The sequence below is a fragment of the Triplophysa rosa genome, linkage group LG1 (genome assembly GCF_024868665.1).
Source record: "Triplophysa rosa linkage group LG1, Trosa_1v2, whole genome shotgun sequence".
In the NCBI taxonomy this organism is placed as follows: domain Eukaryota; kingdom Metazoa; phylum Chordata; class Actinopteri; order Cypriniformes; family Nemacheilidae; genus Triplophysa; species Triplophysa rosa.
In genome coordinates this window covers 203,808-275,525 of record NC_079890.1, presented here as the reverse complement: position 1 = coordinate 275,525, position 71,718 = coordinate 203,808, and the positions used below count along the sequence as shown (strand labels likewise).

The 71,718-nt window shown below is 41.0% G+C and overlaps 1 protein-coding gene across 1 annotated transcript; it reads right to left on the bottom strand.

Moving 5' to 3' along the window:
• Positions 1-28,068: 28,068 nt before the first annotated feature.
• Positions 28,069-34,281, bottom strand: LOC130557079 (uncharacterized). The gene is made up of 3 exons (XM_057338529.1): positions 34,119-34,281; positions 32,575-32,632; positions 28,069-32,275 (listed from the first exon to the last, which is right to left on the bottom strand). The coding sequence occupies exon 3, from the start codon at positions 29,149-29,151 to the stop codon at positions 28,198-28,200; it is 954 nt and encodes a 317-aa protein (XP_057194512.1). The 5' UTR covers positions 29,152-32,275; positions 32,575-32,632; positions 34,119-34,281; the 3' UTR covers positions 28,069-28,197.
• Positions 34,282-71,718: the final 37,437 nt, after the last annotated feature.

Sequence of the window (71,718 nt, the reverse complement as noted above, 5' to 3'; positions counted from 1 at the left end):
CCTCTCTCTCTCTCTCTCTCTCTCTCTCTCTCTCTCTCTCTCTCTCTCTCTCTTGTCTGTCTGTCTCTGTCTCTGTCTCTGTCTCTCTCTTGTCTGTCTGTCTCTGTCTCTCTCTCTCTCTGTCTCTCTCTCTCTCTTGTCTGTCTGTCTGTCTCTCTCTCTCTCTGTCTCTCTCTGTGCTTCTATCGTGTGTTGTTTATTTTCGTTAGTTTGTTTATTGGGTGTTAGTGTAGTGTGTTTGTTGGTACTTTAACGCAACGGCACGGAGTTAAGGTAGAATCCGTGGCGAAGGTAGAAGATTGTGTTTTGGCTATTGGAGAAGTTGTTGGACATAAGAGTGTTTTAGCAGCGTCAAGAATGAGTAATGCAGTTGTTTGTTTTTTAAACACTGTCGATAATGCAGACAATGTAGTGGAAAGGGGAATAGTGATTCGTTGTGTATTTACACCAGTGCTTCCTTTGTCCACACCGACAAAGAAAGTTATTTTATCAAACGTTTTGTTAAAGACGATGCTTTGGTTAAAGAACTGTCACGTTTTGGAAGAGTTGTTGCTCCGGTAAAAAAGATCGCGATTTGAAGTAAATCAGATCTAATAAAGCATGTGGTGTCTTTTAGGAGGTTCACCTACATGATTCTGAATGACAACAAAACAGAGCTTAATTTAAACTTGAAACTCAGAATTCAAGATTTTGATTATACTGTCTACGCATCTACTGATATAATGAAATGTTTTGGTTGTGGTAGAGTCGGGCATTTAATTCGTGCGTGCCCTGAGAACACAAGCACTAAACAGGTTGCAGTAGATAAGAATGTGACGCAGGATAAAGATCATACGGCTCGTGCAGCCGAGTCTCTGCCTACAAGTGCAGCACAGGTTGTCGAGCGCACAATAAGAAAAGTGCCCTGGGTCCCGACAGTTGAGGAAGCTCAAACTACGGCAGAGAGTATAATTGATAATGACAATGATATTACTGACAGTGATCAAATGAGATCAAATGTTAGTTTGGAGTCCACCGTTATAAAAGAGTTGATGAATGACACCCAAGCTAATTCAACAAATTGTTTGTCTGACATAGAATCTCTAGGAGACAATGGTAATTTGTGTGAGATGGATGTGTATCAAATTGTTTTTAAAACTCCCCTAAAGAGGAGAAAGAAGGAGAAAAAAGAAACGTGTAAACAAGCAAGAAAGGAAATTGATAAAGGAAATGATTTTGAAAGTGAAAGTGATTTTTCTGACTCTAATGTTTCTGAATGTTCCCAAAGTGAATGGAAATGCAATGAGTATGGTGCTGATGAGATTAAAAAGTTTCTGAAATTAACAAAAAATCAGAGAGGAGTTCAGGTTGCTGAATATTTTCCAGACCTGGAACTTTTTGTGGATAAAACTAAGACGTTGTTGACTGAGGGTTGTTTTTTGGATACGGAAGTGTATCGACTGAAGAAATTTGTTACGAAAATCCAGAATCAGTTGAGTAATAATGATGTTTAATTTGCACCTTTTTTTAACATGTATTAGCGATGTATTTGTTTTTTTTGTTTTGTTTTTCATTTCATATTTACACATGGGGGAGATCCGTATTGCATCTTTAAATGTGAATGGTGCTAGAAACTGTGTAAAGAGAATGGAGATATATGAAATGATGAAACAAAAACAGTTAGATGTTCTTTTCTTACAAGAAACGCATAGTGATGAGAAAATTGTTACAGACTGGGCAAAAGAATGGAATGGTCAAAGTTTTTTAAGTCACAAGACCTCTTGTAGTGGAGGAGTAGCCATTTTATTTGCTAAGAGTTTTACACCTTGTTCTGTTAAAGTGGAGGAAATTGTAAAAGGAAGGCTTTTAAAAATTAAGGCTCTTTTTGAGAAACATGTTTTTGTTTTTATTTGTTTGTATGCTCCAAATTTGCCAATTGAAAGAATTGATTTCTTTGATATTTTGTGTACAACTTTACGAAAGTGCAATAGTGATGAATATTTATTTCTTGGAGGGGATTTTAATTGTGTTGAGAAGAATGTAGATCGCAATCATGTAGAGCCACATATGCCCTCTCGTAATTTGCTCATTCAAACAATTGAAGCAAATGAATTATGTGATGTGTGGAGACTCTTAAATGGGAATATGAGACAATATACATGGTCCCATGCTCATGATAATTTATTATCTTTAGCCAGATTAGATAGAATTTATAGTTTCAAGCATCATTGCAGTTTTGTCAAGAGTTGTGTAATAAATCCAGTTGGTTTTTCAGACCATAGTTTAGTCATATGTAAAGTTTTTTTGAACTCTATATCACCAAGAAGTGCATATTGGCATTTCAATACTGTTTTATTAAGTGATGGTCATTTTAAGGATGTTTTTAAACATTTTTGGGAAAGTTTTAAAAATGAAAAAGTTCTTTTTAGTTCCTTACAGAAATGGTGGGATTTTGGCAAAATTCAAATTAAGATTTTTTGTCAACAGTACACCCAAAATATCACAAAAGAGACATTTAAATCCATAAATATGTTAGAAACTGAAATTTTAAAACTTCAAGAAATGGCTCAATCAAGTGGAAATCAAACCTATATTGATTCCTTGTACTTTAAGAAAACTGCGTTGTCTGACTTACAAGAAATGAAGGCACAAGGTGCGCTGGTTAGGTCTCGTTTTAAGAGTTTACAACAGATGGATGTACCATCTAAATTTTTCTTCAGTTTAGAGAAAAAGAATGGCCAAAAAAGATTTATTCATTCTTTAATCTCTGAAACTGGATCTTTGTTATCTGACTCAAAAGAAATAAGAGAACGAGCAGTTCGCTTTTATGAAAATCTCTATGAGTCTGAATACAATGAACATGAAACTAACGAACATTTCTTTTTTGAAAATTTACCTAAGGTCTCAGAAAAAGCAAATGTCAAGCTCAAAAAGGCTATAAGCCTGGATGAACTGTACAAAGCTCTTCAAGGAATGAAAAATGGTAAAGTTCCTGGGTTGGACGGAATCCCAGTTGAATTCTATAAGACCTTTTGGCCCATTATAGGAGAGGATTTATTAGCGGTTCTAAAGAACAGCTTGGCTGAAGGTCTTTTACCATTGAGCTGTAGAAGAGCGGTCCTTACACTTTTGCCTAAGAAGGGCAATTTGAGTGACATTAAGAATTGGAGACCTGTGTCTTTATTATGTTGTGATTACAAAATGCTTTCTAAGGTATTGGCTACTCGTTTGGGGAAGGTTTTAGATGAGATCATCCACCCTGACCAGTCCTACTGCGTGCCTGGTAGGTCAATTTTTGACAACATTTATCTAATTAGAGATTTATTTGATGTATCTAGTATGTTTGGTATTGATATGGGTTTGATTTCCTTAGATCAAGAAAAGGCTTTTGATCGTGTAGAGCATAATTATTTGTGGAAGACGTTTAAAGCCTTTAATGTTAGTTCTGAGTTTTTATCATATATTAAAGTTTTATACTGTGATATTGAAAGTGTACTGAAGTTTAATGGTGGCTTATGTGCTCCTTTTAAAGTTTGTCGTGGTGTTAGACAAGGGTGTTCTTTGTCAGGGATATTGTACACACTTGCAATAGAACCACTTTTGAATACTTTGAGGAGAGTTTTGGAAGGGGTGTCTTTACAAAATTGTACAACTTCTCTCTGTTTGTCTGCTTATGCTGATGACATTATTGTAATAGTTAATCAGCAGAATGATGTAGATGTATTATCAAAGTTGTTAAATGATTTTAATACAATTTCTTCAGCCAGAATTAATTGGAACAAGAGTGAAGCAGTTATGTTAGGTGAATGGAAAAATAAAGTAATAACTCTTCCTGATGGGCTATCGTGGACAAGAGAAGGTTTAAAATATTTGGGAGTATATTTAGGAAATGACACATTTGTTCAGAAAAATTGGGAAGGTACAATTGAAAAGATAAAGAGTCGACTAGAAAAATGGAAATGGCTTGTACCATCTTTATCATATAGAGGGCGGACTTTAATTATTAATAATTTGGTGGCTTCCTCTTTGTGGCACCGTGTGGCTTGTGTTGATCCATCATTCCATTTACTTGGAAAAATTCAGTCAGTGTTGTTGGACTTTTTTTGGGACAGATTACACTGGGTACCACACAGTGTTTTGTATTTACCAAAAGAAGAAGGAGGCCAAGGACTAATGCATCTACAAAGTAGAATTGCAGCTTTTCGACTACAATTCATACAACGTTTCCTCACCTGTTCAGAAAATCTGACTTGGAAATCAGTAGCATGTGGTATTTTTAAATCTGTTGATAAACTCTGTTTGGATAAGCAACTGTTTTTATTGGATCCTAAGAGAGTCAACACATCAGGACTTCCGATTTTTTATAGAAATCTTTTTAAAGTGTAAGATCTTTTCAAAGTGAGGAGAACGGAAACAACAGATTCACTTTTTTGGCTTTTAGAAGAGCCTCTGGTTTATGGTGCTCTTTTGGATGAGAAAACCATTTCAAATCTTGAAGTCCCTATTAATGAACTGGTCTGAATCAAATGATTTGAGGAGACATGAAGCAGAAACAGTACAGATGGGAGGGAGGGAGTGTTAAGAAACCCATAGAACAGTACATTTAACATGTAAGTTAAAATCAGGCTCTTCTATGACCAGTTTAAACGTAATAAATAATAAAAACAACCTTTTTTTATTTGTACCTTTCTTCTGTTTTTGAATTACCTAGGCAGCAATTAGGCTATCACCTTTAACACACACATAAAAGATCAGCAACTAACACCTGGAACATTTATATACACATATTTACACAACTATATAAACATATATTTCTTCATTTACTACTAATAGTGTCTACACTGTTTTACAATCCACAAAATATGAAAACTGAACTTTCCGCGCGTACTTTTGTCCAGATGTTTGTCCACGCTTACGTTTGTCCAGAAGCAAAGTAAAAAAAATCATTTCAAAGCACGTCGACGTCTCGCGCACTTTGAGCGCAGCTCCGACACGTGACCGTGACGTCTGACGTCTCATATCTTACGTCTGACGCCTGAATTCAATGGGATTTTGCGTATACACGTTTGTTCTCCTGTCAGTTTGCTTAGTGAGTGGCAGAAATTGCATATTGTACACCTCATATACACCTCATTGTGCCGTACAGCAAAAATAGACTCGATGCGTAAACTATCGCTGCACTGACGCAACGCACCGCATCTGCAACGGACGGACTGCACTGCACACGCGTGCTGTGTGAATGATCTCATCCATTAACATGGGCACGTAAAAAAATACGCACCGCATATGCACTGCACACGGAATATGTGTGGCCTGGCCGTTCTACAAGTATACGCGAAATATAAACGGCCCCTAAAAACGCCTCGGTGGATCTTTACTGAAGCACAAACCCACTGTGCATTACATAAACTGTGTCTAAAACAAAGCCATGATTAAAAACCGACCTGTATAATATGCGTGTCATTGTGGAATAACTCCCCGAAATATTCCCAATGACATGATGAGCTAACTGCTGCAACAGCTAAGGATCCCGATGTTAGCTAATGCGAGCTGCCAGTCCTCCTGCTGCTATCTTGGTCACGTTGTTCTTTTAACCTTTGTATTTATCATTTTTGTGCTCCACTATTGTACTTTCTTACAGACAGTTTGCCGCTATGCCGTCTAGCAATAGCAGTGACGTAAATGAAAATGATTGACATGATTTCACCAGCAGCTGATTGGACAGATGTGACCCAAATGTAACATCTATCAAATCACTGGCTTATTTTTTGTTATATTTCTTATGGGCCAACAAGGGTCTATTTTTATTCGCGCTGAAATAAATTCAAAATAAATGATCCAATCAGAGGCCCCTAAACAGGCAGCCTAGGCAAAAAGACAAAAAATGTAAATATAGTACTATACGTCACATCACTGACAACATGAACAATTCAAATCAATCAGCAGCTCAGCCGTGCACCATGAGCCTGATCTCTCCTGACTGTGAAGTCATCAGAACCCAACCAGAACAAAAAAAGACAGACAGATAGAGAGAGAGAGAGAGACAGGCAGACAGACAGACAGACAAGAGAGAGAGAGAGAGACAGACAGACAAGATAGAAAGAGAGAGACAGACAAGAGAGAGAGAGAGAGAGAGAGAGAGACAGACAAGAGAGAGTGACAGACAGACAGGAGAGAGTGACAGACAGACAGGAGAGAGAGAGAGAGACAGACAGACAGACAAGAGAGAGAGACAGACAGACAGACAAGAGAGAGAGAGAGACAGACAGGAGAGAGAGAGAGAGAGAGAGAGAGAGAGAGACAGACAGACAGACAGACAGACAGACAAGAGAGAGAGACAGACAACAGGAGAGAGAGAGAGAAAGACAGACAGACAGACAGACAAGAGAGATTTTTTTAGATTTTTCAAAACCCTCTTATTACAATACAATTAAAAACATAAAACCATTACCAAAGCAATCTAAAACAAGGCTTTTACATTGCAATTTTAAAAATGAATAGGAAAAAAATATTTCATTTTCAACAACAGAGCACAACACTCCTCTGTAGCACCAAATATTTTCAAAGACTAATAAACAATCTGTAGCCTTATAGAACAGAAAATCAATTAGAATTCTTGATTTAATCATTGCTAAAAAAAACATTACAACATTATGATCACCCTTCTGATCCAATTTTTCTTTTCTACTCATATATATAGCCATTTTCGCTTTTCCTATAATAAAATTAAGCAATTGACATTTAAACTGATGACTTCTTGTATATCTAAAACCAAAAATAAAAACTTGTTCAGTAAATTTCTCATCAAAACAAATGAAAACATTTTTTAAAATATCAAATAAAGGCTGAAGTCTTGAACACTGCATAAAAGCATGAAAAAGTGTTTCTCTTTGGAAACAAAACGGACATTGTTGACTAACATTTGGATTCAAATGAGAAACAAAAGAATTAACAGCAATAATGCCATGTATAATTCTCCACTGCAAATCCCCACATCTTTTTGTTAATGGTGGCTTATAGAGTGCCCTCCACTCTGGTTTTACATTCTCTTGAAAGTCAAAAAAAGAGCGCCAAGGTGTATCAATTCTTCCATGCAAACCTTTTTTGTTAAATGCTTTTACACAAGCTTTATATAGCTTTTTCCCCTTAACATCATACAAATTCATATTAGACACATGATCAGTTTCCAAAAAAACCCCAGAAAAACCTTCTACATTTGGAGATAAGAACAAAATTGGAAATTGATCCTTATCATTAGGCAAAAGTTTTTCAGTAAAAAAATCTTCAAGCATGCTCTTTTCCTTTTCAGTAAAAATAGACTGCAACTTCTGGAGAACTTTTGTAACGATTCGTATTGATTTTAAGCCCAAGAAAACAGACACATTTTCCACATCTTTAAAACTTGGTCCAGTTAAATTTATTAAAGTTCTTAATGTTGAGACCTTAGATCTACATACTGATGTGAACCCCTGTTTTAAAGGCCTACCGTAGCAGCACAAGAAACATATATAGCCTGGGATCATATGTAGCGCAAAATATGACATGCAGACCCCGGACCTTTGAGCAACTGAAGACGTACATCAAGCAAGAATGGGAAAGAATTCCACCCACAAAGCTTCAACAATGAGTGTCCTCAGTTCCCAAATGCTTATTAAGTGTTGTCAAAAGGAAAGGTGATGTAACAGTGGTAAAAATACCCCTGTCCCAGCTCTTTTGGAACGTGTTGCCGGCATCAAATTCAAAATGAGTGATTATTTGCAAAAAACAATGAAGTTTATCAGTTTCGACATTGAATATCTTGTCTTTGTGGCGTATTCTATTAAATATAGGTCAAAAACGATTTGCAAGTCATTGTATTCTGTTTTTATTTTCGTTTTACACAATGTCCCAACTTCATTTGAACTGGGGTTTGTACTTGTTGGACAACTCATAACTGAGGCCATACACTGTCTTTACACAGGACATTTTGCTTTGCTGAGCTGTTTACATCATCTGACTTCATACGTGAAGAGCATCTGTAAGAGTGTATACTGTTCACTCATCACATCACTGCAGATTTTAAACTAAAATTGACCTTTTTCAGTTATTCATAAAAACAAATCAATCTTTGGACAGGACTTCATTCTCTTCACTCTTCTGTCTGACTCTGCTGAACACCAGGTGCTTTATGTCACATTCTTAAGTTGAGGTTACATTTCTTCGGGTTATTTCATCAGCCTAACAGCTCTGTTATTTCATGGAAAGGGTTAATACATCGGTCCTGATCTTGTACTATCAGACACAGCGACAAACACATTTAAAGCAAAATCATACAAGCAACAGTAATATCACAATGTTTTAACCCAGCCAACACTGCTTTGTGACAAATTCGGCATGAATACGCAATGCCACAGACAACATTGTCTTCTCTGACACAGCCCAGAGTGTCTAGCATTAAAGTATAATGTTACTATTTGCACCTCAGTATTGTTGTGCATAAAACATTATGCAATAATAACAGAGTGTAAATCATTATATTTATAAAAATTGTTATAATGATGGCAACTTATTGCGATATTAAAGCCCTACACCTACCCCTAACCTAAACTTTATGAATGATAGTGAATTTTAAGTCTTAAATCAATTCTATTGAAAACAAATGCTTTTATGATCTGTAAAGTAATAGAAAAAGGTTAAAGAGCATTTTCAGCAAGAGGTGGAATTGAACGCCGCTCTCCCATGCCAAGCATTAAGACTTTTCACCTTACGCCACTGGAGTCGCTGCTTAAAACTGTGTCGTTTTGACACTTTCTCTTTTGCCAACAAGGCGGGCTATTTGCACTAAGTTCATTTTTCTGCGTCTATACAATTGCTGTAGACAAAATCTGCTTACTGCAAGATTTAATTGACCTTTTCCTAACCAGCTACGTTAAGTAATACAACTGACTTTCTGCATTCCAGTATTAGAGTTCTACTATATAAGCAAACATATATATATATTTTTTGTGGTAACAAGCAGAAAGTTACTTCAGACCACACAGCGCAGACGTCGCGTCACTTTCACGCAGCTTCTCACGCGATAGGTGGGGCGACGAAAGTTTCACGCTTCTTATCACACGTCATTGGTCACGGCAAAGTACGTGACCATCTACACGACTGATTGCTTAGTTTGCAATGCATATGTATAAACCACACCCCATAAATGGCGCATGACGTGTTGCTCTTCGCACCGCATACGCACTGCACACAGAGTATAGGCTTGTTCGACTTGATGCGGCGCCGCAAGATCCGACAGGCAGATGAAGTACCGCGAGAGCCATTCGAAAAACCATCAAATGTTTGGTTTCGAATGGCTCTCGTGGTATTTTGATGTCATCCGCCTGTCGGATCTTGCGGCGCCGCATCAAGTCGAACAAGCCTTATGTGTGGTCCGGCCGACTGGAGCTTGCGCTCTCGTGGTGTTTGCCGTTGCTGAGCAACCAGGAATGTAGAGGAAACACTAGTATTTGATGTGTGTGTATCCGAGTGCGATCTGACGCCCCTCGCAGCATTGGTTTGTGTCTCAGCTTGATTCTATGGAACCCTGGTGCGTTTGCATTCATCTTACGTCATCACGAACGTGCGTGACACATGATAGTAAACAGAACACGAGTCAATTTCTTGTGTTTTTTAATGATTTGATGCTATTTCAAATGAAAGCGCTGCTGCAGCACACACACACGCACGCACGCACACACACGCACACACACGCACAGCACACACGCACGCACGCACGCACACGCACACGCACACGCACAGCACACGCACGCACACACACACACACACACACACACACACTTGAAACATAATGTGTGTTATATACTGCATACAGGAGCCATGTCTCTAGACACCTGATAAATACTGATGACGATGTGACGTGGAGGGAAATCACAGAAGCCATTTCTCTGGATTATTCGTGTATGTTTAATGAACACAGAAGATGTGATGTGAGACAATCACCAAACCGAGAAAAGAAAGAAAACCAGCTGTGCTGGCCACGTCATGACAGCAGCGAGGTGACACGTACACGGTGTGTTCTCTCTTTCTGTGGGAAAGGAAGCGGTGAGAGTCATGAGCTCAGTGAATTACGGAGTTTGAAGAGGTCGTGGAGAGTCTGTCAGAGATCAGCGTGATTGCTGGAGTCGTGTTCTTTCCAAACACTTTGACTTCATCAGCCAGGAATGAACTTTCCTCGGGTTAAAGAAAGTCTACACTTACCACCAAACACATGTGTCTGAAAAACAGCAGATCTATTGAGCCCAAACTGCTTTTGCCAAATCTAGTTTATTCTGTGTTTGTGTGTCACTGGAGATTTGGACAAAGAGATGATCAACGGATGCAGATTTCGGTTTTGAAGAGACAGTTCTGTCATCATTTATTCTCTCATGTGTTTGCAAAGTCTTTCTTTAGCGGAACACAGAAGATATATTGAGATATTTTGAGAAATGTCTCAGTGGTTCTGTGCTCTGCAGAAGAAATCCAGTGACTTTAGAGCAAAACCAAGCAGTAAAAGCACAGAAAACAGTCCCGTCATAGAAAGAAGCTTTCTAACCACCTTCAAATGCTGTCTACAGGCAGTTGACCAGAATCTGGAACGGCATGTGTGTGTGTGTGTGTGTGTGTGTGTGTGTGTGTGTGTGTGTGTGTGTGTGTNGTGTGTGTGTGTTTGTGTAGTGTGTGTGCGCGTGTGTGTGTGTGTGTGTGTTCATGTTTGTATATCCCGGTGGGGACCTAAACCTGAATACACACCAACACATGGGGACTCGTGTCACGTGGGGACCAAAATTGAGGTCCTCATGGGCACAAAAAGCTAATAAATTGTACAGAACAATATTTTTTACAATCTAAAAATGCAAAAAGTGTTCTATGATCTTTAGGTTTAGGGATAGGGTTGGGATAGGGGATAGAATATACAGTTTGTACAGTATAAAAAACATTACGCCTATGGACTGTCCCCACGGGGATAGTACCAAAGCTGTGTGTGTGTGTGTGTGTGTGTGTGTGTGTGTGTGTGTGTGTGTGTGTGTGCGTGCGTGCGTGCGTGCGTGCGTGCGTGTGTGTGTGTGCGTGCGTGCGTGTGTGTTGTTTGTATGTAAGTAAATGAAAAGCTGCTCTTGTGTTTTCTTCATTAGACGACAGTGATTCATGATCTGATCAGTGAAATCAGAGACCTGGGGCCTCGTTTATCAAATGTTGCGTAGAAACCCTCCTAAATTTGATTTTACAATCATTTCTCAAAATGCATACGTACGCCTCTCTATCAGATGTGAAATCTATAAATCGCAAATGATGGTGAAATTGCACGCAGCTGAACAGTTTCAGATCTCCGCCTTTTAATGATGTCATTGATATATGAAAGAGCACCTGTCAATGTCCAAATCCTTTACAAGTGGCAAGAATGACATATATTTCCAAAAACCTGCAGCACTCAGACAAGCAAAAGTGCGTTCGTCTGCTCAGACCCTGACGTGGCGTCAAACACTGTTTTTATAATTATGAACTAGGGCTGAAACGATTCCTTGAGTTACTCGAGTAATTCGAATACAAAAAATCATTGAGTCAATTTTTGTTGCCTCGAAGCCTTGTTTAATCCATTTAACTACAGTACACACAGAGCGCTGCGTTTCCCCACGGACCGTTATTACTGACGCACAGCCCGCTAAACTCTGTTCATGTTACAGGCTCTCAAGTCTCACGCATTCACCATGAGACACACGCATTTGAGTCTGTTCACACGCTCACACGTGTTTCTCATGCTGATAAATAACTGATAGCTTACTGAAATGGTGAACTGCTATTTTACTAAGTTTTAGTCTATTTTGCGAGTGAAACTTGTTTTCCGGCTGCATTGAGTCCATCAAACTAGATGCGCACTATTGCACGCCGAATCCTGTTATTTACACATGTCATCTGTCTGTTCTGCGTGTCTGAGTGAATGAACTGCACAGTTTAACATGCTACACGCGTGCTGCTCATGAATTTGTCTGCGTCTGCGCTGAATGAGGACATGAACTTCACCTCCAGAGTTGCTCTGAGAGTTTATTTCACGAACATGTTATTGTTTGAGTGAAGAAACATACGTACTAAAAAATAAGCAACTTCAGACAACCTGCCAGAATAAAAGTCATAGGCTATATATTACTATTTAATAGTAAAAAAAGAAACTAAAACTACTTTAGATAAACTAAATGCATCATGCATAAGCTGAAGTTAGTTGTTTACCTTTGAAATTATTCTTTCTATTTTTATTAATGTTTCTTATTTATTCATTGGTATTATATTGCATTTTGAATGTAATATGGCAATATAATGTATTAAATGAGTTAACTTTTCACAGATATTAATGTATGCAATTTCAGCAATACATTTTTTATTTTTTCTAAAAAGGAAACAAATTAGTTGTTCATTTTAAGAGGCCGGTCTTATTTTCTCTTGTATATTTAGTATTGCTTTTTAATAAAGAAAAAGTATTTATTATCCGAATACCCGATTAATCAATGGAAAAATCAGTAGAATACTCGATTACTAAAATAATAGCGATAGCTGCAGCTCTAATATGAACGTTGCCGTGGATTTTTGCGTATGCATGCTTTATAAATGAGGCCCCTGGACGAGAACATTGTGTTCAGGTGGGAATAACAAATCCATCTCTTGTACTGAGAAACTCAACACCAGCACATTCCCGAATATCATCACAATGAAGCAGTGCGTGTGCGTGCGTTTGTTTGTTCATGTATAACAATATAACACTCTTCTGTAATCAATGAGTTTGCTTAAGAAACTGTCCGGAACAGCCTCTTCAGTGTTTCAGCGTTTCATTATTCTGAAGGTCAAATGTCATGACAGATGACCAGATGTTGTGAATAAAGTACATCTGCTCTCATCAGGACCACAGCCGGATGTGTCATTCTGATGGCTTTGACCATATAAACGTACAATCTTACAATAGTTCCTGGATTTTGTGGGTGTGGTGATTGGGGTGTTGGAGGTCCTGTAGCAGACAGACAGAATCCCAGTGTTTGTGTGTGAGATGTATTTGATGGTTTGTTTCTCTCAGACGCTGCAGGATTGTTATTTGTTGTTGTGTTAGAGGCACAACAGACCTCTGGATCCATCAGGACACTTGCACAGCGCATTTATCACATCTGTCCTCTCCCACCAACCTGTCCTGACAAACCACCTGTGTGTGTGCGTGAGAGAGAGCGAGAGAGATGAAAAACTAAGACCAGACTCACTATAGAGACGGGCAGACACCAGACGTCTGAAAGTGTGTCCGATGAAGAGAAAGTGGCGTGTGTGTTAGGAGAACACAAGGACTGCTGTGTGTTAGCTGTCTGTCACAACACAAGAGAAAACAATCAATCTGCCCTGACCTGATCACAACATTATATTATTATAGCCCTTTATTCTGCTACTTACTTCTATATTTGTCCTTTATACTATATTCTATTTCTGTTTTTATATATTTACATATATTATAAACCACTTTAAGTTCACTGTAAAAAACAATTTGTTGAGTCAACTAAAAAAACTTACTGTTACCCCGCTGCTTTACTTTTTTTTGTTAACATGACAAACATTTTTGCATTGTGTTAACTTCATTAACATTTTAATAGATTTGTTGCAAACAAACAAACAAAACAATTCGCTATATATGTCAATTGGAAAAATACATTGCATACATTACTTGACTTTAAATATAAAACAACATTTTTGCAATCAAACTGACTTTACAAGTCATTTCAATCTGATATTTTACTATTATATTACATAAACTTATTTTACTGTTTACTTTCCATTTCAACTGCCTTGTAAGTGCAGGAGATCCTTGATCTGCTTCAATCTCGCGATACTTGCAGTAAAAACCCGCAAAAATATGATGCAGTTGTTTCAAGAAGCATTGTTTTGTTTAAACAACAATTTTGCTTGTTAATTCAACTTTCATCCTAGTTGAGAACCAAGAAACTTACATTTTCTTGTTGTCTCAACAATTTATAAAAACATTGTTGTGTCTACAAATAAAAATAAGTTGAAACAACTAAAACCGACAATAATTTTTTACAGTGTTGCACTACATACATAAACACTTTATTTTATATTATTACTATAATTATCTTTATTTTCATTTGTATTACATACTTGCACTATTTGTACGCAGCCACGCTGCAAATGCTTTAGCAATACCAATGTATAGTTTGTCATGCCAATAAAGCACCCTTACATTGAAAAATTGAGAGAGAGAGAGAGAGAGAGAGAGAGAGAGAGAGACCTCTAAAGTTAGTGATTTGAGAAACATAGAGTGTGTGAAATCCATACGGTGAAGTCTGAGAGTACTGTGCACATGTTCATTTACATTTTCTAATATTAATATTACTATTTAGAACAGTGGTCACCAACCCTGCTCCTGGAGATCGACCGTCCTGAAGATTTCAGCTCTAACCCCAATCAAACCCACCTGAACTATCTAATCAAGGTGTTCAGGTTTGCTTGATAATTACAGACAGGTGTGCTGAAGCAGGGTTGGAGCCAGTGGCGATCCGTGGCTCCTCTTCAGGGGAAGCAGTAATGCGAAGCTCGGGAATTGTGTATTTAGCCCGTCATGTGTGTGTCGCGTCATGTCAAAATACGTGCCTGCTGCATACGTGTGTAAAGGTTTTTTGATAAAAGAGACGCTCGCGTTTGCTAGATACTCGCTTAGTCTCATGTGTAATCAGAGTTAAGTGTTAACGCAGTGTCTTCTGAACGCGAGCGTCTCTGTGATCATGAACCCTTTCCACGCGTCTGCAGCAGGCACTTATTTGACATGATGCGTGATGCACATGGGTTCACGTGAAGCGCTGAACACGTATTTTCAATTCCTGCTTCCCCTGAAGAGGTGGTTCCGATCTCCAGGAGCAGGGTTGGTGACCACTGATTTAGAATATAAGAAAAGCCCTAACCCACACATGAACAATATAGGCTATTTTTCACAAATTTTTCATAAATCAAAACACATTTCATAAATCACTAATCAAATATAGAATAATATTTAAGTGGATTCACTCTTGGTTGTCTCTCCCGAAACTCTGCCATGTGAGTTAGGCTACTGCATGTTAAAAATTGTATTAACCAGGAATTCCTAATATTTTGTTGCGTGAGAAAATAAATGGTTTTATCTGCATTATGTAGATGTAATGCGGGTGCGGTTCGGGTCTCAGCATTTTTGTCAAACGGGTAGGGTCGGGTACGGAATTAAATTAGTGCTGCTGTCGGGTGTTCTTTTAATTACTGCGGGTGCGTTTTTATCAAGCAGGACCCGTGCAGGACTCAGACACGCACTTCTGTGATTCTCCTTGTGTTCAGGGGAAGATTTAAGAGTTCAATTGCACCGTGTTTGAATCGCTTTAGTCTTCAAAACAATGACAGAATATAGTGCAACATTATTTCAAAATCAATGTATTGACCAAAAACACACACATTCACATTGTCACCGAGACATCTGTTGTAAAATGTTTGAGCTTCTGTGAGCAAACGGATCCATAATCAACATCACATCACCTCCAGATCTGAAGCGCGTAATGACGGCGTCCACTCGTCCGTCTGCTTGCTGGCTCGCCTTCTAATTGCTTTCGAGCATCTCTCAGCGTTTAGGGTCTTCTCAGCGCAGACTCAAAGAGCCATTACGCCCCCCAGAAGCTTTCAACGCTTGACAACTGACATTAATTACAGCACTTACTGCAGTTTTTAATTACACTCCATTATGGCTCTGCAGTAATAACTGATAGGTAGATTGATATTCTGATGCTTTGCTGAGAACATCCTTTTGTGCACGTTCCAAATTTAACACGCTAATTATTGTGTTTCTCTACATGAAGAAATGGAAGAGAGAACGCGCTCTGACCTCTCGCAGGAGAATATCGACCGTGAGGAAGATGAGCTCGTCTTCTCCGCATTCAAGAAGAATTTATCGCTGTTAAAAACAACTGTTTCCATTGTTTATTTCAGAGGAGAAATGCAGAATAACCGTCCTGTGATTGGTCAGATTGTGAAGGGGTGGAGCTCTCTAATCTCAACACAGTCTGACTGGATAAACTGTATTAAGCACAAATAGATGATTTATGAAAATAATAACATTTGTTGAGCACTAATGTGACCCTGGACAACAAAACCAGTCGTATGGGTCAATTTTCCCAAATTGAGATGTATACATACTCTGAACAAAGAATAAATAAGCTTTCCATTGATGTATGGTTTGTTAGGATAGGACAACATTTGGTCGAGATGCAACTATTTCAAACTCTGGAATCTGAGGTCGCAAAAAAATTTAAATGTTGAGAAAATGGCCTTTGAAGTTGTTAATCAGAGGCGTTGCTAAGAAGAAACAGGTTTGTTTGAATGCTCTTTGTGGGTTGTACTGCTGTGATTACGTTGTGGAGAGTAGATGAACCCGAAAGCTGAAATTCCAAGGTTCACATGGATACCAAACTTGAGTGAGTCATTCCCAAAGAGCTGAGTGAAGTTTGTAGACGTGTTTCCTGCCATTCTTGTTTGCGATTTTGCTGCATCCACTCACAGAAATAAAGTTTTGATATATTTACGGTAGGAAATTTACAAAATATCTTCATGGAACATGATCTTTACTTAATATCCTAATGTATTTGGCATAAAAAATGGATAATTTTGACCCATACAATGTATTTTTGGCTTTTGCCACAAATATTCCTGTTACTTAAGACTGGTTTTGTGCTCCAGGGTCACTAATACCATCTACAGTGATCTCACAAACCTCAAGTTGATCTATAACTAATAAAATCACCCAAGCTCTCATAAGAATGGTTTATTGTAATCATTAGAATGACAACATGTGTTCATTGCTTTAACATGCTCACTGCATCATTTGTGACAACATTGTTGTGTGTTTATGTAAAATTGTGCACTTTCTGAAAAGCACTATAGAAAAAAATCCAGTCCAACATTTCTGGACAGAGGAGCTCAAAATTGCCAATCACAACATGTGAAAACTCAAATTCATGCAGTGAAAGTCAATATTAGCACTGAAATGTCTAAGAATTGGATTCATTCGGGAGCGCAATGTTGGGTGGTATTTGTGACTGTATGTGGGCCGACTAGGCCTAAATGCCAGGGCCGATTTTGTGTCCGAGACCAGCCCTGGTTTGATGTGTAACTCAATTCACTGCCTGTGAAAAAACAAGCATGTGAGTGGTGCTTATCCCCGAAACAACACGAGACACAAACATATGAAGCACATACAGAGAAACAGGTGATAGAGAGACACGAGTAAAACTAACTGAAATGAATCGATGCTTTATGTGTTATGAAACAACACAACGTCAATATTCAGTGTACAAACACTCACACACACACACAAACAGGACTGACATCTGAAATAAAATCTCATCATACATCCGGCGAGAAAGCTGTCGCTCAGAGTTTTCCAGGAATCAGTTTTTAACTGGACTGTGATTTGGAAATCTCAGATTTAATTTCACACGCTGACCCTGAATGATGATATTCCTCACCTCATGTTCTTTAGGGCAGTCTTCTGTTGATCGCTGCACATCAGTTTACCTGTTAAATATCTCCAGCATCACATGACCAGATCCGTGTGTCAGATGAACTCAATCCTACAAGAATCAACGCACGCGCACACGCTGTCATATTTCATGTGCATCAGCGTTTTCATTCATTTGAATTCACTCTTCTCTAAAGATGAATCTGTGCGCTGAATAAAAGTTGACGTGTGGTGTTCAGATGGTAAATGATCATTTGAGGAATTCAGTGATTCAGCGCTGCGGCAGATTGAAATCCTCTTTTCTTCTGTTTGACTCAAGCAATGGTGTTTAATTCATACAGACTGTCTACAGTTTGAAGATCACTTTCTGCTCTTATGAAACACAATTCACGAGTGCTGTTTATAAACTTACATCCGTCTTTGAGCTTTGAGATGTTCACATGTCCTGATGAAGAATCTCTTCAGACGTGCATGAGGACATCAGATTCAGATTGTCCTCCACGATCAGATCTGCTGTGGACCGCTCGCTGTTTACCATCCAATCAATCACAGCACGGCATCAAGCCCCTCCCATTGGTTACACTAAATGTCCCGTTTCAACCAGATTTGGCACATTCACACTACACCATGGAGTAATGTGTAAACATCAGGCTAAAGAAATATGATGAACAAGATCTTCAAGGCGTAATCAGATCATGATGTTTTCCACAGGAATGACCGCTCTTTGATTCTGAATCTGATGTTGTGGACGCATTCATCTGGTCTGGAAACAATGGCGTTAAAAAGTTGGAATAATGGAAAAGACAACAATCACACTTTCTCTCTGTGAATGATGACAGACTAACATATGAAGAGTTTGGTTCCAAAATGAGATAACTCCATTATAAAAATAAAATTCAAAAATCATGTTTTTATTATGTTAGTTAGGTGTATTTTTTTAGTTATTGTGGCTTAAATCAAAAGAAACCAACTGTAATTTGATTAATTAGTCAATAAATTCATTGGAATGCACAATAAAAAACATGATTTTTGATTTTTTTTAAACGGAGTTCCCTTTCGAGGGAACTCAACACTGCGTCATGGAATGACTCTATGGGGGGGAACGCCAGCAGCGTGACTCGCGTGAAATTGTGTATGGAACTAACTCGCGATTTATAGTCGCGAGGAGATGACGTCACGGATGACGTCATGAGTGACGCGAATACCGGAAGGTATAAATAGACCGCGGTAAACTGCGGCAACTCAGCTTCTGCCATTTCAGCAAAGCGCTCTGTGTATGTGAATGTGTCTTGTTCCTTTTCTAAAGTTATCAAAGAGTTGATAGATAATTTTAGTAAAATGAGTAAGAGAAAGTTAAATTATAAACCGTGTGCTACACCTTGCCCTAGATACATTACTGGTGGGGATACACATGAGTTATGTGTAGAATGTTTGGGAGCTGAGCATGCTAAGGCAGCTCTCGAGGGAGCTGCCTGTGAACACTGTCTGTGGTTACCCCTCAGAACGCTCAACTCCCGTGCAGCTTTGTTTGACGAGTCAGGCAAAATCCGCAAGCCTCATGGTTCGGGACCCGCTTCTGTCGAGGCGGCGCGGCGTCTCAGATCATGGGGCTCGCAGATGGAGCTTCGTGGGGGTGCTGAGACGGCTTCTGCCTCTTCTCAGTCCCCCAGTCACAGTGCTTTCGGGAGGGATTCGGGAGCCCGCATGGCGGCTTCTCCCGCCCCGTCCGAGAGCTCTATGCACTGCTCTAGTTTTGAGGACCAAGAGAGTGCTAGTATTAATACAGATATATTAGAGGAATTTCATGAAATTCCTCTTTCCCCTGGGTATGAGGAGATTGTGGAGGTTGTTGCCCGGGCGGCAGCAAAACTGAATGTTGACTGGCCCATAGAGCAAACGGAGGTTAAGCCCGCTAGCAAATTAGACGAAAGGTTCTTAATAAAGCGGGTACAGCCTCAGCGTAGGGGGTTTCCGTTTTTTCCTGATTTACATGATGAGCTGTCTAAATCGTGGAGAAAGCCATACTCCTCACGTATAGCCACCACGTCTGCTAGCTTCTCCACAGTCTTAGGGGCTAGAGACAAAGGCTATGGGATGATGCCCAAGGTGGAAGATACACTGGCAACTTATCTTTCACCAGAAGCGGCATCATCCTTGAAACCCCCAACATTGCCCACCAAACCATGCCGTGTTACGTCTAGTCTGGTGGGCAAGGCTTACATGGCTGCAGGTCGGGCTGGCTCATGTCTACACACCATGGGTCTTTTGCAAGCATACCAGGCTGACTTGCTGGGGGAGATTAAAGAGGGTGAGGTCCTAGATCCTGGGCTACTGTCTGAGCTCAAGACAGTGGCAGATCTCACTCTCCGGGCTACCAAGGAGACAGCCCAAAGTACTGGCCGCTCCATGGCAGCACTGGTAGCCACGGAGAGACATTTATGGCTGAATTTATCAGGCATTAAAGAAAAGGACAAGTCGGTGCTTCTTGATGCACCGCTTGTGTCTCAAGGCCTCTTTGGTGACACGGTCAACACTGTTGTTGACCGGTACCAAGAGGCAAAGCGCCAATCGGCCGCTTTTAATACATTTATTCCTCGCCGTTCTTACCCCCAGAGGCCTGTAGCCCGAGGGCAGCCCCAGCCAGTGCCATCCACAAGCGCATATAGACAGCAGCAGAAACAGAGTGTTGCTACTCGTGCCCCCCCTCAGAGAGCTTGGGGGTCAAGTCAGCAACCTCGATATCCTGCTAAACAGGCTAGACCCGATTTGAGAACTACCATCGTCTCAAATCGGAAGTCTGCTGCCAAAAAACCCTGACGTTGCGACAGGGAATCAGAGGGCGCCCCCTCTTGGAGGTCAGATGAGTCCTGTCCTCTCAAGAAGCCCTCTGGAAGAGTATACGTTGACCCCGCCGTCTATGACGCTTCGGGACACGTTGACTTTCACAGCACAGAGTCTACCCAAAGACGCTGTAGACCTAGTGTTCATAAGAAAGAAGGTAAAGGGGTCATCATCCCCTGCCGTTCAATCGCTTCAGGGCACCGAACTTCACACTCCTGGAGTCAGCGTCGAGAGGCTGACTCCCTTAGTGTACTTCTTCCACGAGTGGAGGAAGCTCCCCAATCTCACGCAATGGCTTCTCTGCACGATAGAGAAGGGATACAGGATTCAATTCGCTTTCCGCCCTCCAAATTTCAGAGGGGTGTTCTCCACCGAGGTGGACCCCGAAAAAGCTCGGGTGTTAGAACAAGAGGTGTTGTCTCTCTTAGCGAAAGGGGCCATAGAGTATGTTTCCCCCCACGAGAGTCAAACGGGTTTTTACAGTCGGTACTTCATAGTTCCAAAAAAGGATGGAGGGCTGAGGCCCATTTTGGATCTGAGACATCTCAACAAATCTCTGAGGAGATACAAGTTCAAGATGCTCACTATCCCTATTATTGTGGCCGGAATCAGAGCAGAGGACTGGTTCACCACGATAGATCTGAAGGATGCATACTTCCACATATCTATCCTTCCTCAACATCGGAAGTTTCTCAGGTTCGCTTTCGGGGGCAAAGCTTACCAGTATCGAGTTCTTCCATTCGGCCTAGCTCTCTCCCCGCGTACCTTCACAAAATGCATGGATTCAGCCCTTGCTCCATTGAGACTTCAAGGGATCCGCATACTAAATTACATAGACGACTGGCTAATATTAGCACAGTCTCACGAGATGGCGGTTCGACATCGAGATCTCGTCCTCGACCATATGAAGAGTCTGGGGTTACGGCTCAATGCCGAAAAGAGCAACTTAACTCCCCAACAGAAGATTACATTTCTTGGGGTAGTGTGGGATTCGGTCACAATGCAGGCACAGTTGTCTCCTGCACGTGTCGAATCGATCCTGACAGCGGTGTCCAGGATCAAGTTAGGTCAGACCTACACTGTCAAGTATTTTCAGAAAATATTGGGTTTAATGGCAGCAGCGTCCAACGTGATTCCTTTTGGCCTACTGCATATGAGACCCTTACAGTGGTGGCTAAAGAGCAAAGGGTTTTCCCCGAGAGGCAACCCGTTCCGTATGATCAGAGTTACGCGCAGATGCCTTCGTTCCCTGATTATATGGAAGAAACCTTGGTTTCTGAATCAAGGTCTGAAATTGGGGGCTCAATGTCACAGGAAGATAGTGACGACGGATGCGTCCCTCACAGGCTGGGGGGCAATAGTGGAAGGTCACTCAGCCAGTGGGCTGTGGAGAGAGCAGCATCACCACTGGCACATAAATTGCCTGGAGATGTTAGCTGTACTACGAGCACTGAAGTACTTCCTCCCAGTCCTCAGAGGCCATCATGTTCTAGTCAGAACAGACAATACATCAGTGGTCTCTTACATAAATCATCAAGGGGGTCTGAGGTCACGCCCTCTCTGCAAACTGGCGCACCAGGTCCTCCTCTGGGCCCAGGAGAAGTTTATATCGCTCAGGGCGATGTACATCCCTGGAGTTCAGAATGTGGGAGCAGACATGCTGTCAAGGCAGGGGCTGAGGCCCGGGGAATGGAGACTCCACCCCGACGTGGTGGAGCAGATCTGGGAAAGGTTCGGCCGAGCCGAGATCGATCTGTTTGCATCCCAACAGACGTCCCATTGCCCTCTGTGGTTTTCACTGACTCATCCAGCCCCATTGGGACTGGATGCCATGGTACAGACGTGGCCGAGGCCGCTTCTGTATGCCTTTCCCCCAGTTGCTCTGCTCCCGGGAGTTCTAGAGAGAGTTCGACAGGAAGGGATCAGTCTCTTGCTAATAGCCCCATTGTGGCCAGCTCGGGTATGGTTTTCAGACCTTCAAACTCTCCTGGCAGGACAGCCATGGGAGATTCCTCTGAGGAGGGACCTCCTAACTCAAGCCGGGGGTGCAATACATCACCCCCGCCCAGAGTTGTTGAAACTTTGGGCTTGGCCACTGAGGGGAGTGAATTGTTGAACCAAGGTCTATCAACTGAGGTTGTTGAGACCATCCTGAATTCTAGGGCTCCCTCCACCAGGAAACTTTATGCCTTGAAGTGGAGATTGTTCACCTTATGGTGTAATGACAGGAATTTGGACCCAGTTAACTGCCCGTTGGCTTCAGTTCTAGAGTTTCTTCAAGACCGTTTTTCTACAGGTCTAGCTCCTTCTACTATCAAGGTATATGTGGCAGCTATCTCTGCCTTTCACTCCCCTCTGCCTCAGGGGTCAGTGGGGAGACACCCCTTGGTCGTTCGTTTCCTGCGTGGCACCGTAAGAATGAGACCTCCTTCTCAGACCAGAGTTCCGGCGTGGGACCTAGCCATAGTCCTAGACGGGATTTCCCAGGCACCTTTTGAGCCTATGGAGTCCAGCTCAGACAAAAATTTATCCCTCAAGCTGGCCTTCTTACTAGCCATTACCTCTCTGAGGAGGGTAGGTGACCTGCAAGCTCTTTCGGCGTCCCCCCCATGTTTGGAGTTCGCCCCAGGGAATATCAAGGCTATTCTGCACCCTAAACCGGGATATGTTCCGAAGGTACCTCGCAATGTTGCCAGGACCCTAGTTCTCCAGGCCTTTTACCCTCCGCCCCACGAGTTGGCGGATCACCAAAGGTTATATTTATTATGCCCGGTCAGGGCATTGCAGGAGTATATAGGAAGGACTTCTCTGTGGAGAAAGTCTGACCAATTGTTGGTCTGCTTTGGACCTCGAGGTAGAGGTCAGCCGGCCTCTAAACAGACCATCAGTAGATGGGTCGTAGAGGCAATTTCTTTGGCTTATGAGGTGCGCGGAAGGCCTTCACCTCTAAGAGTCAGGGCTCATTCTACTAGGAGTATGGCCTCTTCGCAGGCCCTTCTGTTGGGGGCATCTATGCAAGATATTTGTGATGCTGCGGGTTGGTCTTCCCCGCATACATTTATGAGGTTCTACAATCTAGACCTTTCTTCCTTACCTGGATCCCAGGTTCTTATGTCCTAGAATGTGCGTAGACACCTTCACACCAGGACAGTCACAACTCACTATGGCGTAGTGGGCATGTCGTCCCCCATAGAGTCATTCCATGACGCAGTGTTGAGTTCCCTCGAAAGGGAACGTCTCAGGTTACGACTGTAACCATAGTTCCCTGAGATAGGGAACGAGACACTGCGTCTCATTGCCATACTCCTTGTGCCTGTAGCTTTTGCTTCATTTTTTACAGAAGCTGAGTTGCCGCTGTTTACCGCGGTCTATTTATACCTTCCGGTATTCGCGTCACTCATGACGTCATCCGTGACGTCATCTCCTCGCGACTATAAATCGCAAGTTAGTTCCATACACAATTTCACGCGAGTCACGCTGCTGGCGTTCCCCCCCATAGAGTCATTCCATGACGCAGTGTCTCGTTCCCTATCTCAGGGAACTATGGTTTCAGTCGTAACCTGAGACGTTATCTCATTTTGGAACCAAACTCTTCATATAAACATTCATAATATAAACTGAGCAGAATGGCCAGTGAATCAGCCAATCAGAGGGCACTTCTGCTGGACACCATGGGCATCATGGGATGAAGACTGTCTCCTCAGTTTTCTTTATTTGTATTTAGCCAATTCTTTTTATTTTGCATTTGTGTTATATTATTATTATTATTGTGTGCATCAGAGTGTCCTGATATATTATTATTTATACCATGGTCTTTTTGAATACTGGATTCTGATTGGCTGGAAGGTGTGCATTAAGTAAGGGATAATCCATGGCTAGCTGTGCATTAAAGGATTTTAATGCACGACGTGGAGGCCAAGAACCACCCGACGCAAAGTGGAGCGGATTAAATCTTTTAATGCACGGCTAGCCATGGATTATCCTGTTTATACCATGGTTATTTGCCAAGCTTTTATTGATGTTTACAGAGTCATTTTAGATCAAACAGGTGAATATGACGGTTATTTTGTCAGTTAATTTTAAATGTAATCAAACTGACCGGAGCTACCCGTGCGTTAAAGGCTTTTAATGCACACCTACCAGCCAATCAGAATCCAGTATTCAAACAGACCATGGTATAAAAACCTCTAACGCACGGGTAGCTCCAGTCGGTTTGATTACATTTGAAAATTAACTGACAAAATCACTGTAATTTTCACCTGTTTGATCTAAAATTTCACTGTAAACATCAATAAAAGATTTAACTTGGCAAATGACCATGGTATAAGCGGGATAATCCACAGCTAGCCGTGCGTTAAAGGATCCGCTTCGCGTCGGGTGGTTCTTGGCCTCCACGTCGTGCATTAAAACCCTTTAACGCACGGCTAGCCGTGGAATATCCCTTACATAATAAATATTACTCATGTTGTTATTTAGTCTATGAGTCACACATGGGGGAAAAAATCACTTATTCCTTCTGCACAGTGCTGATTTCTAAGATTTGGGAAATGAAATCATAATAGCAATAATCTCATAACGAACATTTTTTTTTTTCTGAGAATAAAACCATAAAGCTAAAAGTTGATTATTCTATGAAAACACTCACATCCGCTGACCAAGTGCTAAAAGAAACCTTTATGTGCTGTGTCAGTATAGAAAAGGGCAAAGTGTCGTTCTCAAATGTGCTTTGTGGCGATTTGAAAAAGAGCATCGAGCGCAGGAAAGCATCACATCCACAATAATAAAGAAAGCGAGACAGAGCGGGAGAACAGACGGGATGAAAATGAGTCCCGCTCATCCCGTTAACAAACATGAATAACAAAATGGAGGTATAATGGTTTCAATTTCAGGCGTGTATGGAGCCGAGCGACCCCCCGCCAGCAGAAGACAATCAGCCCATCAGGAGGCGCGTGCTACTGTCGCCTCGGGCCCCAAACACAGTGTGTAAAGTCCTTAATAAAACTGACTTTATACAACAAAAGTTGCACATTACCGGAGTATAATCATCTGTTCACGCACACGCTCGCTCCTCCATTAGACTCTATGACAGCTCCAAGGATTTTCAATTTGATGCATTTCAGAAGTTCTGAGTGAGAAAATGAAGCCGCTTGCCTCGCTGTCCGACCGTTCCATAACATTTCCTCTCACGATGTTCCATTCGTGCTGGATTTAAACAAACCACGCTAAATAATGAATGTGTTTCTGTGTCGCAGGAAAATGAAAACACCCTAAAAACAATAACACTTGGATGTGTAAGTGACACTATGAATACTGTTGATCACAACCCAACAGCAGGTGGAGGAGAGATCCGTCTTCATGAATGATCAGATGTAACGTGACCTTCTCTTCTAACACTGTACATCATGTGACACCATTAACAGCCCGTATGGATTTCAGGGTAAATCAGTGATGATTGATTGTTCTGCTGTCTCTCTCGCTCTATTAAACACACAAACACACACCGTTGAGTTTTAACAACGAGCTTCAGTATAGGCCTACTGTGCTGTTTAAATGGAAAATTAGGCTACTTCAGTAACGAAAAAGGAATGATTAGGCTAAAAGAAGAATCTAATGCATTGAATTCATCCTCCATATTGTGTGGGATGATGTATTTTACTTATTTTAATTAGATTAGACAAGCGAGGGCTAAAAACACAGCATGGATGTACTCATAACTGACGTGTGGTGAGGCCAAACGGACCCGAGAAAAATATTTAGGCTAACGTTCTGGGAACGTTCCCCTAACGTTAGTTTCTGGTTCCCAGAAAGTTTTTTTAAGGTTTGTTTTTGGTTATCTTCACGGAAATAAAACCTTAGCTTCATGGTTTCTATAACGTTAAGGGAACGCTCCCCCAAAGTTAGTTTTTGGTTCTCAGAAAGTTATGGGAACCAGAAACTAAGGTTCTATTACCGTAAAGAAAACTTTCCTGGAGAATCAAAAACCAACCTTAGAAAATAACGTTCTGGGAAACAAAAACTAACGTTAGGGGAACGTTCTGGGAAGCAAAAGCTGTTAGCTGGGTATGTGCAGAGAGTCACATGACAGAGCCACACATCCTCTTCACTGAGATCTGATCTGACACGTCTCGTTCACAACACGTCTGACAGTGTAATGTAACTCATTTGAATGGAAAGATGTGTGTTTCTGGACCGAACGCCGTTATTCCAGCACTCACACAGATCACCTCCTCCCGTTGAGACGGATGTGTTTCCCGCTTCAGTTTCATGTGAAGTGAAAAGAGGAGGCTGAAGTTAATGCGCTCGACTAACATCTGTCTGAGAGTTTCATTCTCCATTCTGATGTTGTTTGAGAGGGCGGTTTGGCTCAGCGTCTCTTCACACACTTAACCTGATATTCACCCCATCATTTCCACAGATAAACAGAGTGAATAACAGCTAATCAGCCGGCGAGAGCGCGTCAGCATGCAGCCAGATGCGCCAAATCAATCTGCAATTACTCTCCATTCAGCACAGATGTTTCTCCAGCGCGGCGCTTTTCTCCTCCTCGCTCTCAGACGTCTCATCGCTTTCCTTACGCTCAATGAAAGGCGCATTGACGAAGTGTCACTACAGATGAGAAGTACTCCAGCTGCGAGCGCGCGTGTGTGTGTGTGTGTGTGTGGTGGTGGGGTCAGTGATGTTAATGACGCACAGTGTGTCGAGCAGCAGCATCAGCAGCATCAGCAGCATCAGCAGCGCTGTGATAGTAAAACATAGATAGTGATAGTTTCTCTATGAAAAACATGTCAGATGTGCGTTAGTGATCATCATCACTTTAAGAGCTCAGCAGGAGTCAGTAAATGTTGTCACATCACCCGGAGAGCTCTGCACTCAACACATCAGGTCCACGTCACCCTGTTCAGGTGCTCATTTTGAAACCCTCACATCACAAATGTAAAAAAGTTTGCATGCTCACTTGAAGTGGTTTTTGAATAATTGTATAATAACCCCATTCTGACATAGTGAACATTAAACCCACGTGACTACTCTGCTGTTTCCACTGACGGGGTTTTTCTGGTCCTTTTCATTACCATCATCATCCACTCCAACAAATTTGCAATGTTTTTATTTTTTGCGAACTTAAAAAAACCTCACTTTACTGTGAATGACAACCCATCTACTGTCACATAAAATGATTAACTGCTCTATGTGGAACTCTCTACCACTGTCACTAGATCAATAACATCTCTCGCTGTATGTGTAAATCACCACTCAAAACCTACTCATTTACCCAGTACTGTCAGTCGCATCATGTTTTCTTGACACTCTCCTCATCCTAACCTACCAGCTGCAATCTCTCTGGGTATCTTGTTTTCTTTATTATTCTTTCTTTGATACTTATTGACACTATCATTTTCCTATGGTTACTTTTACTCTGTCATGTCGCTCTGCTTACTGCATTATTGCACCATGATATGCGACTGCAGTCATGCCATCCCTGAACTGGGCAAATGCCTACCGTCCGTTTAACTGTCAAATTGATAGAGAAGTGTCTGTTTATGATTTGTTAATCGATTGTCTATTAACGGTCCACTTTACTGTTTAACTGATTGTGAAATTATCTGTTTAGATATCGTGAATCGATTGTCTATGTACAGCATCCTTGAGCCCGGGAAAGGCACTATATAAATTAAACATATTATTATTTATATGATATATTATCATTAATTTATGTATATGACATTTTCTTAAATAGGTGTACACAACTGACAACCTGATCGTGTGACATGAAACACTCAAATGGGTGCTTCTCAATATATACTCATGTATAGGTTGTGTATTATACATGAGCTCTGCGCAAGTTTGTCTCATTTCCATAATGTTAGTGTGTATACAAATACTGGCAAATCATCGGACCACCTGACGCACACACACACACACACACACACACACACGCCCACACACACAAGCACGCACGCACAGACAAACACACAAACAAACACACACACGCACATACACACAAGCACGCACACACACACAAGCACGCACAGACAAACACACAAGCACGGACGCACAGACAAACACACAAGCACACACAAGCACACACGCACAGACAAACACACACGCACACACACAAGCACGCACGCACAGACAAACACACGCACACACACAAGCATGCATGCACAGACAAACACACGCACGCACACACACACAAGCACGCACGCACAGACAAACACACAAACAAACACACACACAAGCACGCACGCACAGACAAACACACGCACACACACACACAAGCACGCACGCACAGACAAACACACAAACAAACACACATACACACAAGCACGCACAGACAAACACACACACACACAAGCACGCACGCACAGACAAACAAACACACACGCACACACACACGCAAGCACGCACAGACAAACAAACACACGTGCACACACACACGCAAGCACGCACAGACAAACACACACGCACACACACAAGCACACACGCACGCACACGTGCACACACACACACAAGCACACACGCACGCACACGTGCACACACACACACACGCACACACGCACGCACACGTGCACACACACACACAAGCACGCACGCACAGACAAACACACACACACACACACAAGCACGCACACAGTTTCTATGGTAACACCCCCCCCCACACACACACACAGCTCATCAGTCTCATGTATGCAAAACTTCACCGGCTTTCTGCATCTCACCAGACGAATTACAATCCCTCCCACAGACTGCTGTGTAATTCCTCCTGTAACTGCAAGAGGAGCGTTTGACTTACACATGGACATTCACCAAAGCCTGTTTAAATCATCTCACCAACGGAGTGAAAATCTCTCGGACAGATTTACTGTGAAGGTGAAGAGTGAGCAGCAGATGAACACAAAACACTATACAGATGTTGGCATGTGTTCCCATAAGAGAAACAGACTGAAAAACAATCAATTAAAATCGCATTTTTCTGAGATTTCCTGAGATCTGAATAAAGCTTATGACTTGAGAAGGGTTTGTATTATTTAAAGCTATATTTCTTCACGTGTGATGTACAGAAGATATTTATATTAGTTTCTTCATGTGTGTGTGCTTTCTAGCACATTTCAACCGCATCACAGATTGCGTCTTTTCTAGAAGGCACCTGTAGGGTCGATGTCTAAGACGGAAGCCATTCATTACTGAGAATCATTCAAACGTCATCTAAACATAATGAAAGAAAACCAAAACTGAGACGAGAAGCAGCTGATGTGACGGAGCCGAGAGCTCAAGGCTCACAAAAACCCTCTTTCATTTGAAAGTCAGAAATAAAACCAAGAGAAGTACGATCACGGTTGACTCAAATGATCTCGCCTTTCCTTCTTTCTCATTCGTAAGATCAAGAAAGTCATCTTTGAAATGAAACGCTTATCTCCAGCACCAAAGGAAACATTCCGTCAGATAAAGCCGGCGAACGGGCTGACAACACAAGTGATGCTATCGGTCTCACAGCGCTAACGGGACAAATGTTCTAATTAAAGGAATTTTAATACGTCCATTCAACTGCTTTACATCAAACCAAACTCATTCCTCTCCAACCACAACTTCTGGAAGAAACAGGACTTTCTAATCCACGTTGTGTCCAGGAAAACGTCGTGTTACACGATGACATCACTGGAAAGTAACATCATCGGTGTATTTCAAGAGAGACACAACCCCACACGGGATGATGGATTGACTATACGAGCTGTTGTTTGTTTGATCTGTTTTGGATGAATGTGATGTGTTAACAGTGTTTAACTCTCAACAGACCTGGAAAGATTCTCTGTGGATTTGTTGAAAGAATTAAATATGAGCTCATGAAATCTCACGAAGACCGTCAGCACAAAGTCTGCTCAACAATACAGAATAAGACATGACAATCTTACTCGGTGTTTTCTGTTGCTTATTATCAGTAAACATCCTAAAAATGTAGACCTGTTTTACAATATGGTTTCTTTACAATACACGACTTCTGACTGGTTTCCGCCGAGCGGCCCGGTTCAGAACGGTGCAATACGGTACGGAGTTATTTGCGTTTTCATTGTCAGAAGTTGTGAATGGTACCGAAACAGCGACCTACCGTACCACTTTTCTTGAGACCCTGTCATTAGGGTGGTTAGCACATTCGTCTGGTACCAGACTCACTGCAGACTGTTGATTGGTTGTCAGGGAATCGTCACTTGAGCGGGCTACAGGCGCCATTTCTTAATCTTCATACACCACACCCATCAAGAACACTGTTGACCGTAGTAGCACTCGGTGGAAACAAGCCATTAGTAAGAAGTGCTTATTATTCAGTCTGGTTGAGTTTCTCTACTACTAACACCTCTAGAAGTGAAGTCTTTAAGGAAAATCCAAAATTAAAATTCTTTTAACACATTCAAATCCATTAAAATTAAATTTCTATAATCTATACCTGAAAACTTTCTTTCAGATTTTAGTCAGCATTAAAACTATATGCTCACAGAGAACATTCTATAATCATCTGAAGATGCGTTTTTAACTCCCTGCTGAAGTTAACGTTTACTGGGTTCAATCTCTTACCATGCAGTGATGAATAAAATCAGTTGATCAGACCTGTGCGATCACCAATAAAACAAAAGCAGAAGTGATCTTTAACCGCATTATGAATCCCCTTTACACATGAATGTTTTATCATCACGTCCTGTGTGAAGAATAAAAGCCTCGAGTTTGTTAACACGTTGACGAAGATCCTTAAGGACTCCAGAAGAGCAGTTGACAGAACTAACACCAGTTATATTTGCATATTTAAAAAAGAAAAAACGACAGTGTTGTTTTTGAAGAGGTTTTTTTCCAAAATGAGATAACTCCTTCTTTAAAATGTGTTTTTTAACATGTTATCATGTTTTTATTGTGTTAGTTAGCTGCATTTTTTTTGTTTTTTTGAGTTATTATAGCTTAAATCAAAACAATCCAACGGCAGTTTGATTGATATTAACTGGAAATAAACTCTTATTTCTCTGTAACCGTCAGTCGTCCGGTCTGTTTAAAGTCGGTGTGTAAACCTGCCTCGATCTTTATCCCTTCGAGAGGTGTTTCTAAACGAGCGTTGAATGTTTCTCTGGATGCGTCTAGAAAACTCCCCGTTGATTTATTTCACAAGACTGTCCCAGCGAGAGAGCAACACAAACACTCACCACAACATGTGATGGAGTGCGCTTTGTGCCCACTTCATTAATTTTCTGCCCCGCGTCTCCGGCGCTCGTTTTGCTTTAGGCTGCGTTTTGTTCTCTGAGCCAATAGAAACGGCAGAGAATAATTGATGCCCCGAGACTCCAGACAAGACAATAGGTTACAACAGCAGCCGGCGTTAGATCAAGTGCCCCGCAAAGAAAAAAACTGGACAAATATCTTTTGGCCTCATAGATCTCTGCAGATGACCGCTGGACATTTTTCAGTACAGCTGTGAAGATTGAATTTAACTCCTACATGCTGCTCGGACAAAACGCAACCATTCCTTCATGTAAAACACAAACGTTATAAGAACAAGAATTAAGCCCTCTATCCAGATAATAACACTTCAGTTCTGACATTCAAAATGAAAATATATTTTGCAGAAGTTGTGATAAAACCCACAATGTGTTTTTCAATGATCTGTGTCTAGAGGAAAATTAACAAAACACACGGCAACACATGTCACATCCATTTAATTCCTCAAACACACTGATCATTGATCATTTTTAGATTTCAATGTGCATAAAACCCTCCGACACATGAACGTTCGTCTCATCTCAGGGCAGGAATGTGTAGTCCAGTGGAATTCTGGGAAAATGCCTGTTTTAGGTTTGAGAGCACATTTCATTTCAGTCAGCAGTAAAGTGATGTGAGTCAAGCAAGAAATGTGATGAAGAAGCAGAACATGCGGACGCTGCCATTCCCGTCCTGACAAAAACAAACAAATAAAGCTTGTGTTACTTTGTTCTGATTATATTTGACTATAAACGTTGTTTAAATAATTCTGTTTTATTCTCATTCATTTCGTCGGTGATCAGTGCTTGTCACAAGATTGTGTTTATGAGACAGTGTCCCCCTCTAAACAAAGGCATTCGTATTAATATTATCCTCTTGGAGGAAAACAAACAGTCTGATAAGCTTTTTTTACAGCCTTTCAATCAGCAGTGCAGAGAGTACCGTGTGTTTGTATGAAAAGATGAAGTGTAATGTTTGAAAACACTACTGACCGTCTCAGCTGAGGATCTGACTCGTTCTCTCTTTGGTGAACTGGATTCCTGAAGCTGTCTGTAAAACACACAAGAAAATAGTGTTTACAATTCAAACTCACATAAAGCTGATCAAATATAGCTGTACACTGAAAAGATGAACTAGTTCTTCAAATCTTTGAATTCTTTTAACTCAGACACGTGTGTCGAAATGATTTAGTAATTATCACACTGCAAAAAATGACTTTCTTACTAAGTCTTTTTTTCTTGTTTTCCAGTAAAAATGTCTACAAATTCTTGAATCGTGATGCATTTTCTTGATGAGCAAAATGACCTAAGAAAATAAGTCTTGTTTTTAGTAAAAAAATATGAAATTTCAGTGAATTTGTGCTTAAAACAAGCAAAAAAATCTGCCAATGGGGTAAGAAAAAGAATCTTGAATTAAGGTTGACCTTTTTCTTAGTCACTCAATTCAATATAATTTTTCTTACCCCATTGGCAGATTTTTTGCTTGTTTTAAGCACAAATTCACTGAAATTTCATATTTTTTTTACTAAAAACAAGACTTATTTTCTTAGGTCAGTTTGCTCATCAAGAAAATGCTTCTTGATTCAAGAATGTTTAGACATTTTTTACCGGAAAATAAGAAAAAAAGACTTAGTAAGAAAGTCATTTTTTTGCAGTGCACTATTAATAATGGTTGTATGCAAACATTTTAGGTTGAGTTCTTCTCAATGCAGAGACAACCAAAATCTTCCTTTGTGTACAGCTGAAGAGAAAAGAAACATCTGGAATGACATGAATGAAAAATGATCTAACTATTAATTGTAAATCATTCATTATCTTTAGTAATAAAATTGTTGAATTATAATCTATTGAAGATGAAGCATGGCTTTATTATAGTAACAGTGCAGTAAGCATGTTTTTGGTGGATTGATCACCATTTGGATGAAATATTATGGCACAACTATAGTTCCTGTAGTGAGACAATGGTCATTTTATGATTTAAAGTTACTATGGTTTTACTACAAACATGACTATGGTTAAACTAGCTTACTTGATTTTGTACAGTAGAAAGTAGGGAAAACTATCATCTAAAGAGCTTCATAAAGAGCAGAGGGTTGTTTATTAAGAGTCACGGTGCGTGTGTGTTCATGTTTGTATATCCCCACCAACTCATGGGGACTCGTGTCACTGTGGTTGTACAGAACAATATTTTTGAAAAATCTAAAAATGCAAAAAGTGTTCTATGATCTTTAGGTTTAGGGGTTGGGTTAGGGGATAAAATATACAGTTTGTACAGTATACAACTCATTACGCCTATGGACTGTCCCCACGGAGATAATAAACCAGATGTGTGTGTGTGCGTGAATAATCTTACAGTAGTTGTATACGTCACATACAGCACACGTGTGTCATCTCAAATGCTGTTTATTACACATACACAAATGAACTTTACTATGTACAGCACACAGAGGTGTTGTTTGAATGACGTGGCCATCACGTGATCTGGCGCGATTCTCTGTCGTACAGATGAATTGTTTGCTACTGTAAATGTGACTCACCGCTCACGGGATGACGAAGTAAATGATCGAAAAGAGAACGACGTCAAACAGCAGAAACATCCAGAAATCAAACCAGTATGAGTGTTTGGGAAGAGACACAGGCACTGAGGCGCGTAAGTTCTCCATGATCACACACTTCCTGCTTCCGCTGCGGAGACACCCGTTTCCGGCCCAGTTCATAATAAAAGTCCCACAGCCTTATGACACGATATTGCGTTTCATAAACGTTTAAGCGCTGTTACGGTTCATTGAAATATATAATAATTCATTTACGAGCTTTAAGCATTCATTTAGAGAAATAGTTCACTCATGCTGTCATTATTTACACACCTTTATTAACACAAATCAGCGTGCAGAGCACATAATCTGAGCGAATCTGTCTGCCAAAACAATAAATAAATAAGTAAATAAATAATGGATGTGAAGATAACTTACTTTAGGCTACATCACTTTTGACCTTCACTCACAAACATTAAATACTTTTACAGTGTACGTCTGGCTTTTTTTACAGTTTTATAAAAATATCTGCATCTCTCATACAGTAAACATACTTACTGTAAATACAGACATGTTGGTATTTGTGTTTATGGGAGTTCTTTTTATTGACATCTAGTGTTTTAATGCGATATATAATGATAAACTCAACCCTGCATTTTCATTAAGGCATCATTTAGTATGTTTATTAAGCTGTTAAAACGGCAGGGAGTGTTGGGACGTCCTCACACACACACCGTGTATAGATACACACAAACTGGCGCCCATAGAAACATTCTGTATGTGCAGCTAATGTGTCTACAGATGGCTAAGCACCTCTTAAATCGTGAATGGTTGAATCTGGGATGTGTGGTAAAGGCCGTTTGTTTTAAAAAGCGTTCAGTTTCAATGGCAGTGTGTAAATCCACACAACCACACTGAGTCCAGCCCTCAGGGACTGATCCAGACGCATCACTAAACTAATGTTTCCCAACGGCACCTCCGAGCAAAACACAAGACCAGCCTGAATGTTTAACACTGGAGTGTCAGAGCCAACTGATCCGAGATCTGTGCTGCTGTCTGTCTGTTTATTTCTGTATTCGTCACAGATGAAAAAAAAGCATTTTATTGCCACAGCAAACTCCCTGGAACTTGGAATGCTCGGACTAATGCGTGACTAAATTCAACTCTACCCCACCAACACATCAAAAACAAGACATGATTTATTTGTGAATTCTGTAAGAGATCATGTATCAATGAACAGACGTGATATTGAATTGTGTCTAAATTATTTTATAATGTGAGAAGAGCATGTGAAGTGATACACATATTGGAAGTCATTGCTCTGTTTAGCGTTATTACACAACACATGTGTTTCCTGCTTCACATTGTGGCATTTGTGTGTGTGTGTTTTATCCGTTTAATAGAGTAATAATTGTAAAATATTGAAAATGGGTGTACAGGCATAATTCCACATACTTACTGTTGCACAAAGTGTTGTTTGTAGTAGAGAAAGGTTCTTCAAAATATAAAAAGTAAGAAAGAGACAGTTGACTGTTTGGGGAAGCAGCACTTTTATGTGTAAGAGTGTGCGTTCGTTTTGAATAATTCACTTATCTGTTGTCATTTGCTTTTCATTAGTTTCTGTTGTTGTTTTTTAGGGACACTGGCACCTTTAATATTCCTCTGATGTTGTCATTGATCAGCCAGACGTCTCAGTCTGTCATTGTTAATGCTCAGCTCATTTCTGCACACTTCTGTGCGCTTCATTCAGACAGACACAGATTGTGCTGGAATCGAGCATCTGATCTGCGTGCATCCACTGAGATGTTTTTGACCCTGATGTCACGAGTTATGAGCGCTCTCTGACAGAACCATGTGATGCATCACATTGCTGCACTAATTGTTTTGTCGATGACTGTGATCGTGATGATCGTGTCGTGCGTTTGTTGATGTTCAGGTTTTGTTCTAGCAGGACGATACAGCTGAGCGAGTTCATGTGACCTGCGGTGAGTTTGTATCGCCTCTTCATCCCTCTCTCAGGTGTCATTGAGCAGCATATCGCCATGACAACACAAGGATGAAGACCAATAAACATTCTGGCAATAGCACATACAAACAAACATGCAGTGATGCTGCAGGAATTAGGTAGATCTTTTTCTAAAGATTACACGCAGTTATCTCTGCAGGAGAATACACAACAACACAACACACGCAGTCTGTTAAATGTCACTCTGATGCCGGGTTAAATCCAGGTCTGATTGTGTTACTGCAAGGCAATCATCACAGCAACTGTGAGCTTCTGAAGAGAACCGCAGGAGAAAAACCACAAAGACATTGTCCCCGGTGAATCTCTCTCTCTCTCATGTAGCCGGAGGGTTTAATTCTCTCTCCCCCACACACAGGCAGTGCACGTAAAGAAATGCAAACTGTGTGTGTGTGTGTGTTTGTGATGACAGAGCTGGTAAACGGCAGGACAAACGGATGCCAGGACACACACACACACATGTCTGGTTTATTATCTCTGTGGGGACAGTCCATAGGCGTAATGAGTTGTATACTGTACAAACTGTCAGAGGTGGAAAGAGTACTGGTAATTTGTACTTAAGTACTGTTACATAGCTGAAATTGTACTCTATTACAAGTAAAAGTACTGGTATTAAAAAAGTAATTGAGTAAAAGTAAAAATTACTTTTCTCAAAAACTACTCCGAGTACTAGTTAATCGTTACTTTTTAGGCAGTGTTATTTAATGAATTAAGAATAATTATTAATAATCAAATTTGGAGATTTATATAGAAAATAGCTACTTATAACAAAACACATCTTTACCTTACTGATAAAGCATATAACTGGATACAACTCAGACAAAATAACCATTCAATGTGTTGTGTTGTTTTGTCTGTCTATCATGAGCTCAGTTTTCCAGGTAAAACCATTCATGCACTTCCAACACTGTTCAATCATGTGTACTAGGCCCCACAATGCAGAAATTAATCAATAAGAGCCCCAAATACTGCATGCAAAAAAATGCTAAACATTTGTAACCTAAATTGCATTGGATTAGCATTAACTGTCATATCTGTAGAGGAGCTGTCTGATCAATTACTCAATCTCAAGCCATCCAAGATGTATGTGACATTATTTCTTAGGTAGAACAATAAAGATTTTTACCTGGAGTTGTGGTCCATGGTTTTTCATGGTTCATGTCTTTAAAAGTTCAAAATACAGATAGAGGCAACATAAAAGTAATCCCTGCGGCTTCTTTCGATGTATTAATGACGTCTTATTTAAAACTGAACGTTATTTACAACATTATAACTGGTAATGCACAGTTTGCGAAACTGCTTCGCATGCGTTCCAATCGCATATGTTCCCTACTCACTTATAAGGGCAGAGCACTTAGTGTAGAGACTTTGGAGAGAGATGGTCAATTTTACCTCATGATATAGCCGTTTGGATGACACTTGGTGAACGGAGTGATACAGGAACTCAATATTTCTCCATATCTCGGAAGAGCCTTCGTATTGTGTCTCTTTCCCGCAGTGACTTTCAAGTGCGCAAAACCGCCGTTTGATACGCGCCCTGCCTGCCGCACACGCTCCTCCTCCATGATTAAACTAAATTGGCAGCAGATGTCTTGAAATCTGTGTGACGTAAGTTTTCTATGCGCGATTTGAGTGGACGGGGTCACGTGACGGGACTGATTATTCTCCTTAGCCAATCACATGAAGATTAAACATATGAAGTAGCGACAACAATGTGAGGAAAAATAGCGCAGTAAAAGTACCCATACAGCACTAAAAATGTACTCAAGTAAAAGTAAAAGTACAGTTTTTAAACTACTTAAAAAGTACAATTCCTGAAAAAAACTACTCAATTACAGTAATTTGAGTGTTTGTAATTCGTTACTTTCCATCACTGCAAACGGTATATTTTATCCCCTACCCCTAACCCAAGCCCTAAACCTAAAGATCATAGAAAACTTTTTGCATTTTTAGATTTTTAAAAATATTGTTCTGTACAATTTATAAGCTTTTTTGCCCACAAGGACCTCAATTTTGGTCCCCACATTGACACGAGTCCCCATGAGTTGGTGTGTATTCAGGTTTAGGTCCCCACTAACATATAAAAACATGAACACACACACACACACAAACTCTCTCTCACTATTCTATCTTTAATTCTGCTGCTAGAACACACAATAATGTTGCTTTAATGGACAAACAACAAACTTTACTGACTCATCAAGACATTTTATGCATATCTGACTGTTCATGTTTTACTAGTGTTGTTTTATTCAGGAATGAATGGTGTTGAATGAATCATATTTCCTGAATCATATAAAGTTTTGCTCTTGACTGATGCTTTTACTGTTTTTAGCACAAGCAAACAAAAATTCATTGGTGAAACCTACAATGATGATGTCATGACAGAACTGAGAAAACATGAAATTTTATGGTCATCAGTTTTGAAGATGTTTAAATGTACATTATTTCTAAGGGAGATTGATTTATCAACCGATTATATAATTCATCTCATTCACGTGGTATTATGTGCCACGGCACACTTTCCTCCTGGACTGTTTTTAATTCAAATTCTAATGTTATTTGTCATCATACACAATCATACACAGCACGACATGTAGTGAAATACTTTTTACAACTGTACTTAAAAGAATGACATTTACATTAGACAAGAAAGAAAACATAAAATAGAAACATAAAAGATTCGAGAAGTTTATTCACACAAAAAAGTATTTTGTGCATTTCAAGTATCGATCCAACTGCAGTTCAGTTGTTTTGATCAAGTAATAATAACTCTAGTACTTTTCTACTCTTTCATTAACAAAACCTTAGCTCAGTATACTGTGGTAGGCAATGTGAGACCAGTTTTATTGCACTTGTGCTTTTTGTTGTTCTAATTGCTTCCATTGTTTCCCTCATCTGTAAGTTGCATTTGGACAAAATGTAAATGTAAAACTCAAAAATAACTCACCTAATAATACAATGAAAGACAATAACAACATTATATACAGTAACATAATAAAAAAGCAGTTTTTTGCAAATCAACTCTTCATTTATAAACATTGATCAGGGCAATATGGGGGAGATACAGTGAGATTTGCACTAGAAGAATATAATGATAATGATAATAGACATTTGACCAGGTGAGATCATGGCAGGGTGCATAAGATGAGTTCATGTTTTTGCTTTTGGAACACAGTCTGAATGTTATATAGAAAGGCAGATTTATCTTGAATGGCTTCTGGGCGTTGTACTTCATCCCGTACGGCCAACGGTTTTCATTTGAGCCTCACATTTCTAAAGTGGAGTTTTTAAAGCAGCATTTCTCTCACACCTCCTGTACTGTGAGAAGAGAGAGTGTCTTCAGTGGTCAGTGTGTGTAAATGTGCGGGCCGGTGTGTGTGAGTCTCAGTGTATTAACAGCATCTGCAGGGGTCAAACAAGCACCTGTGGAGAGTAAAACTCTCCATTTAGATCAATATTCACATCATTAACCTTTTCTGGCCTCACACTAATGGATCAATACAGCTACGGCGGCGGGAAGAAGAAAACAGCAGGAGGGAGAGAAGCGCTCAGTGAATGAAGGGTAATGGGACACACATGCGGGAGGCCATCGCCTCTTTTGTTTAGGACTGGACCTTTAACATTTAAGCATTTGGCAGATGCTTTTATCCAAAGCGACTTACACTGCATTGTACTATACATTTGTTTCTGACTATGTGCAATCCCCTGGGATCCAACCCACGACCCTGGCGTTGCTAGTGCCGCGCTCTAACCACTGAGCCACAGGAAACCCCCGACTCCAGCTGAAGTGGATCTTTGAATCAAACTCTTGCGCTGATGTTGGAAACCTGCTCTGACAGACTCGCGTGATGATCATTTATCAGGTTTATTTGCCTTACAGCAACAACGATGTGCATGTTACTGTGTCACGTGACCGGATACGATGCAGTCGCAACCGTGGTAACAGCATCATCGACGCTTTGCAGAAAGAACTTTAGCATCTAGATTTCGTTTCTGCACCACAATCAAAACAACCGTCCATTACTGCACAAACAATACGCCAATAAATGAAGAGAAATGCAGAATAAAGAGACGAGGCTCGCTCAGGTGCAGAGAAAGAGAATGAAGCTATAAAACAGTTCACAGCAAACTCTTACGCAAAATTATAGCTGAAACTGATAACAGCTGCCGAGCGAGCTAGGTGAGTTTTATTTCTGAAAGCAATGATTTCAGTCTGTGTCTGATGAAGGCCGTGTATCATTAACACTGAAAGACGCTGTAAAAATCAACCAGACCCGAGAGACGAAACAATCACTCTGCTTTCTTGAAAACATTTATTCTCTTTGACATCACAGACACACACATGACTCGTGTGTTTGATGTGTTCTTCTTGTCAGTGTTTGTGTTATGTTGTATGTGGGTGGTGTGAAAACTGATGTCAGCCGTGATTTTTTGATCGAACTCTAAAAATCACACATGCGACCACACATCACATCAATTCTACATGAACCAAACATTCAAAACTGAACGTTTAGACTGATGTCATAATGAAGTCATCTCTTGGCTGGGTTGCCAGGTCTGTGGTGTTCCTGCTGGATTTGGCTTCTTTGAGCGCTTTTCCACCATCGCACCGAGCCGTTCTGAGCATGGCTTGAAACGGTTACAGTTATGTTTCCACGTGAGCCTGGTTCGACACGATTTTGAATTTTTGGTGGTAAATGAAACCTTTTACGTACTGGCTGGCCTGGATCGGCACGGAGTGGAAGGATTAAGCAATGAGAACGATTTAGCGCGATGGTGGCAAAGCGCTCTTTAAAACCATTGTGTGATGTGTGAAAGTACAGGACGTACACAATATACATTAAACAAAAACAATATACATGTCTGTTTTACTTATAAGTGCAAAGGCACACCAGATGAGACTTTCACTGTGAGTTTGGTGTCGTGGCGCTGCACTTCTTGTCTAGTGTCCTCATCCTTTAGACTGAATCTGTGGCATAAGAACGTTTTTTCGTCAGACTTCTGATAAAAACAAATCTATGGTGGAATAATAGGTGTCAGTCAATTCACACTGACCCAAAAACCCCAACACAAGAGTTTATTGGAAATGAATGAGTCTTTCTCAGCTTCTGTGATATAAGATGTTTTCTGGAGTAAAACCTCAGAGGAAAATTTTCGACCACATCTCGCTGGAGCGATTTCTGTTTCGTTGAGTCATGTCCTCAAAACATTTGACAGATTTTAGCTTAGAAAGATTTTAGGATTGAAACCGTGGTTTATTGTCAGCCAATACTGTAGTTCATGAAAACAACAAAATTCATTCACTAATAAGCAACGAACAGAAGAATGGTAAACACACACACATAATGTTGGGATAATGGTCACATGCAGACATGACTGTGTCTGTATAAACCCTCCGAACGCCTTCACCTTCATGTGTAATGAAATGAAAGCGAGTCAGTACATGTCGTTCTTCCAAAAGTAATCGGACTAAAGCAGAAAACTCTCCTGCGTGTCATGCTTGAAGCTCCGAATTAAGCGTTCAGTTCTGGATGACAGAGCTCGCGTCACTTGGACTCTTCACGTCTCAGCACGCCGCGACTTGACATCAAAACACACCGCTGGCCTCCTGACGGAAGCGAAAGTCGTCCGCTGTTTCCCTGCAAATTACACAAGGCATTAGCATCATGAGAGGCGTCCCGGCCGCTCCCTCTCCTGCGGCTCCAGAGAGGGTGTCAAAAACACACAACACCTGTTGTGCGAGGCGCTGGAGCGTGCACTTTAATTTGATCAGACTGCGAACAATCGCTCATTAGAGTCAGGAGAGGAGCAGGAGGCGGAGGACGAGGAGATGAAACCAGTGAAGCGAGTCGCACCGCTGCAGATAGAGCCGTACACAACAACGGGTTCAGTCACTGATGTGCTGCCAGGGTGGACGTGACGACACCACATACGAGCCGTATCTCTCCTGCCCGATGCCTTTTCAAAGACATCAAAAGTTGCCAAGACATTCTGAGAGGCATTGACCTCAGTTCTGTTCTGATGTCGTTGAGCCTGCCAGACACTCTTTACGTTCCCAAAATAGAAATATAGTAACATGCATCCTAAATTTAAAGTCATATAATGTCCAAACGTGTTCTTACATCGCATCGGCCTCTTCGACCAAGAACTAGACAAAATCTTTCATTTCGATGAAATTTGCACAGTGCTGCTTGTGAACATGGCTATAGACTGCACTTCATGTCATCTCATTGACGATATGATAAAAGCTTTTTTGACTGACATGTTCGATCAGTCGGATTATTCTTGAATTTTTCACGTGCATGCTCATCTGCGTATCGTGAATGGAGTGTTTAACTGTTTCACGATGCTTCGCTAACGATTCTGGAATTAACAGCCAGAAATCAAAGCCAGCAGATGTCTCACATGTCACCAGTTTCTAAAGAACAGCAAATGGAGTTCATGGTCTTAATTTATTGGATTGTCATCTTTCCTCCATGAAGCGTTGATGATGAGCTGAATTCAGGTGGAACAGGCATTTGAGGAGGATGCGAGCTTGCCGTGATTCGGACGTCGCGTTGAGCTCGCGGATGAAAGCCGAGATCGTTCGTGGCGGTTCGGCCTTTCTGCACCATCTCAACATAAACGGAGAGATATCCGTGCATCAGGGCTGATGACACTATGTCCCTCAGCGTTCCGCAGAATCCATTGTGTTTTCAATTGTCTCGTCTAGCGGCCATAAAAAGAAATGGAGTTGCCTGCTGGGCGGGAGCAGTGCGGCAAATTGAAAGTGTAATTTCTAACAATATGGGACCCAGCGGTTTGGCGAGCGATTGCCTTTACGTCTCTCTCTCTTCCTCTATTGCACTCATCTATGAATGCAAAGCAAAGAGGAAAATGGGAGCTTGCTTCCAAATAAATAAGATCACTCTAATGGACGAGTAAATGACTTTGGCCTGGGGTTACCGCGGCCTCGCTGCGTACAGCACATTTGGACCGGTCCGTCCGCTCGCTGCGAGCTCCCGCTGTGTCACATCACCCTCCAGAAATTAATTGGAAAATGAAGCGTGGCTTTCACCGAAGGCACTGATTGACATTCTGTTGGTATTCTCTTCCCCGCGGGATTCGCAGCACTTTTGCCATGACAGTAACCAGACGTCTCTCTCTGAATGTCTGCCTTTACATGGTTAGTTATGTGGGATTAGATTCACTTCACACCAGTAAATATAGGTTTAATATTCACAATGTCAATCTGACTCTCGAAAAGACATTTCTGTTTCTTTCCGGACACATGATTACACGTTTTCAAAATTTCCGAACCATTTCCACAGCGAAACGTAACGTGAGATACAGAAAACAAATGCCTAGTTTAAATCAACTTTCATTCAGCCCATCTGAAGGTTTGTTTCTCCGTTGAAAAGAAGACGGCTGGCCAAAGAAAGCTTTTTCCAGTTTCCAGTCCTGTCTTTAGTGGTTCACGTGCACACATTCTTCCCATCAACGCCAAGATATGTTCTCAGCGCTCTGAATTCCCACAAACAATGTGTCTCGCGACCTTTACCATGACTTTCCATTCTCTCTCTCTCTCTTGGCACACATGGGCACAGATAATGGCACACAGATTTGATTGAGTCTGACAGAAGGCCAAAGGCCTGTGGCTTTCCCGTCGCGCTGCCAGCTTCACATTCCTCTGCCTTCTTTCTCATACGGACGATTAAACATCTCTGTGTTTTCCAGCTCCCTGTCAGAACCCGCCAGCTCAGCAGAGACACCCAACACACATCTGATAAACAAACCTGCATCTCACCTCACACACTCTCAATGCTTTTAACGTCCAGCTGTGTGTTCTCTTCAACAGTGTGAATGTGAAATATACACACGATGCACTCATTAAGACCACATTCATGTTATTCTGCTTTTGAAATGTTCAAACTTGCATTTCCTTTAAAACAGCTTTGAAACAATAAGCACTATTGGGTTACAAACATAGTAAAAAATGCTGGGTTGGGTCAAATATGGACAAACTCAACCGTTGCGTCATGTTAACCAAAAAAACATCCATTTTTGACCCAACTATGGGTTGAGTTGTCAACATTTTGTAGGGTGTTAAAGGGACAGTTCATCCAAAAATGAAAAACCTGTATACATTTCTTTGTTCCAATGAACACAGAGAAAGACATTTGGAAGAATGTTAGCAATTTTAGGTTCTGGGACATCATCTACTAACAAATATTGTATTTTTTTGTTCTGTTGAACACATAATGAGATATTTTGACGGATTTAGGAAAACAAAGAGTTCTCGGGCACCTTTGACTACCATTTCATTCTTCCTACTATGGCAGTCAATTATGTCCCGGAACTGAAAACGACTGACATTCTTCCAAATATCTTTCTCTGTGTTCATCGGATCAAAGTAATTTATAGAGGTATGAAATGACATGAGCGTGAGTAAATGATGACAGAATTTTCATTTTTGGACGAACTATCCCTTTAAAGCTTCTTCTTGACTTCATGATTGCTGAGGTTTGAGTAAATCTGAATCCAGTCATGTTCCCGTGCATCAGACAATCCCAAAGCTGATGAGAGTTGAGTCTTGGGTGACTCTTGGGTTCAGTGCTAAATCCCTGCATGTGCGTGAGACGTGGAGTCAGAACTTCATCACACACAGAAGTCAGTGTTATCACCTTCTGATCAATTAAACAGACGAGCTGTGAGATCTGTGTTGTGTCTCTTGACCCTGATCGAGTCGAGTGTGGGGGAAGTCTGAATCAGATTTTCAGAAACCGCTTTTAAAGCCAGAGCCTGCGGTGCCTCCACATCCATCTTCTCCTTTATGGACCTTCTTCCTCTTTGTTGCTCGTGAATAGAGCAGAAACACAGAAAACTTCTATTTTAGGATATGAAGAAGAGGTCACGTCTGCCTCAGGCCTGAATCACTTTCTCTCTTTCTCTCTCCAACTCTTCACCTCCAATCTTGCTCAGTTTCTAAGTGACCCTGTCCTTAAAATCCAAACACAAGTGATGACGGAAGATGTCTGATGATGTGGAACAACAAACAGATTTACAACACTTGACTAGAGTCTACTCGTGATTGACATGTTGTTGGCAGAAAATCCACAGGAAACGTTCACTGTTTTGCACAGGATTATATTTAGATTTATCCTCATTAATATAGTTTTGTCTCTGTTCTGCACATATTTACACTTATTTACATTCAGTTGCTTCATCAACATCTCTTATATTTGCATCTTGTTTCCTTCACGCCAAATATTAAATATTTATATTAAATAAAGACTAAAGCTGTCAGATTACAATTTAAAGCATTGAATAACTCGTTTCATGAACAAACGATCCGCTAATAATCGGTAGATTCACTGATAAATAAGAGTAGACAAGTGTGTGTGTGTGTGTGTGTGTGTGTGTGTGTGTGTGTGTGTGTGTGTGTGTGTGTGTGTGTGTGTGTTGTGTGGTTGTTGGATTGTGTGGTGTGTGTGTGTGTGTTGTGGTGTGGTTGTGTGGATTTTTCCTTGATCAATTGCAGCACAATGAAAGATGAGCTCATCTTCCAAAGTAATCTGCAGGAGCTTCAGGCATCAGACACACATCTATACTGTATCTGTGTAGATGTACAAGACTACAGGCCTATATCGAATCTACCTTTCATATCTAAAGTTCTGGAAAAAGTAGTTTCAACTCAATTATGCTCCTTCCTCCAAAGGAATGACATCAATGAAGAATTCCAGCTGGATTTAGAGCATGTCACAGTACAGAGACTGCTTTGATCAGAGTTACAAATGATCTGCTATTGGCTCTGACCGAGGTTGTATCTCGTTATTGGTGCTGCTAGACCTTAGTGCTGCATTCGAACCATTGACCACAGCACACTCCTACATAGACTCGAAAATTAGTCGGCATTAAAGGAATAGCTTTGAAATGGTTTAAATCTTATTTATCCGACCGTTTTCAATTTGTAGCAATAAACAATGAGGTGTCAGCAAATCGCAAGTCCAGTACGGTGTACCACAGGGCTCAGTCTTAGGGCCTCTGCTCTTGCATTATACATGCTACCTCTAGGAGATATAATAAAGCGACACGAGTTAGCTTTCACTGTTATGCTGATGATACTCAACTTTATATTTCCTCGAAGCCTCATGAAACACAGCAGTTCCATCGAATAATGGAATGCATAGTCGATATAAAAAACTGGATGAGTAACAACTTTTTATTACTGAACTGGACAAAACGAAGTGTTACTTATTGGACCGAAAACGCTCATAAGTAACAACCAAGAATACTGTAACTATTGAGGATGTTCCATAAAACCCTCGTCGTCAGCAAGAATCTTGGCGTTCTATTGATAGTAATCTGTCATTTGAGAGCCACGTCGCCAACACCTGTAAAATTGCGTTTTTCCATCTTAAGAATATATCTAAACTACGTCATATGCTGTCAATGTCAGATGCAGAGAAGTTAATTCATGCATTCATGACATCAAGACTAGATTACTGTAATGCACTGTTAGGTGGTTGCCCTGCAGGCTTATTACAAAAACTCCAATTGGTCCAAAACGCGGCAGCTCGAGTTCTTACACGTACAAAAAAGTATGAACATATTAGCCCGGTTCTGTCAACCTTGCACTGGTTACCTATAAAGCATCGCGTTAACTTTAAAATCTTGCTTATTACCTATAAAGCCCTACATGGTTTAGCTCCTCAGTACTTGAATGAACTCCTTTTGTATTAGAGTCCTTCACGTGCATTACGCTCTCAGGTGTCCTGTCAGTTGGTAATACCTAGAATTTCAAAATCAAGTGCAGGTGGTAGATCCTTCTCCTATCTAGCGCCTAAACTTTGGAATAGTCTTCCCTGCACTGTCCGGGAGGCAGACACACTCTGTCAGTTTTAATCTAGACTAAAGACGCATCTTTTTAATCTTGCATACACTAGACTTCCATAATATAAATCTTCAGAGGGTTTAGGCTGCATTAGTTAGATCAACCGGAACCAGTAACACAACTAATGTACTTGTTGCATCAAAGAGTGCAGAACAGTACTTTACTCTCAGCCAGTCTTGGCTCATTGTTCCAAGGTTACCACAGCGAGCAGGATGCAGTTCATGGCCTGACCTGATGGTAGAGCGGAGAATGGGAAGCGGCGACCTGACAAGAGCTGGAGCTGAGATGATAGAGCTGGATAAAGAAGGACGCGGTCACCTGACACGTCTTCACCACAAAATTTCAAATGCTATTAGATTATTAATGATAATCTTAAACTATAATTTACCTTATTAGTAAGTTTATTTATTTTATTTAGTCTTGTTGGTCAAGCTCTCTGGAGCTTGTGCAGAGGCAGCAGCTTTTGCCAGAGGGGAACTGGAATCCCCTGGTTGGGCCTGGGTTCTCCTGAGGTTTTTTTTCTCCATTAGTGTTTTGGGTTCCTCGTCACCGTTTGCATACTGTTTTGCACTATTTGCCTGGCCGGGGGGCTGCTTTAGAATTTTAAAGTTTTACTTAATTAATATTGCATATAGGAATTTATAGTCTGTCATATTTGACCTGTGCTTCTCTCTCCATTATCTTAAATGTGTGCTCTCACTGAGCGTGTGTGTGTGCGTGCGTGCGTGTCTGTGTGTGTGTGTGTGTGTGTGTGTGCGTACTTGTCTGTGTACGTGTGTGTGTGTGTGTGCGTGCACGTCCGTGTGTGTGTGACTATGTCTATGTGTGTTAGTACGTGTGCATATTGTGTGTGTGGAGTGTTTTGTATGTGGGTATGTCTGTCTTCTGTGTTTTCAACCTTTTCTTGTTTTTGCAGGTACAACTTTAATTGTTTTGCTTATAGTCAATATGTCTTATGTACAGCTGCTTTGTAACAATGAAAACTGTAAAAAGTGCTATATAAATAAAGTTGAGTTGAAAAAACAACAACTAGTAGGATTTTTTTTGTGAAATTTGCATAATTCTTGCACACAGTCTTGACACATTCTTTGCGTAAAGTTTTTGCAAACCGTTTTTTTGAGTAAATTACCTTATGCTGCCTTCACGTGCTCTCAGAAATGTGATAATTCCCACTTCTGATGTCATGATTCCGAGCTGGTTGTGTTCAGGTGCTTTGTTGTCGAAAAGAATGGAGGCTGCCAGATTCAAGCTTGCGTGTGTCTTGTGAAAATGTTAAATGGTGATAGTTTTCAACCGTACATCCTACTGTATAGTTTTATTAGTCAGCTGCTGACTATTCTGCAATATTGGTGAAATACATGCTATTTTCTATTTGTATAAAACATGCAGTATGCTTCAAATGGTTATTCACATATATGCAGTAATTTAACGACAAGACAAGGCATTGAAGCTGTTGCGGAAAAACTAATAAATCGTATCTGTCACAGCAGAAATGCTTCTCCCATCCGCCATGGTGATTGTGTAAGGCCCGCCCATCTCAGGAACTCGGCTCTCAATATTGTTTCTCAACTTCCCAGTGGGATACGCGACGTGCAATTTTACCTCAGAAACTCATATTTTATCATTAAAAACTGTGCGCAATATGAAGTGATATCACAGCTTTGTGTGACGATCTGGCTGAAGTCATTCATTAGGAACTGATGTTTTATGTAGATTATTTTATGTTTATTTTTGTGTGTGGATTGTTGTTTGTGATTTTGTACACCATGTTTTCACCATCAGTAACTAGAAAGTGAGTAAAGTGTTGGATGTAAATGAGCTGATCCTCGTCTCTTCACATCTGAGAGTTTCATTACTTGATCCATTAATCCGATGATGATCCATCGCTAGAGAACTTTAACATCTAAACCTGATGTTCAGTGCTATTCTAAATAATGAAGCGTGAGAGATGTGAAATCATGTGATCTGGAGAGTTTCTGTCTAAAGCAAACACAACTTCAGACCACACAGATGTTTCGGATGTGAAGCGCTCAAGGGTTTCGACACAAATGAAGAAATGATTCTGCAGCTCTTCCCTGAAGACACTGAACGGATCTACAGCCTCTGAACTTTACATCACTTTACATAAAAACTCAAACATGAGAAATGTGAGGAGGGTTTGAGCTTTACTGTCAAATATGGTTTCTGCTCTGTGGAAGTTTACGGTGGGGCATACGGAAACGGCCAATAAGCTGGTCAGCAGGAGAGGGCGGGGCATTCTCCTTCTAGGGAACATTTGATTGGACAAAAACCTGTGTAGTAAATTCAGAATGCATGACAAGACTTGATTTGACCATGTAACAGCCGATGTTTCAGACCGTGGTCATGTCTACTATGGAGATAATATCAGAGCCATGATAGTGACATCCAGATTTGTGTTGTGACAGATGTAGAAAGACTCTTAATTTGTGTGTGATGAGAGCTACACAACGGCGCTTAACAAGCGCAATCTCACTGAAATCACTCAAGAGAAATGATTCATTTCAAATTCTGAGTTTCGTGTCTAAATAGGAAAGTTTCAGGCAGTTCACGGGCAGCCGAGTCAGCGGAAAAGTGCGGCGAGCAATCAGCCTCATTCAAGCCCCATTAAACCCCATTGACTCGCCGTAATCACCCCGCTTGTGTGGGAACTTTACAGCGAGATGTTATTTTGCACTTGTGCACTGAACAAGGACAAACACACAAACGTCTTCACAGAGGGCGGCCGACGTTCTCAGGACCTTCTTATTTAACAAACACGGCTCCACCTCAAAGTCTTTCCTTAAAACGTTAATTGATCAAAGGCCTGGAATGTTCTTGAGAGGTCCTAAAGGACCTGCTGTACTTTCGTTTCATCGGGTTCAGGCTCACTATAAATCACTTGTCATTTTATTACGATTTAAATTTATAAAAAAACGATATTAATGACAAAACGATATAATGTTGACAAATGTGCAAACAACAACAACAACATTAGAAACTGTCCTTAAAAGTAAAAACTGACAAGCATCAATACAAACAAATTGAAAACACTTTTTATTGGCAAAAGGATGACTAAAAAAGCAGCTAATGACGCATAATTCATTCAAATGAACTACTATACACTCGTGAACTTTTGCCTCTCTGTCGCCATCTCTGTTTGAAACATGAATTGCAGGTTACTTAACATACAGGGTTAATGTCAAATGACGTCAAACTGACATTTCCAGTGAAATCCGAGCTGGCAGCTCTTCATTGATCTTTGATGTACTTGCTCAATGACTTATCTGTGTTTAGTTTTTCACAAAGATATGGATTGCAGTTTTGAAATGTAAAATTTTCTTCATGAAATTTCTCTTTATTCGCCGTACATCATACATTCTTGGTCGTTCAGACGTGAATTAGCTGAACACAACCATTCGCTTCAGGGGCCTCATTTGTAAAATGCTGCGTAGAAACCCTCCTAAAATTGATTTTACTATCATTTCTCAAAAATGTGCGTACGCCTCTCTTTCAGGTGTGAAATCTATAAATCACAGCTGAGCAGTTTCAGATCTCCGCCTTGCAAACAAATGTATGTCATTGACATATAAAAGAGCACATGTCAACGTCCGAATCCTTTATGAGTGGCAAGAATGCTTTATTATGTTTCCAATAAATCTGCAGTACTTATAGATCTATTCTAGTAAATAAGAACATTGCTGTGGATTTTTGTGTACACGCTCCCTCTGATCAAATCTGTGCTTACAGTACGCACGCTTTATAAATGATGCGCCAGATTTTAAAGGAACATTCATCTCCGTTCTGGTGTCATGGAAAGGGCTTCAAACTTATTTCACCATGACCAAGAACGCAAAGAAGGGACTTGTGTTCTCGTGCAAGGCAGCCTTGGAAGAACAAACATAGATGGACGCGCCGCAGTGACTTCTGGGGCTTCAAGAGGGTTCCGTACGCGCGCAAGGCTGCATTCGATGCATCCTTAATATCGAGAACACATGCGTTTTTTGATGGTTATTGATGACGTAGAGGACACAAGACCGCTGAAGAACGCATATTGAGGATCGGCCCTTGTCTCTAGATGTGTTATTAGTGGATGTGTGCTCCATCCTGCCCCCTGCTGTTTACATTTACATTTAGTCATTTAGCAGACGCTTTTATCCAAAGCGACGTACAAAGTAGGGGAAAACAGTAGAAGCAATTTGTGCAACAAAAGACCAACAATGCATAGGTGCAGTACAACTGGTCTCAGTCAGCCTATCACAGTATACCAAGCTAAGAATTTTTTGGGGGGAGATAGGAAGGTAGAAAAGAAGTAGAAGACTGTACTAATGGGTTAGATGTGAATAACAGAGATGGTATAGTAGAGGAGAGTGATCAGGACATTCACTTCTGTGCGATGAACTAGCTCACAAATTCTGGTTGAATTTGAATGGTTGTACGTCAGGTTATTGGCATACTTGATGCACACACAGCTAATTCTAAACACACCGTATATACAGTACATGACATCTCGTGAAAAAATCAGAAATCCACGTCGTTCAGTTTGTCCTCTCAGTCTCAGTGTGTGCGCGTGCGCGTGTCTACAGCTCATTTCCCCGAGTTAACTGGTGAGAAACACCTCCGACCGCTGCTCACGGGATTAAGCCTGTTATCGGCGCTCAGGTGCTGAGGGAATTTATTGGGAACTCTGGAAATATAGAGAAGGAAAGTCTGGCAGGTGATAAGAGTGTGTGTGATGGGATTTTATAACTAGCGGCCCCACTTTGTTTCTTTGCCGAAAAAGACGAAAGCAGTTCCTTCTTATTTACATCTTTCTTTATCTTCACCAAGGGCAGCGTTTGTATTATATATTCTGCTTTTGGGGCATTTCCTGTTTATCCAACCGTGGACAGATCTATTAACATCTTAACAAGAAAACGCCGCTAATAAGTGAAATTCTAATACAAGGTCTTTTTTCAGGTGGACGTTTGCAGCGACGTTTAAATAAAGCACTATTTAGACGGTTGTGCAGGGGAAGGTGTATCTGCATTAGCAGACAGCAGACGGCTCTGTGCAATTTTCTTCTAAAGGCAGAAGCAGGAAGTCGCTCTTCCATTATTCACCGCACTTATCTCAAAGCCTGCGTCTGTACACACACGCGCACGCACGCTTGCTCGCTCGCTCGCCAGCGCTCCACCATGCAGTTTCATCTCATGTATGCATTTGGATAAAATGTATAAATAATTTAGCTGCAGACATTGTGGGGGCTTATCCGAGTCTTAACCCCCTCTCTCTCTAAGCTGAATGTTAACTAATTATTTTGTGTTATCTTGCTGCATGGCTCCAGGCCTATCAGCCCACTGCACGCGCACTACAGATAAGACTGCAGTGGAAGAGAAAACACTGAGGGAAAGACGGAGAGAATGGGCGTTGGGTCTGTAATACTGCCGGCCACCTATTTTGTCCGGTGCTGTCACAGAAGTTGTCACAATGATTCCGACAGTTCATTAACAGCCTTTGCAAGAAAATACAACACATAGGAAACACACACACACACACACACAGTGGTGTAAAGTATTGGAGTAAATGTAATTAGTTACTGTACTTAAGTATCTTTTTGGCTACTTTGTAGTTGTACGGAGTATTAAAGATATTAGCAACTTTTACTCTCTACTTGACTACATTTTTGAACAAGTATATGTACTCTTTACTCCACTACATGTGTAATGACTAATGCAATTACACATTACATTTTGCATGTCACCTATCTTTTTTGCAGCAGTTTATTTTTGCTACAGAAGAATTAATATTGTCATTTAAAGGGCATTGAAGGTACTTCTTGTGAATTTTGCCCTTACTTTTTTATGTGAATACGATTGCATTATCAGGTAGTTGACAATCGCTGGCTTTGACTTTTTAATTTTACCTAACATTATTTTATTTATCCGTTATATTGAAGAGACCTTTTTGAAGGAGTTTGGTTTACTTTTGAGCACTTGAGCTTAAATTAGACTTGGGTGTTTGTAATAGTTATGGTGTCGGCCATGATTTGTTGCAATTTTGAGGTGTTCAGTCTTATTATGATTTAAGAAAATAAATGCGATTGCTCTCCTCACGTATCGACTGTTTCTAGTTTTTCACTGACGTGTCTCTTAAGTGTTGAGGACTATAGTGCTGCTTTGAGCCTACATTCAGTATGAGTGAAATACTCAAGTACTGTTCAAATCAGATACTCAAAGACTTTTACTGAAGTCGTTTTGGAATTGGTGACTTGTAACTTGTAATGGAGTAATTTTCACTGCAAGGTATCTGTACTTTTACTTAAGTATGGTTTTCAGGTACTCTTTACACCTCTGCACACACACACACATACTGTATATAGGCCTATACACAACTGTGACACTATACATCAAAATCAATACAGTACTTTTTGGCAAATACATATTGGAATGAATAAATTGACACATGAAGGGTCTGGAGGTGTGAATGAATGTACATTGTAGAGGTAAATAATCTGGATTTGAGTAAATTTGATGAGACATATTTGAGTTGATATTGAGATCTTCAGTAATATTGACTTTTGATTGCAGACTTGACAAATCTGAGCTCAGTTTGACACATTGTTGACATCTCTTCTCAAACTCATTGAAATTCCTGGTGACAACTGGCCCTGGTCTCCCCGCAACCATACCTGATTTCCAAATGACATGTTTGAGTCTTTGAAGGGCACAGAGACACTACTCAAAGGTTGCAACCATACGAACCAGCAAAAACATTCTTTTAAATGAGCAGGTTTAACCAAACAGCATTTTAAAGTAAGAATTAATATGAATTATGCACATAAATATGCAACATGTTTTCATTTGCAATAGCAGAAAGTGCACGCCTCTGACCTTTGACCCCTCTAAGGTCTCAGTCACAGGGTCTCACATCAGACCAGGCAGGTATTAATGTAATGCCGTCACTAATCCGATGGATTCTGAAGACATTTCACACAAATGATCCGGCTTCACAAATCCTCCTCATATAACATCTTACAATCAGAAGCAGTTACCCTCGGCCGACCCGCGAGGACAATCCCCCACAATTCCTCTCACAGACGTGACTGTTAAGCTCATAGTCCCTAGACTTCATCCATCATAATACAACACAGTCATGTGTGTGATGCACAAATAGGATTTTTTGTGCAAAACCGCTTTAATAAAAAGTGACTTTCACTGAGAAACTACATGAACGACCGAAGAGAATAACGGACAACAAACACAATGGATTAACCAGAACACACTGGAAAACAATCTCGTCATCCAGAGAGGAGAGATTAATTAAAAAATTAATTCAGAAAAAAATTTGATGCAGGAAAATAAAAACATCAGATGAGATGATTTTACTTTTAGCAAAAATAAAATAAAAATAAACAGATATGTTACATTTAGAAAATTTAGAAAAGCAGCAGTTATAGATTTTCAGAGTATCAAACTGTTAACTTACATCAGCCACACATGTTGATTAGAAATGACGTACAGAGTTTCTCCAATTGTGTCTTGAAAAAGAGAAATTTTAAAAACGTTTCACATGTGAGTTGGCAGAGGAATAAAATCACGAACACTCAATCGTGTGTGGATAAAGTCCAGTCTGCGTCAAAGTCATCTTAAAGTTTATTTGTATTTGTGCTAACATCTGACTAAATTGCATATTGTGTGTTCTGAGTAGTGCATGAGATGATTTCCAGAGAGTGATATGCAGTTGCATATTGGTTCTCTGGTTTTCTGGTTTAACAATTGAGGAGGAGGGAAGAGAGTTGAGGAGCTGTGAGGAGCTGTGAGTGGAAGTGAGGGGCAGTGAGGGACTGAGCAGCAGTGAGGAGGTAGGAGGAGCAGTGAGGGGACATAAGCAGGTGTGAGAAACAGTGATTAGCAGTGAGGGGCTGTGAGAAGGAGTGAGATAAGGGGGTTGAACTGAGAAGCAGTGAGGGGATGTGAACTGGAGAAATGGCTGTAATGAACATTTAGGAGCAATGAGGGACTGTGAGCAGAAGTGAAGTGCACTAAGGGGCTGTGAGGAGCTGTAAGGAGCAGTGAGAAGCTGTGAGGAGTAGTAAGGAGCTGTAAGGAGCAATGAGGATCTGTTTAGGAGCTGTAAAGAGCAGTGAGAAGCTGTGAGGAGCAGTAAGAAGCTGTAAGGTGCAATGAGGAACAGTGAGGAGCAGTGAGATGAAGGGGGCAGAAGTGAGGAGCAATGAGGGGCTGTGAGCAGGAGTGAGGAGCTGTAAGGAGTAGCGAGAAGCTGTGAGGAGCAGTAAGAAGCTGTAAGGGGTAGTAAGGAGCAATGAGGAAGAGTGAGGAGCTGTAAGGAATGAGCGAGAAGGCTGTAAGGAGCAGTGAGAAGCTGTGAGGAGTAGTAAGGAGCTGTAAGGAGCAATGAGGATCTGTTTAGGAGCTGTAAAGAGCAGTGAGAAGCTGTGAGGAGCAGTAAGAAGCTGTAAGGTGCAATGAGGAACAGTGAGGAGCAGTGAGATGAAGGGGGCAGAAGTGAGGAGCAATGAGGGGCTGTGAGCAGGAGTGAGGAGCTGTAAGGAGTAGCGAGAAGCTGTGAGGAGCAGTAAGAAGCTGTAAGGGGTAGTAAGGAGCAATGAGGAAGAGTGAGGAGCTGTAAGGAGCAATGAGGCATGAATGAGCTGTGAGGACATGAGGAGCTGTAACAACAGCTGAGGGAGCAGTGAGATAAAAGGGGGCAGAAGTGGGTCAATGAGGGTGTGAGCAGGAGTGAGAGCTGTAAGGAGTAGCGAGAAGCTGTGAGCGCAGTAAGAAGCTGTAGGAGTAGTAAGTGAGCTGTAAGGAAATGAGGACTGGAATGAGCTTGGAGGAGCAGTGAGGACTGTAACAAACAGCCAGAGCAGTGAGATAAAAGGGGCAGAAGTGAGGTGGAATGAGGGCTGTGAGCAGGAGTGAGGAGCATGTAGGAGTAGTGAGAAGCTGTAAGGAATAGTAAGGAGCTGTAAGGAGAAATGAGGAAGAGTGAGGAGCTGTAGGAGACAATGAGGCACTGGAATGAGCTGTGAGAGCGTGAGGAGCTGTAAGGAGCAATGAGGCACTGGAATGAGCTGTGAGGAGCAGTGAGGAGCTGTAAGGAGCAGTGAGGGTCTTTAAGCAGGTGTGAGGAGCAGTAAGGAGCTGTAAGGAACAGTGAGTAGCAGTAAGGGGACTGTAAGCAGAAGCAAGGAGCAGTAAAGGATAATGAGCAGGACTGAGGAGCAATAAGGGACTGTGAGCAGGAGTAAGGAGGAGTAAGAAGCAGTGGAAAAAATAACCTAAAAGCATCCTAGAGGATTTAGAGAAGCGACTTGACAGAAAGAGATAGTTTGCTCCAGGACTCTGTGAGTTCAGCTGAGGTCAAAGGCTGTGTCCCACATTAACCTGCAGCTCAGAGGATCTAAAGCTCCATCACTACAGGCCAGAGAAGAGCTGTGTTGTCACATCACATCCCATTACACACACACCAGATCTCAGAGAGAGAGCAGGAGAGAAGGGGGGGGTTAATAACCCAGGGTATGATATGATCTGAAGAGGGCTGTTTTCCATCTCCTGTATGAAAATAGCCTCTACTTTAGCAGCTCTTCATTTCCTGTTGAGCGCTGAAGGACGCTCGACGTCTCAGCATTCGGCCCCCGCCGACTCTCACCAGCCATTTATTTCGCTCTTGTGCAGACAATGAAGAGGGGGCGGGGCTTTCTCCTCAATAACCTGCTGTAAGTGGACCCAGCTGCAGGTCATCTATCAATAAAACTCTGTGATTGGATAATCAGACCCGCGGATAACATCAGACTCTTGACACTAACACTAGAGACAAAGATAAAGAGTCACAAACACTCTGAATAGCTGTGTGATTTTGGTAGGTTACAGTGCTATGAACAAACCAGATAACATATGTTTGTCCTTATTAATATCAATAACATTCAGCACATTTCCCTGCGGACACTCACCGACAGCTTGTGTGCCACATAAAGAAAACAAATTCAGTCAAACATCTGGCGGCCGTTAACCTGGATGGCACTTTAGTAATGATGAAGTCTGACCTCTGATCTGATCTTCCCTTCCTGCCCTTCACCACGGGTAATGTCCCTGAAATCACTTTGGTTCCGTTTGATTCGCCAACATTGCAAACCAAAAATACGAGCACACACACCCTCCTGGAAGAGACGGTGATATTTAACCGTAAATAATGGTGGATGTTCCAGAGAGCGAACCAACACGCCTTCTCGTGGCACTCTGAAGAGAATTCATCTGAGAGTTTACAGCAAGATCAATGAGCAGCACAGGACAGAAGTCAATGATTCATCCTTCACCAGAGATTCACTGAGCTTTTCTCACGGACAGCTTCATAAGGGGACAACAAAAACCACTAGGGAAGAAGTCTGGAACAAACACATGTGATGAGGGTGGCACCCCTGACCCCTCAGACAGACACTCATCCTGAAGCCAGAGCTCAGGTCTATGAAACTATTTCTGCAGATGCTCCAAACGAGCTATGGCACTAAAACTGGGTCTTTTGTGATGATGATGATGGTGTTTACTTCACACTAGAGCGTTCAGTCCGTTTCTCGCCTCTGCAGGTTCATGTGCAGTTATGGTGAAATCCAGCGTGGTTCACAGTTGCTCTAATATCAAACTGCAGTGATGGAGCTCAATGTCTTAGTACACAGCAAAATCGAAAGTGTTAAAAAAGGTCAAATGAACTCTCACAGTGTATATATAATCCACACTTTGAGAGGTGCTAATTTTAGATTTTTTAGCACTGGCCATTTTGCTGTGTAACAGTGGAGGAACAGTCAATTTTCCCCGTGGCATTAGGCTCTCTGTTCTCTTTGAAGTTTGATGTTGACTCTGGTTTGTGCCGCTGGGCTTGAAAAGACTCTTAATGTTATCTAATAATAATATGAATGTGATTCTGTTGGGTGAAGTGAATCGAGTTGGACGTCACTGATCTCTGCTGAGCTGCTTCACAGTTGATTTGACTTCTGTAACATTGATTCTGTTATTGAACTGAACTGAATGATCATTTAAACCTCATTTGAAAAGTTGTGACTATTGAGTTCATAAAGTGTTTCAGACAAACATGATTGGTTGCTTTACCTGTCAGTCATATGGGCTCTAGGGCAGTCCAATGATTCCCAGACCCTCAGTGAAGACTACGGGTGACTTGACTTCTGTGTGCAGTGATCCTCACTTTACTCGCTCCTCCACACACGTGCTTGAACTCAACATTGTGTAGAGTGAGTGCGCACACACACACACACACGCGCACGCACACACACATACGCACACACACACACACGCGCACGCACACACACATACGCACACACACGCACACACACATACGCACACACACACACACGCGCACGCACATCTCTGTTGCTTGTGGCAGAGTTTGAGCTAACATGTTAAATGATGTTTGCTCTTTTCTTCTACACAAACTATCACTCTCACCTGGTTTCTTCTGTGTGTGTGTGTGTGTGTGTGTGCGTGCATGCGTGTGTGTGTGTGTGTGTGCGTGCGTGCGTGCGTGCGTGCGTGCGTGTGTGTGTGTGTGTGTGAAAGAGACATCACCGAAGGCCAAATAAAATGAAGTCATAAATCTGATGAAAGTCTTTTGATAGGTGAGATCAGTGTGTGTGTGTGTGTGTGTGTGTGTGTGTGTGTGTGTGTGTGTGTTTGGGACGGTAATTTCATGTCTCCTCAGTGGTCCAGATGGAGTAAAAACGCCACCTCGAGGCTCTGAATATTTTCTTGAGACGTCACATACATCACAGTGGAGCTCTGAAGGAACGCTCAGATGAATAATATACTTTTATCAATCATTAACTTGAAAATGGACAATCTGTGTTTGTCAGCGGATGAAAGCATGAGTCTTCCTCCGGCCCACTGCTACAATGAAAAGGTTTTGCTTCACGTGTTTTGTGTCAAGCGTACGGTATTCTCGTCTTATGAGCGAATATTAAAAATCCACTGTGGCCCCTTATAGCGAGCGTGTCTCTGTAATATCCTCCTGTTATTACCCAAGCAAATCTTATTCCGTTGCGTTTTATTTGATCAATTGGTTTATTTTGTCACAGCGCTGCCCCGAATATGACCTGGGTTACACCGGTGGTCTGTCAAGGCTTTAAAGCAGAAATGTGTTCTCTCAGGCTCATTCATATGAATATCACAGCAGCGCTGTTCTTCTGGAACTCTGCGGAAACTTCTGGAATGAAACCTGTTCTGAGAAAGAAAGAGCACATGTGTCACAGCGGCAGGAGAAGAGAAGGGCTGTCAGCTTGGATTCTTTCTGACTGGATGAACAGCGAGTGTTTTGGGGTGTTTGTCAGAACTCTTACCTGCTCACACAATGAATGTCAGTGACTCTTGTGATCTGACGCGTACACGCTTTCATGGACGTGCTCCAGATAGGGAAAATGAAAGACATTTGGAATATTTACACGTGTATTCATGCAAGAGTTTGGAGTGAAATGTGAAGCAGCTTTGCACAGATGTTTCACCTCGAGCTATGAAGGCGCTGGACTGAATGTGGATCATCTGCTGTGTTTCATATACAGACTTCAGTGTTATACTGCAAACATGAACACTGTGTGACAGCAGAAATGAGAAGCAAACCTTACTTCAGTCAGGGTTTCGTTACAGAAATAATAGTATGCTATTGTTGGTGTCTGATTTCCAAACAGATCTACTCATCAAAAAACAATTTATCTAAATGTTGTTAAGTACTTACTAAAATATGACTGACACAGCAGCACTCTTCTGATCCAAAGTCAAAACAAAACACATATATAACAAACTCTTTCCACAAATCTTCAACATAAACAATAACCAGTCTTTCTCTTTTCTAAAACACACACACGCACGCGCACACACATAATGCAGTCTCATACAAAGCATGCTAGGAACTGCAAAACCTCCTCGACAATCACGTGAAAGTAACTTGTTAAAATGAAGTAGATTGGACGAGGATGACAACAGAGTTCAAGAAAAACAAAGAGAAGTCTCATTAACTCAATAGTTTGACATTCTTTTTTTGTCATAGTTTGTCACATAGTTTAACGTAAAACAAGGAATTAGAAATGTTTTTTAAAAGTTACCTATAGAACCCTAACTGTTGAACTCAGTATCGTGTGTTAACTTGATGATTCTTATTCTCACAGGTTTCTCACGGTCGGCACGCCCTCGTTCTCTTCAGTATGAGTTTTTATTGGTTTTGGACCATTTTAAGTAGCTAGGGGCTTTTAACAGGAAGTGTAAATTAGGGGATATTTTTTGTGAGGAGCTGCAGAGTCTGTTTGTAATGAGCGTACGGAGAAAAGAAATGAGAAACTGAAACACTTATTCGTTTTTCTGTCCGTGAAATAAATGGAATTGCATTTGGTGTTTAACAGTGGATGTCTGAAACAACACAGATTCATTTGTCTGTTTCTGTTCAATGTCACTGGATGCTGTCTTTCAGACACTGTGTCATGAACGCTGGGGGAAACATGGACAGACGACCCAAGTGCAGACAGCGGGTAAGGGGTTAACAAACAGACTTTAATTATAAATACAAAACATGAAACAAACCCCCCGTGGGGGTAACACAACAAAACAGCAAGGGAATAAACAAGAGGTAACAGGAACATGGACTAACTACACTAAACTAGACAAGACAAGACTAAATACAATACTAGACATAAACTACAACTAACTAAACTGGACCATACAGACCGGGAGGGTGACGACGGACAGACAAGGCAAAACGAACGGGCATTAAATAAGGGTGGAACAAATCAAGAGGGAACAGCTGACCGGCATGAAACAATAACGAGCAATAATGAGGAGACGAGAGGGCGGGAACAGAGACGAGACCGGAGAGAGTATGGCAAGCCGACAGGGCCAAAATTACCTCCCTCCACATGAAACATGGGGTTCCGTCATGGTTCTGCCTCATCATGTCATGTCTTTCTTGGTCTTGTGGCAGGACCATGACACACTGTTCACGTATTCTCTGTAACTATGCTTATATTTTACGAGGTCATAAGTCAAGGTGTGTTTTTGTTGAAACGTGGTGCTTTGAGCGTGAGGAGGCAATGGGTTTTATCATCGTAACATCTGCACATTCTCATAAGATGTGAATAAAAGCCGCGGGCGTCTGAGCGCAGACGCTTTGCAGTGTGTCAGTGGAGACAGAAGCGGGCTGTGTTCTCATCCATCTGATATCAGACACGCCCTCTCTGCCAGCCGCTGCCCCAGGCGCCATCTGATTGGCTCTTCTGCATTTGAATGATTTCTGTGTCTGTTTGGTCTCAGAGGTAAACATGAGAATTACACGTCCGTCTCCTAGCAACCACGGAGCACATTGAGCATTAGTTCTGGAGTCGAGTACATCACATGTGTTTATGAGTGTAAATGTGACTTTATAAACCCTGTGAAGAAGATGAACGCTCTCTATAAAAGTGTCTCGAGACGCCTGAATGATACGCAAACATCCCCTGATCTATAAAATGAAACTTCTGTTATCGTTTTTACTTGAGGTACAAATCAAATGTCAGTTTTCTCCTGGTGTGTGGAATTCTAGATTCACCTGAGATATCAGCTCATCTCATCTCCGGTTCTGAGTGCGATAAGGAAATGTTATTTCTAGAGATGATACCACTATGCCAACGTCCGTTTCATTAAGCAGTATAACAGCCTGATTGTGAAATATGTGCTATTGTCTAATTGTAGCCGCATTGAAAAGGAGATGTTGGCGAGTGTTTTCCAGTAAGCGAGTGTGTAGTGTGTAGACTAGCAGGAAGACTGCCAGCTTTCTCTGAAAAATGACTGTGGCTTTGCTCGGAGGGTCAGGTAGGCAGCTGGTACTCCGTGTCTCCTGATGTCCGTCATCAGCCCTGGCAACCAAACCTCTGGCACGATATTCACGACAACCGTCCATCCGTGCACAGCTGGCACAGAGCGGGGCGAGCCATCACTGGGGAATTCTCCAGGACTCAGTTGTTATTAGAGAGATGCGCATGAATTTTCATGTGTCGTGTAACACAGAACATAGAGATTCTGCGGTGCATTTCTCAGCCACCACACTGACAGAACTAATCTGATCAATATGTAAGAGCTACTCAACAACCCGTTCTACCTGAAACATTACACTTTCTCTCTTTGTGGTTGTGCTACGAAGCTGAATTTCCATTGGAAGATGTTGCCCTGCCAGTTCCGCAACTCATATGTGTTTACAGCTCCATTAAGAAAACATCATCGGCGGTGGTCATTTCTCTTAACCAGAGATATGTCTTGACGTCAGCGTGATACCAAACTATTTCAAATGTTGAATGTGATGCTAATATTGCTGTTGCAGTTGAAAACAATGGCTTTAAGAACAGAGACACCAGTAAACGGTTTACATGACTTTCATCAGCTGGTGAACTGTGACTGTATATTCTTGTGTTAGTTACATTGCAGACGGTATTAAGGTCGGCAGCGAGAGATGATGTTTATTCTCATCCTCACAGGAGTTCACGCAGAGCTGCAGTCATTTGTAATGGAGGCACAGCAGCGCCACGGGCATCCACTTCCACATGAGTCCAAGGTGACCCGGCTCTGGACTAAAGCACAGCTGACCTCATGCAGCGTGTTGGTCATGTTCCCAAATTAAAAGAGACCTCATGAAGGTCAGACCTCTTTACTGCCTTAAAACATCTACAAACCAACATACGAGATAACTGTCAACACAGTTTAAAAGAAGTCTACTAGCACACTCGAATCAACGTTTTTGTCATGCTCTTTTCGTCAGGGTGGCACAGGTAGAGCATCTCAGGTAAAAACCATCAGGTGTTTTCATTCTGTTCAGAGTCCAACGCGCCCATATTTATCCAGGTGATTATCTCCACACGAATGCACTAAATGAAACACATGTATGTCATTTATCTGTCCCGCTTCTGTATGATGATTTGGATAAAAGCTACATGTGTGAATACACAATAGAAATGTTTTCATTATACTGTTCAATTAAATGAATATAACAGTTTAGTATATTTAATACTACTTAGCAAAAATGCTTCTAGAAGCACCGTGTTGCACAGAAGTGTGAGGTATTCGTGGAATCAGACATGAGTTCATGTTCTTCATAGAGCTGAAACCTCACGACAGCTTCACAGCGTGTGACTATCAGTCTAATATATCAGTTCAGCTTCAGAGAGACAGATAACATCTTCCTTCATCTCGGCTCTTTCAAAACTTCTCTGTGTGCGTGTGCGTGTGCGTGGTTACAGTGAAAATCTCTTGTTTGTGCTTCTCTTTGCTTCAACAGTCCAAATCCTCTTTTGTGGCAGTAGAATTCATTTCTGAATTAACGTTCATGTTGCTATTACCTTTCTCTCTTTTGTGTTGAGCAGAATAACAGTTTCAGTCTCTATTTACTCTCACTGTATAAACATCAACATTACTCAACTATAAAGAACTAAAGTTAAAAGAAAACTGTGGAAGAATCTCTCATGTCAGGTCAGGTTTTTCTTCTTCTAGTAGTGTTTTATGGCGGTTGACAGGTCATCTTATGGTGTATTACCGCTGACCACTGGACCGGAGTGTGGAGCATTACGAGAATAAGATTATATTCAACTTGATACTTTACAATCATGTATTTTTAAGGTAGTTAAGAATTTAACTAATGGACGTTTGATTTATTTGGGAATAAACTGTTATAATCCTGCTTCCAATTACATTAAATCAACAAAACAACAATGCCTAAATGGATAAAATTGTTCTTCTGGACGCGTTGAAGAATGGTGCAGAAGGGGGGAAAGGTATTCTCATGCCTTTAAAGAGTTAAGGCTGACCCACTGGGGTCACATGGACCATTTCAACCAATGATGATTACATTGCTGACTATGGGGGGAGCTAGAAAGCTCTTGGACCTCATAAAAACCATCCTCATTTCTGTTCAGACGATAAACAAAGGTCCTACAGTTGTGAATCAACTTCACGGTGAACAAGTTATGACAGAATTACTATCCCTTTAAAATTTAAAAATGTATATTATGGTACCTTTAAAATACAGTTGTGTTTAATGTGTTTAATACTGAAGATATTAATGATGATTTTTCAATATAGGCTAATAAAACAGACTCTATTTGTCACAACTGACCACAAGGAAACAAAGCGTAACGTACACACACAGGTTTATTTCACAGGTAACAATCCAAACACAGGTAAGTAATCCACACACAGGCATCCGAACAGGTGAGTAATCCAAAACAGGCATCGACGCTGGTAGGTAATCCTCAAACAGGTTATTCATCAGTGTCTCATGGTGTCGAGAGAGAGAGAGAGGGCGAGAGGAAGACTCTCTCTTCTGTCACACACACGCGCGCAAACACACACACACACACCAAGTATTATGAGTCACTCTTGTAATAGTTCATCATTCATACAAGCAAGTGAATTATTTAAAGCTTCTGTAGGCCAGCAGGACAAACAAGCAGAAAAACAACTTGTCATCATCTTTGATCCTTTGGAGAAGCATCAGCAGGTGTGTACCCGTGTGTGTGTGTGTGTGTGTGTGTCCTTCTAAACCCTACAGAAGGTAGTAATAGCAGTCATTTTTGACCTTGTGGTGACACTTTTGGTTCTTTTGATGAAAACAGCTTCTAAGTGGCACTAAATGATGTTATTTGAACATATTAAAATACAGAAAGGTTTGCGTGAGGGATTGGTATAGGGCTAGCGTGACGGTTACAGGATACAATATACACTTTATACAGCGTATGTGTGTGTGCGTGCGTCTGTCTACTGTGGCGTCTCCGGCTCTGTGTGTTTTGGGATGGGATTCTATCAGGGATCAGATGATGTGCTGTGAGATATGAAATTAACATCCGTATCTCAGGGCTGCTGAGGGGGAACGCATCTAATCCCAGCCGTCTAATTTATTTCTTCATCAGATTTATGTCAAAATATGCATCCCGCAGATGCCAGCGTAGCTAAGAGCGCACCGCTTCAATCATCGCGCCCAGAAAGATGATAAATTAATAATCCCATGTTCACTAAAACGGAGGATTATTTGATATATATTTTATGATTAGGGTTTATAGGCGAGGTTGACGCTGGTAAGGAGGGTCATATTTCTGGGCAGTTACACGGGCAGCTACAACAATAAACTTCTACATCCCATAATTCCTGTGGTTTACTCTGGTTTGGAGGTGAATTATAACACACACTTAAACTCGCTCGATGCCGCCTGCAGCGCAGCAGAAGGTCCATCTTGTGTTGTGTTGTGATGAGGTGTTTCACTCGGACTGCCGCTCTAATCCTCTCTCACTGTGTTCTACTGATTTCTTCTGAGTATCAATGACACACGTGTTAAACAGGCCTTTAATTCTTTGGCTTTTTAAATGCTTTTTTTTCAAGTGCATGTAAACAGTAGAGACATTTGAACCACAGCAACGTTTTCATATAACTCTTTGGTGAAAGTAATTTAGTTCTGCGAATTCCTGGTTCATATACAGTAAATTAGTAATGCAGTTCTGTCTGCTTCTCGAATCTGATGGAATATTCCACCAGTATCATCAAGGGAACCTCTTCACTGAAACAGCTAGACAGCTAGCTAACACACACACACACACACACACACGCACGCACACACACACACACACACGCACGCATGCATGCACACACACACACACACCTAACCCACACTTACATATAAAATTGTGCAATGCGTGTACATGTGATAGAACTTCCTTACATTATCATAATATATCAATCACAATTTAACTCCCAAGAATCAATATGATGTTAACACATAATAAGAATGCTTACAGATAGTAAATAAACCTACAGGCATAGCTTTCTCCAAGGCAAAGATTGTTTGAGTGCTGAACCGAAACTGATGCTGCACGTTGACTGTTGAGATCTAAATCAACACTGTGCATGTATGGAAGAAGAACAAAGTTAAATACTGGAAAAGGTCACTAATGGGCATAACACAAACTTATGAAAGTAACATACGCACATTGGCAGTGTCTCTTAGAGCAGGGGTTCCCAAACATTTCAGCCCACGACCGCCAAAATAACAGTGCACTGACTCGAGACCCCCACTATCCTCGGAGGTGGTTAAAGTATACAAACGTTGCACGCAAATGCGCACATTCACCTATTCTACCCAAACGCGCATAATGACAACACGAAAGAGCACAGTCTAACATAATATTATTGTATAGTTATTTACTCATTACTTTACTTGTTGTTATACACAAACTATGAACTATTACTACAGATGGTCAAATTTCATCAAACTGATTGGCGTGCTGATGGTTGCGCCTCTTTTGGTACCTGAGGACGATGGCCCCTCTGACCGCGGCGCTTCTCCGCCCTCCTCCTCTGGCCTGCCTGCGTTGTCTTTGGTCGATATTAATCAACGTTTCATTTCCACAAATAAGAACATCCTAAACTTAAAGCCTGAAAAATAATCTGCGTGCACATGGACCTGTTTCACGTGGTGCTGTAAATGGACTTGCTGCACTAACCTAATGCGGTCGCTAATGTGGTTAATGTGATGTAATCACCTCAGGGGTCATGATCGAGGGGGGGATTCCTAAGGCTGATGTCTTTTTATTTGCCAGGTTCTATTTTTAACTTGACTAATATTTTCATATTTTGTTTCACTTATTGAACACATACGCTATTTCTAATAATACAAAAAATGATTTCTGGAAATCATCTTGTGACCCCCTGGGGGGTCACCCCCACTTTGGGAACCCCTGTCTTAGAGCATTTTGGGCTGGAATTCCTCTGGCCTGATCACAGCCATGCTGATATACAGCCCCATCACACGACCACGACTACGAGAGCGATATTGCATTTATACAACAGTTCAACGGCACAAGTGTGTAGATAAATCAGAAACGACATTGTGTCTTTACCCTCCATTTTTAAAGGAAATGGGGAACTACTTCCTTCCGCCACAAATTCCAGCCCAGTTTAACAAACCTCCATTACTAATTTCAAACGTCACTTCTTTTAGTTGCTTTTAGTTTATGTCAAATCTAAACTGCATTTTGTGGTAACAGCACAACCCTGAGAAAAGCTTTCATCATTGACATCACTCACTTTAGAAGACAAAAAAAGGCTTTAGAAATGAACAAGCACTGAATATCAACATCATTTGATATTCAAAGTTAGTATCACTAAGGTACACACTGTATTATACCATCTATTCTATATATTTCAGAATTTTCCTTTTTTCCTGTTTGTTTCCTAATTACTGTATTCATAGGTTCATACCATAAAGCTGCCTTGAAACGAAACTGTGAAGAGCGCTATAGACATACATCAAACTGAACCACTCGTCAGTATTTGTGTGTTTTCTTTATGTTTACATTTAATGCAGCGTTGTTAAATGTGTAGTATGTTATACATCAGAGAAAAGATAACCTTCTTCACAAATATGAATTCATGTTCTTCTTTCAGCTGAGATGTGTACACCGGCGTCCTCTCGCTTCAGTCGTCGCGTACAAACGACACGCCCGAGGGCAGATGAGAGTCTCGCTCGGCCTCCATTTTGTTTTCAGAGCAGAAAGAGAAAAAGCTTTTAAAAATTCCAGCTGACAACACAGAAACACGTCGCCTTTCTCTGAGCAACGTCCAAAAGCCGTGGAGGAGGGAAATGGTGCTTTAAATTGCTTCTCTTTTATCTCTTTCTCTCTCTATCCCTCATTTCCAGCTCCTGTCGAGCATGTCGGAGAACATGAGCTGTTTTTGCACTGGAGACGTTGTACAGGTTCACCGTTAAACTCTTTGCGCACTTTTCATAAATTCACGTGAAGCGAGCCGCATCACATCAGAAATCAATCTGTAAAACCGGACCATGGCTATAAAGCTGCAGAGATCTGTGTTTTCAAGTACTATCGGATCAAATCAATGCAGAAATAGTCTCTAAAGCTAACTGGGACACATCGACCTGCACACATTTAAAGCAACAGTTCACATGAAAGTGTTCATTTTAACACATATGATTGTGAAGGATCTGGTCCTGGAGCATTTTCTGTCAGGAAAAAAATTCCAATCATGCTTTGAAAAATGTGAATATAAGAAAAGAATGACCAGTATTTCTAAACAAAACATCCATCTGAATTACTATAGGGCTTTCACGATGTGTTGTGATATTAAAGGAATTCTTTCAATTCTGTCATTATTTCCACGCCCTCTTGTTCAAACCTTTTTGACTTTCTTTTTTCTGCAGAACACAAAAGAAGATACTTTGAAGAATGTTGATCACAGGAAACCATTGGTCCCTTTGACTTGCATTGGTTTTGTTGTCATACAGTAGAAGTCAATGGGGATCAAAGGTTTTTGGTTACCAACATTTCAAATGTAAATGATGACAAATTTGACTTTTGAGGGTGAACTATTCCTTTAAAAAACATGATTATGTTAATACTACATTCATGATATTATTGTATATCAACGTAAACACAACATAAGCTAAATTTGAAAATAATCTGAAATAGATTATCTGAAATAGAATATCTGAAATATTTCTAAATTTGAAATAGATTTCATGATAATATTAATAGTCATTGTGAAATCTTTTGCCTTATCATGATTTTGTAATCGTGCAACACATTAGTGCAATAAACCAGTTCACAACTAAAAACATACACTCACTGGACATGTCTGAGAACTTCTAGAAGTGTTTTTCCAGTCGGTCAAACAGACAGCGAGGTGTTGCGTAAGATGAAAGTCATCTGTTTGAGGTCATTCACGTCTGTGAGCATCTCTTGAAGACGCTGTCCTTCATTCAGGACATTAGTCCAGGAGTAATTCTTTACCTCCTCAACACCACTTGCGTTATGTCCACATGGAAATCATTTACAGACGCTGTCATCCTGAAGCTTTATGTGAAGTCCTGATTATCTTCTCTTCAGATGATCACCAGCTTTACAAACAAGACATTTATGAGTTGATCTGATCAAACTAGCACTATACAGTACGTACTGCTTCTTCCAATGACCTCTTTCTTCAGGTTTTATAAACACGTGGTGACGGTTTGAAAGAGTTTTTGCAGTTAATCACAAACCATCAAGAGAGAATCGACCAAACATTTAGACGCTTTCAATGGGATTTTAGAGTTTGCGTCCATTTGTAACGTGCGTCTGTGATGGTGAAATAAATGGCTTCGCTTGGAATTTAATTCATTATTGTTGTTCAAATTACCCCCCGCCCGTCCCCTGTCATCCGCCCGCAGGCAAATTCTCAATGAAGTAATTGAATGAAATGATTTCCTCTTTCATTTTTTTATTAGCGGTTCAGGCAGTCAGGTGTGTCGCTATGCTTATTTCCTCAGACAATTAAAGATCCATAATTCATTGCAACAGGAAGTGAGCGTGCGTGCGGGGGGGTCTCATCTCGCGCGGACATGCTTGATTCTTCCGCGCTGATGAGAGGAATCATCCCGACGGGCTGCCAGAGAACAGCGCATGAAATCAATCCCTGAATGTATGTACATAAAAGATGAAGCTTTTAATTGCTTTTGGAATTCCAGTTTGTTTCATTTGGTGCCGTTCCACAGGATGAATCCATTAAAGGATTCATTTCATAAACCAACACAACATACTGCAGTCACTTTTTATAAACCATAACCAGGCGAATTCAGATCTTTTACAAAGTGAAGATGTGACATCAGTGTCCTTATAACATCTGGAGTGTGACAGTGATCCATAGATGAGGAAGTAAACTCTCCATGCCTACAGCTCCAGACACACGCTTGTTTTTCGACCACAGTGGGGATTTCTCACAGTATACCACGGCTATCCTGCTCGTGAGATTTTCTTTAAATGTGACATTATATATACTGAACTCTTGGAACCTTTCAGGAACCGTTCTTTGTTGGAGCAGGATTTTGTAATAAATGAAACACTTCCAAAGTATCCAAATCAAAAGATTATTCCAAGAATATTATCAGCACAGCTGCTTGATATTATATAATACTTACAGTGTGGAAAAGATCACTAACCCTAACCCTAACCCTAACCCTGTCCGCTCAATGTATTAATGAGACATGTTGTGATGTTGCTTGGTAACCACAAACATCAATCAGTTACACAGTATCTAGTCTCCGCCCACAGTAATCCAGTAATCTGATTGGCTAATTGGTATCTGAAGTACAGTTCTGGACGCGAGCGGTCAGTGTGACAGAAGACAATAGAGCTCATTATAATCAATGATGCTGTACACACTGGATCTCATGTGAAGTAGCTTTCTTCGGTAAATGCTCGGAAGTTCCTCTAACGTACTCGGACGTTTCTGCCTCTGATAACTGACTTCAGGTTCAACACAGACCAGTAAATGATGTTGATTTTACACAGCTGTATGTTTGGCATTTTTGAGCAGAACAGAAGTCTCACAGCTAACAGGCATTATAGTCATGTGCTCTTGGTGTTTGCCGTGGAGAAGATCTAAAACATTCTGTTCTGTGACTCCACGTGAAAGTGCTGATGGGTGAAGCTGTTATTATTTTTTCTGTTGTGTTCCATGTAGTGATCCTAGAATGATGCAGAAATTACACATTTCACCTTTGATGGGCACACCAGAGCAATCGGTGGATTTCAAATCCAGGTATAATAATTACTGCAGGTTTACAAATAAAGACTCGCCTCCTAAGATAACAGAATAATAAGGAGTAAAAAAAGTTATGAACAAAAAAACACTATCCGGGTTCCGCCTCATTGTGCTGTCTCGCAGTTGTTGTTGTTGAGTTGTGTAGGCCACAGAAACTCTGTGAGAACATTACAATTAAATCCCTGTAGATTTTAATTATAATCTGAGCCGTTGCCCTCAGGACTGCGTGCCGTGTAGAGACCCTGACAGCGTTTTAACCCACACACATGTCACGGTCCTGACAGAGGGCTTCCAGTGACGGGCAGAACGCTTTACAGATTATATTCTCCATAATTAGAGCGGAGGTGAATATGTGCTTATTAGCACAATTAAAAACAGCGAGACACACGATCACGCGCTCACAGCGACATTAACCCCGCAGGAAAACACTGGAGATGGGCGGATGTCAAAAATAGACTGGGTGAAGTTGGCTATACTTCGCTGAAGTTTTGACTGCTTGCTTTAAAAGAATGTCCTAAAGGACTTGAATAAAACTTAAAAGAACTTAATCCAACAATCAAACTCCTGCTTCTACTTTGGGAAGGATTTCTAACAATTGATTCATGTTATTCAGTCTGGGAATGAGAACGCACAGATTCCTGAGGTTGTGGCCAGAAAACACTTTTCATCTGAGTCGCATGACTAAATCATTTTTGGGCTGAATTATCATATGCAACTGCATCGTGTGAAAACAATATTCAACTCCTTTTTCTTGAACAAACTCTCTGCAGTTCGTAGAAATATTGTTTATGTATGCAAACAGATGTTTCATGTCTTTTCACGTCTCCTGATCTGTTATGAATTCTTCACTTACACAATTAAACACGTTAAAAGTGAACCTTGTCTGTCTGTTTTGTTTTATACCCTGTTTACAGTTTAAAACATTACCAGTGCGTCTTCATTTGTTTTACTACGGGAAAGTGTGCATTATGTTTTTTTACTCCCTTCCACACATATGAATGAATAAAGAAGAAGAAGAAGACAGTTTGTGTTTTTACTGCAAGTCACCAACTGGGTTAGGTGAGCAGAAATGCATTGTGGGAAAGCATGTGCTTCCAGTGCGGT

What these genes read in the sequence shown, in the direction of transcription:
- LOC130557079 (XM_057338529.1), bottom strand. Translation starts at nt 29,151, where the DNA reads ATGTCCATGTGTAAGTCAAACGCTCCTCTTGCAGTTACAGGAGGAATT.